General features: G+C 16.3%; 9 protein-coding genes across 9 annotated transcripts, besides 109 other annotated features; 2 read left to right on the top strand and 7 right to left on the bottom strand. All coding sequences in view use genetic code 6, as the record gives it.

The window, feature by feature from the left end:
• Positions 1–837: 837 nt before the first annotated feature.
• Positions 838–891: a microsatellite.
• Positions 892–5,232: 4,341 nt separating this feature from the next.
• Positions 5,233–5,308: a microsatellite.
• Positions 5,245–5,335: a microsatellite.
• Positions 5,336–5,429: 94 nt separating this feature from the next.
• Positions 5,430–5,471: a microsatellite.
• Positions 5,472–5,477: 6 nt separating this feature from the next.
• Positions 5,478–5,518: a microsatellite.
• Positions 5,519–6,998: 1,480 nt separating this feature from the next.
• On the top strand, positions 6,999–8,453 carry IMG5_047050 (hypothetical protein; the record flags this gene model as incomplete). The annotated part of the gene is made up of 3 exons (XM_004037597.1): positions 6,999–7,510; positions 7,553–7,747; positions 7,799–8,453. The coding sequence occupies 3 exons, from the start codon at positions 6,999–7,001 to the stop codon at positions 8,451–8,453; spliced, it is 1,362 nt and encodes a 453-aa protein (XP_004037645.1).
• Positions 7,852–7,888: a microsatellite.
• Positions 7,852–7,889: a microsatellite.
• A 121-nt stretch (positions 8,454–8,574) lies between the features above and the next one.
• Positions 8,575–8,628: a microsatellite.
• Positions 8,583–8,625: a microsatellite.
• A 1,208-nt stretch (positions 8,629–9,836) lies between the features above and the next one.
• Positions 9,837–9,930: a microsatellite.
• Positions 9,931–10,223: 293 nt separating this feature from the next.
• Positions 10,224–10,277: a microsatellite.
• A 584-nt stretch (positions 10,278–10,861) lies between these two features.
• Positions 10,862–10,916: a microsatellite.
• A 267-nt stretch (positions 10,917–11,183) lies between these two features.
• Positions 11,184–11,245: a microsatellite.
• Positions 11,186–11,254: a microsatellite.
• Positions 11,195–11,247: a microsatellite.
• A 167-nt stretch (positions 11,255–11,421) lies between the features above and the next one.
• Positions 11,422–11,474: a microsatellite.
• A 1,773-nt stretch (positions 11,475–13,247) lies between these two features.
• Positions 13,248–13,322: a microsatellite.
• Positions 13,274–13,322: a microsatellite.
• Positions 13,323–13,992: 670 nt separating this feature from the next.
• Positions 13,993–14,035: a microsatellite.
• Positions 14,021–14,077: a microsatellite.
• Positions 14,078–14,137: 60 nt separating this feature from the next.
• Positions 14,138–14,187: a microsatellite.
• Positions 14,188–15,062: 875 nt separating this feature from the next.
• Positions 15,063–16,474, bottom strand: IMG5_047040 (protein kinase domain protein; the record flags this gene model as incomplete). Its single annotated transcript, XM_004037596.1, has 5 exons — positions 15,063–15,201; positions 15,281–15,390; positions 15,437–15,845; positions 15,897–16,065; positions 16,174–16,474. 5 exons carry the CDS (start codon positions 16,472–16,474, stop codon positions 15,063–15,065), a joined length of 1,128 nt encoding a protein of 375 aa, XP_004037644.1.
• An 84-nt stretch (positions 16,475–16,558) lies between these two features.
• Positions 16,559–16,603: a microsatellite.
• A 51-nt stretch (positions 16,604–16,654) lies between these two features.
• Positions 16,655–16,740: a microsatellite.
• Positions 16,713–16,743: a microsatellite.
• Positions 16,744–17,925: 1,182 nt separating this feature from the next.
• Positions 17,926–17,962: a microsatellite.
• An 834-nt stretch (positions 17,963–18,796) lies between these two features.
• Positions 18,797–18,839: a microsatellite.
• Positions 18,840–18,961: 122 nt separating this feature from the next.
• On the bottom strand, positions 18,962–19,626 carry IMG5_047030 (hypothetical protein; the record flags this gene model as incomplete). Its single annotated transcript, XM_004037595.1, has 1 exon — positions 18,962–19,626. A coding segment is annotated over one exon (579 nt), but the record flags the coding sequence as incomplete, so codon positions are not given.
• A 42-nt stretch (positions 19,627–19,668) lies between these two features.
• Positions 19,669–19,762: a microsatellite.
• Positions 19,671–19,742: a microsatellite.
• Positions 19,691–19,742: a microsatellite.
• Positions 19,730–19,770: a microsatellite.
• A 46-nt stretch (positions 19,771–19,816) lies between these two features.
• Positions 19,817–19,883: a microsatellite.
• Positions 19,884–20,401: 518 nt separating this feature from the next.
• Positions 20,402–20,443: a microsatellite.
• A 1,282-nt stretch (positions 20,444–21,725) lies between these two features.
• Positions 21,726–21,764: a microsatellite.
• A 1,603-nt stretch (positions 21,765–23,367) lies between these two features.
• Positions 23,368–23,430: a microsatellite.
• Positions 23,386–23,441: a microsatellite.
• Positions 23,391–23,424: a microsatellite.
• Positions 23,392–23,423: a microsatellite.
• Positions 23,403–23,450: a microsatellite.
• Positions 23,451–28,136: 4,686 nt separating this feature from the next.
• Positions 28,137–28,180: a microsatellite.
• A 2,452-nt stretch (positions 28,181–30,632) lies between these two features.
• Positions 30,633–30,675: a microsatellite.
• Positions 30,676–32,813: 2,138 nt separating this feature from the next.
• Positions 32,814–32,871: a microsatellite.
• Positions 32,872–32,889: 18 nt separating this feature from the next.
• On the bottom strand, positions 32,890–33,081 carry IMG5_047020 (hypothetical protein; the record flags this gene model as incomplete). The annotated part of the gene is made up of 1 exon (XM_004037594.1): positions 32,890–33,081. A coding segment is annotated over one exon (192 nt), but the record flags the coding sequence as incomplete, so codon positions are not given.
• Positions 33,082–34,698: 1,617 nt separating this feature from the next.
• Positions 34,699–34,737: a microsatellite.
• Positions 34,738–37,071: 2,334 nt separating this feature from the next.
• Positions 37,072–37,107: a microsatellite.
• A 1,436-nt stretch (positions 37,108–38,543) lies between these two features.
• Positions 38,544–38,600: a microsatellite.
• Positions 38,557–38,603: a microsatellite.
• A 1,563-nt stretch (positions 38,604–40,166) lies between these two features.
• Positions 40,167–40,227: a microsatellite.
• A 475-nt stretch (positions 40,228–40,702) lies between these two features.
• Positions 40,703–40,736: a microsatellite.
• A 132-nt stretch (positions 40,737–40,868) lies between these two features.
• Positions 40,869–40,940: a microsatellite.
• A 10-nt stretch (positions 40,941–40,950) lies between these two features.
• Positions 40,951–44,492, bottom strand: IMG5_047010 (hypothetical protein; the record flags this gene model as incomplete). The annotated part of the gene is made up of 6 exons (XM_004037593.1): positions 40,951–41,225; positions 41,303–42,129; positions 42,222–42,370; positions 42,414–43,077; positions 43,163–44,063; positions 44,309–44,492. The coding sequence occupies 6 exons, from the start codon at positions 44,490–44,492 to the stop codon at positions 40,951–40,953; spliced, it is 3,000 nt and encodes a 999-aa protein (XP_004037641.1).
• Positions 43,079–43,148: a microsatellite.
• Positions 44,084–44,197: a microsatellite.
• Positions 44,184–44,239: a microsatellite.
• Positions 44,210–44,259: a microsatellite.
• Positions 44,212–44,261: a microsatellite.
• A 462-nt stretch (positions 44,493–44,954) lies between the features above and the next one.
• Positions 44,955–45,007: a microsatellite.
• Positions 44,972–45,014: a microsatellite.
• A 1,368-nt stretch (positions 45,015–46,382) lies between these two features.
• Positions 46,383–46,411: a microsatellite.
• Positions 46,411–46,452: a microsatellite.
• An 803-nt stretch (positions 46,453–47,255) lies between these two features.
• On the top strand, positions 47,256–47,932 carry IMG5_047000 (protein kinase domain protein; the record flags this gene model as incomplete). Its single annotated transcript, XM_004037592.1, has 3 exons — positions 47,256–47,267; positions 47,521–47,599; positions 47,646–47,932. 3 exons carry the CDS (start codon positions 47,256–47,258, stop codon positions 47,930–47,932), a joined length of 378 nt encoding a protein of 125 aa, XP_004037640.1.
• An 84-nt stretch (positions 47,933–48,016) lies between these two features.
• Positions 48,017–48,102: a microsatellite.
• Positions 48,025–48,066: a microsatellite.
• Positions 48,103–48,128: 26 nt separating the features above from the next.
• Positions 48,129–48,181: a microsatellite.
• A 2,077-nt stretch (positions 48,182–50,258) lies between these two features.
• IMG5_046990 (ring zinc finger protein, putative) lies at positions 50,259–51,272 on the bottom strand (the record flags this gene model as incomplete). The annotated part of the gene is made up of 3 exons (XM_004037591.1): positions 51,116–51,272; positions 50,753–51,056; positions 50,259–50,302 (listed from the first exon to the last, which is right to left on the bottom strand). The coding sequence occupies exons 2-3, from the start codon at positions 50,994–50,996 to the stop codon at positions 50,259–50,261; spliced, it is 288 nt and encodes a 95-aa protein (XP_004037639.1). The 5' UTR covers positions 50,997–51,056; positions 51,116–51,272.
• A 692-nt stretch (positions 51,273–51,964) lies between these two features.
• Positions 51,965–52,037: a microsatellite.
• Positions 51,969–52,035: a microsatellite.
• Positions 51,974–52,037: a microsatellite.
• Positions 51,975–52,015: a microsatellite.
• Positions 51,976–52,041: a microsatellite.
• Positions 52,042–52,330: 289 nt separating this feature from the next.
• Positions 52,331–52,385: a microsatellite.
• Positions 52,386–53,319: 934 nt separating this feature from the next.
• Positions 53,320–53,360: a microsatellite.
• A 71-nt stretch (positions 53,361–53,431) lies between these two features.
• Positions 53,432–53,460: a microsatellite.
• Positions 53,461–53,727: 267 nt separating this feature from the next.
• Positions 53,728–53,757: a microsatellite.
• Positions 53,758–54,088: 331 nt separating this feature from the next.
• Positions 54,089–54,148: a microsatellite.
• Positions 54,093–54,147: a microsatellite.
• Positions 54,093–54,148: a microsatellite.
• Positions 54,110–54,148: a microsatellite.
• A 2,079-nt stretch (positions 54,149–56,227) lies between these two features.
• Positions 56,228–56,282: a microsatellite.
• Positions 56,283–57,720: 1,438 nt separating this feature from the next.
• Positions 57,721–57,773: a microsatellite.
• Positions 57,732–57,773: a microsatellite.
• Positions 57,749–57,824: a microsatellite.
• Positions 57,768–57,807: a microsatellite.
• A 284-nt stretch (positions 57,825–58,108) lies between the features above and the next one.
• Positions 58,109–58,156: a microsatellite.
• Positions 58,157–58,875: 719 nt separating this feature from the next.
• Positions 58,876–58,908: a microsatellite.
• Positions 58,909–58,979: 71 nt separating this feature from the next.
• Positions 58,980–59,017: a microsatellite.
• Positions 59,018–59,209: 192 nt separating this feature from the next.
• Positions 59,210–59,239: a microsatellite.
• A 102-nt stretch (positions 59,240–59,341) lies between these two features.
• Positions 59,342–59,385: a microsatellite.
• A 206-nt stretch (positions 59,386–59,591) lies between these two features.
• Positions 59,592–59,638: a microsatellite.
• Positions 59,621–59,689: a microsatellite.
• Positions 59,690–59,764: 75 nt separating this feature from the next.
• Positions 59,765–59,821: a microsatellite.
• Positions 59,765–59,835: a microsatellite.
• Positions 59,821–59,851: a microsatellite.
• Positions 59,852–59,922: 71 nt separating this feature from the next.
• Positions 59,923–59,989: a microsatellite.
• A 149-nt stretch (positions 59,990–60,138) lies between these two features.
• Positions 60,139–60,182: a microsatellite.
• A 1,264-nt stretch (positions 60,183–61,446) lies between these two features.
• Positions 61,447–61,501: a microsatellite.
• Positions 61,502–61,521: 20 nt separating this feature from the next.
• Positions 61,522–61,615: a microsatellite.
• Positions 61,539–61,615: a microsatellite.
• Positions 61,539–61,621: a microsatellite.
• Positions 61,622–63,203: 1,582 nt separating this feature from the next.
• On the bottom strand, positions 63,204–64,265 carry IMG5_046980 (hypothetical protein; the record flags this gene model as incomplete). Its single annotated transcript, XM_004037590.1, has 3 exons — positions 63,204–63,244; positions 63,716–63,792; positions 64,192–64,265. 3 exons carry the CDS (start codon positions 64,263–64,265, stop codon positions 63,204–63,206), a joined length of 192 nt encoding a protein of 63 aa, XP_004037638.1.
• Positions 63,833–63,877: a microsatellite.
• A 2,483-nt stretch (positions 64,266–66,748) lies between the features above and the next one.
• Positions 66,749–66,807: a microsatellite.
• Positions 66,752–66,802: a microsatellite.
• A 270-nt stretch (positions 66,808–67,077) lies between the features above and the next one.
• Positions 67,078–67,158: a microsatellite.
• Positions 67,078–67,160: a microsatellite.
• Positions 67,161–67,641: 481 nt separating this feature from the next.
• Positions 67,642–67,780: a microsatellite.
• Positions 67,653–67,767: a microsatellite.
• Positions 67,667–67,785: a microsatellite.
• Positions 67,672–67,785: a microsatellite.
• Positions 67,710–67,802: a microsatellite.
• Positions 67,803–68,681: 879 nt separating this feature from the next.
• Positions 68,682–68,754: a microsatellite.
• Positions 68,684–68,754: a microsatellite.
• A 307-nt stretch (positions 68,755–69,061) lies between these two features.
• Positions 69,062–69,144: a microsatellite.
• Positions 69,145–69,738: 594 nt separating this feature from the next.
• Positions 69,739–70,643, bottom strand: IMG5_046970 (hypothetical protein; the record flags this gene model as incomplete). The annotated part of the gene is made up of 1 exon (XM_004037589.1): positions 69,739–70,643. A coding segment is annotated over one exon (855 nt), but the record flags the coding sequence as incomplete, so codon positions are not given.
• Positions 70,644–71,116: 473 nt separating this feature from the next.
• Positions 71,117–71,165: a microsatellite.
• A 283-nt stretch (positions 71,166–71,448) lies between these two features.
• Positions 71,449–71,473: a microsatellite.
• Positions 71,474–71,942: the final 469 nt, after the last annotated feature.

Raw genomic sequence — 71,942 nt, 5'->3', positions numbered from 1 at the left:
TGTTGATTTATTTGATTATTCGGAATTATTTGCATAATTTTATTATGTATCTATTTTTATTTATTTTTGTTCTTCTGATTCATTTTCCTCTAACTGTTGAGAATTTTAAATTATATTCTATTCTTTTTATATATTTTTTTTTTCTGTTTTATTCTCTTAAATAATATTTTCTTCAATTTATTATATTTAATATTAAAGTTCTTAATTTTTAGAAACTATTTATTTTATCTCCTATAAAATATCATCTAAAGTTTCTTCATTTTATTAATTTTTGCCATTATTATAAATCATATTTTCTATCAAATTTTCGTATTTTTTTTCTGCAATTTCTTCATCTAATGGTTCTTCGTATATAATTGTATCCAATTATTTGTTTTTGTATTTATCATAGTAAATATTGGATTAATTTTATAATAAATTTATCGTTTTAAACGATTAGATTATGTAATTAAGTTCTCCAACTTCTGAAAATTCCATTTTTTTTGTTTAATCTTTATTACTTTTTTAATATATTTTAGTAAAAATAAAAAAATTTGCTATAGAAAATATAAAAATATATAATTAATTTTGTGAAATAAAATATTTATATATGATTTGCATTTTATTTATTTTTTGCTTTAATGTCAATTTAATTATTATTGATATTGATTATAATAATAAAAATAGACTATTAACCTAAAATAAATATAATAATTAAAAAGTTAAATAAATATATTTTTTTTTATTAATTGAAAAATATAATCATAATAATTAAAACTAATTATTTTTATCTAATATTATGAGTTTTTATTTAGAAGATTTATATTTATATATTCCTGTTAAAATTTAATTTTTAAGTATTTTCATTTTTAAGAACAATAATATTTTCATTTTTAAGAACAATAATATTTTTTTAATAAAACCTTTATTTATAATAATTAAATAAATTTAATTTTCATATTTATATGTTAAATGATAAAAATTATATACATTTTTATAAATTATATATTGACTATATATTAAATTAAATTAAACTATTGTCAACAGATATTTCGAAAAGCAATATATAACACTTAAATAGGAATGAAGACTAAAATTATGTTGAAGCATAAATTTTCTGTTATTAACATTACATATCAGTTAAATTTATAAATTATTCAATATTTTTTTATTTTACTATATATAATTATGATAAAAATATTTCTAAATAAAGCTTTTTGAATAAAGTTATAATGAAATGATTAATTTACCTTTACTAGAAAAAATAGACTTAAATGCATTTTAAATAATAATTAGTTCAAAAATTTATTTGGATTGTGATTTAATATTTTTACTTTATTAAACTTAGTAACCATAAGATAGAATAAATTAAAATAATCTAATTAGTTGCTAAATATTAGAAATAATAGCTTTATGTGAATAATTAAAATAATCTAAAAATTGTTTTATATTTTAAATAAAAATTCAAATAAGCATATACTCTTATATGAAATTAGATTTTTGAAGTTTCGCTTCAGTGATAAAATAAATATTTTTATTAAAAAAAAATATATCAAAAAGATTTATTTAGTATTTAATTTTTTTATAAATTATTTATAGAAAAATAAAATAAGGAAATGTTTTATAATGAAATAATGCTTATGGAAAGTGTAAATCATTAAAACATAATTTAAGTTGCTGAAATATGGGAATCAATAAACGTATAATATATTATCATATCTGTATGATATGGATGTTCTTTATCATATTTAATTAATAAAGAGTTAAAAACAAATAATTTAGATTAAAAGTTATACATGAGTTTATGTAAAGATCATTAAAAATATTGGTTTTTTAAAAAATTAAGAAATTAGCATATTATATATAGTAGATTTTGGGTTGACTAAATATTAGCTGAAATTTTAAATAGTAAAGACATATAATAGAAATATAATTTTTATTGCAAACATTTTTATTTTAAGATTTATTTTTATTATTTGTTTTATATATTTTTTTTTTAAATATATATATAAATTTAATATAAACCTTTAGTAAAGCAAAACTGCCGAATAAGCATGAGAAGATAAATATTTTGAGGATATAAATTAATTTTATGAATTGGATTTAGAAGTCCATGAAGAAAAGTTTGAAGTTATTTCATTTTTAAATAAAAAGTAAAAAAAACTATATATTTATGCGTTTATATAAAATAAAAAAACTAGTTTATGTAAAGAAATTAAATATATAAAAATTTAAAGAGAATGTTAAATTAATTGATATTTATAAATTTCATATTAAAATTAATATTTAATAATTATATATATAATATATTTTTATAATAAAATAATATTGTTTTTCTTTTATTATAACTTAATTTGAAATTGATCTTATTTTATTTAATGAATTTAGTTTTAATATAAATTATTTTATTATTATTTTTTTATGTATAAAAATAACAAATAAATAAAATATATTTCAATCTTTTAAATTAAAAAATCTAGATATTAATAAAAAAAATATTTTTAAAAAATGCTTTAAAGAAACTATATGAAATTAATTTAAAACTTTAAAAGATTTAAAATAAATAAAAATTTATTTTGCACTTTATAAATTAGAAAAGAAAGTTATGAAATTATATTTCCATAAAATTCTTAGGAATTAGATTTTTACAACCATAAAACAAATTTTATTATAAATAAAAAATATGATAAATATTATCTATTAGAAGATTTCCAAAATGTTTTAATTGAATTAATAAAAAAAAATATTGAAAGTAAAACTATGGATATTGTTTTTAGAGAAAAAATTTATTGCTTATATTTAAATGCATCTTAAAAATAAATAACATCTAATTTAACAAATAAAATAATTGATAACTTGATATAAATTTTTGAATTATACGAGCAATTGCCTATATATTTGCACTAAGCATATTAAAATGTATTATAAAATTTGATTCTTTCCATTTTTTACCATGAATGCGAATGGAATATTGAATTAAAAAAAATGAGATAAATAATGTATTTTTGCTGTAAACATAAATTAAATACTAATGTTGTAATGAACAAGATGTATTTTCACAATGAACATAATAAAATAGACTTTAGCAATATTACTGATATTTGCATTTATTTAAATTAAGAATCTAACACAAGATTCACTAAAAACAACAAACTAAGAAATCTTTTGATAAATAAATTACATGTCATTATTTCATAAAAAGTAAATATTAAGATAATACTTTAAATTTATTCCTATTTAAGTTTGAATATTAATATACTTGGACTAGAATAAGAAGTAAATTATAAATAAATTCATTATAAATTCACAGTTTTACTATCTTCAAACTTTAGTAATATACAAAATTTTTAAAATTAAATATAAATAATAATATTGGCGATTATTACAAATTAATTTAATAAATTTAATAATTATGTTCTTTCAATAAAATAAAAATCACATAATAATATATAAAATACAAATTTTAGCCATGTTATTATCGATTTAATTTGCAAGAATTTATCTATAATTTAAAAAAAAAGTAGTGAACTATTTAATATATGCATTGAAATTATTTAAAAATAAGATATTTTAACTTCCAGAAATGTTTATAATATATTCTAATATAATTATTTAATTGATATTCCTTTGAAGATAAGAATGAAAATTTTCTAATTATTTTAAGAAGATAATAAAAATGCATTGAAATTACGTTAAAATCCTAATTATATATAATTACCGCCTCAATATGAATTTTAATATAATTTCTAAGATAAAATAACTGTTTTTACTAAAATACTAACTGCTTCAACATAATTTAATAATGAAAGTTAAAATTTATTGATATAAAATACTATATAACAACTTCTTTTATATAATCAATAGACAATAATAGATTAATTTACGTTTAATGGAATAGCAGGTTTATTTTTTATTTGTTCAAAATTAAACTTTTGTGATTCAGAACTTTATTAATTATTTCAAAAACATATTTCTACATGTTTAAATAATTTTTCATTTTAATAGTTTTAATATTGGCATATGGTTAGCATTATTAAAAGTTATGCTTTCAGTGATTTTGTGATTAGTAAGCAGTTCTTTTTATAAATTAAATCTTTTTTTATTAACCATATTTAATATATAAATGAAGAGTTATATGCAAATATTTTCTATATTTTTTCTGTATTTTTTATGAATATATTTAATGGTGAAATTCCTGGAATTACTTATTAAAATTAAAAGGACGAATTGTTTAAAATAATCTAAACTTTAAAAAAACCTAGTTTAAATAGTGTAGAAAAATAATTAATGAAAAAATCTTTTTATTTAACTTTAAGTATTTTAGATGATTAATTTGAAAATGAAATAAATTTAGAAAATACTGAAGTTCAAAAAAATGTACATGATTTAAATACTTCTAACTTTTTTATAGAAATTATAAATATTTTGAAAAAATTAAATGTTTAATTTGAAGTTGAAAAATAGTTTCTTATTTACAACTGCGATATTTATATTCCTTCACATTAATTAATTATTGAAATAAACGGACCTTATCATTTTATTGGTAATTAAAATAGATTTAATAAAAAATATTTACTTAAAAAATTTCATATTTAAAATAAATTTTAAAATGTTGAGATTTTCGACATTAATTATTAAGAATGTTACGATTTAGATGAAAGTAAAAAAATTAAAAAATTATAATTTGCTAAATAATTATTAAAGCAAAAATTAAATATAAAATGATATTAAAATTAAATTTTTAATAATAAATATTATTTAATAGAGAAAAAATTAAAAATAAAATTTATATTATTTTTCAAAATAAAAAGAATAAATTTAAAATGTATAAATAATTTCTATTTTTTTTAATTTTATTTAAAGTTGTTTTATAAAATAATAAATAAATGAAAACATTAATTTCTGGATTAATAACTTTATTTTTTTACTTTTTTAAAAAAATAAAATTTATTAATGTTATATATTATGTAAATTTTTAAAAATATTCTTTTTAAAAAGTTTTGTACTTATTTTATGAGGTAGAATTCAAAATTTATTATAGGGATGAACTTTTTAAATTATTCATAATTCAAAATCCTAAAAAAAATAAGTATAATTTATATAAACTTAAGCAATATAAATAAGTATAAGTATTAAAAACTTAATTCTTATGGTAAAATTAAAAATATATTTTAATATGTTTATTATAAAATTTATTACTTTTAAAATAATATGCTAAAAAAAATTATAGGAAATAATTCTTTAAGTATAAGCATATATTTAGAGATATATATATATATTTATATATATATATATATATATATATATATATATTTATATATATTTATATTAATATATTCAATATAATAATATATATTTTAAATAATTTTAAAATAAAATAAAATAAACTAAAATTATATATATATTTTTTTTTTATATATTTATAATAAAAATTTATATATAAAATATATAATTTATTATATTTAAATTTATTTTATTTCAATTTTATTTTAATCATTTTCATCAGAGTATTAATTTTCTTCATCAGATATTTAATTTTAGGCTTCTACTGGATTTTAAATTATGTTTTCGATAAAATCTTTAATCTTTTTTTTTCTGCAACATCTCTATGTGTTTATTCATCTTTATCTTTTATTAATAAATTAGCTCCATTTTAAACTAAAACCTATATAATATTTTAATGTCCTTAAGCAGCTGCATAGTGAAGAGCTGTGTCTCCATCATTACATACTGCATTTATTTCATGTTTTTATTCAAGTAATTCTAAAAGCATTTGTTCTTCACCATAATACGCTGCTTAATGCAAAGGAGTCCATCCATTTATATTCCTTTTAGTAACACATTAAGGGTTTTGTGCCATAATTTAATCGAAAAGATCATCATCACCATCTTCAATAGCATCAAATATTGTTTTTTATTATTTTTCTTTTTATTATTTCCTTACATTTAAAATATTTCTAAATAAAAAATTTATTTTGTATTTATTATTAAAAAACACTAGATTTTATAAATATAATAATTTTTTAATATATATAATAATATTAATATTGATTATAGAAAAGTATTTTTTGCATATGCTAAATTTTTTATGCATATTTTTTTATTAAATATTTATAAAAAAATAATTTAAATTTTAATTTATATTTTTTTTCATATTCTTTTTATTTTATTCACAAAAATCATCTATTTTTAGATTAATTTTTAATTATTTTTTTATTTTATAGAAAACAAATCAATATATATTTTATCTTTCTATAAAAAAATATTCAAATTAAATAAAAAATACATTTCAATTTTTATTCATAAAAATATAAATGCATATACTTATTATAAAATAGAAAATATATAATTAATTTATATAAGAAATTTATAAAATATCATAAATTAACAAAACGCAAATATTAATTTTTAATATTATTATTTTTTTTGTATTTTTTTAATAAACTACAATTGCCAAAAAATAAAATAGAAATAATGTGTTATGTCCTTTATTTTTTTATTGAATTTTTTAAAAATTTAGAGAAAAATAAAATAACAATTTTAATAAGTAATATGTATTTTTAAAAAAACAATTATATTATTTAATTTTTTATTTTAATCATTGGAAATTGTTGATTATATTTTAATTAATTTATTAATTCAACCACTAATAAATTATATAAAAAAATATAAACTATTTTTTAAAAAATCAATAGATATCAAGATAAATTAATAAAAAATATATATATATATATATATAATTAAAGCAAAGCCAAAAAACAAAATATTTCCAAAAAAAACAATCTAAAAAAAGAAAGAAAAAAACATTATTATTTAAAAAAGAAAATTAAATGAATTAAAAAGATTAAATTTTAGAAATAAATAGTGAACCAATATCTTATCAAAATGAAAATAACCAATCCTCCACAACAGATTGTTCTATCCCCTAAGATTTTGATATCAGTTTCAAAAAATAAAAATTTTAGTAAATCTACAACGCCAACCTTTAAACATAAAAGCCAAGCAACAAATCAAACATAATGGACCGTTTTATTCCGAATAGAAAAACTTCTAAATTAGACACATATCAAGCACATGAATATAATGAAAACTCATACTAATTTGACCCAAGCAACATTGATGCAGATGGTGTCCAAATAAAGAATTCAGTTGATAAAGTAGAATTAAATCAAATTACAATTTCTCAACTATATAAAAACTATGTATTAGGAATAAAAGACCATAAGTTAGCAGATCCTTAGCATATATATTGTCCTTTTAAAAATCAAAATATATTAAAATTCAAAAATGAGCCAAGTCTATATAATTTTTAAAAATAAATACTTAGGCCCTTAAATTAAAATGAGTTTTTTCATAATCCAATTCACGATTCATGTTGTTCAAAAATTAGAAACATTCGTAAAATCTCAAAAGCTCCATATAAAGTTCTAGATGCGCCTGCCTTATAAGATGATTTTTATTTAAATCTTATAGATTGGTCAAGTTAGAATGTACTTGCAGTAGGTTTGACTTCATGTGTTTATTTATGGAGGTAATTTTTTATTTTTTTTATATTAATTTAAAAAATAAATAGTGCCAGCTCTTCTAAAGTAACTAAATTGTGTGATTTTGGAAGAGTAAATGAAGTTACATCTGTGAATTGGTGTAGTTAAAATCCTTTAATTGCCATAGGAACAAATACAGGAGATGTAGAAATATGGGATAATGTTAAAATGGAATAATTAAGAGTTTTATCAGGACATAGTTAAAGAGTAGGAACATTAGCATGGTATTATATTATTTATAATAAATAAATTTATTCATTTAAAACAAAAAATAGGAATTAAAATATATTGACATCAGGTTCTCGCGATAAGAATATATTAATAAGAGATATTCGAAGCAAAAATATATTCGAATAAAAATATATAGGCCATAAATAAGAAGTATGTGGTTTAAAATGGTCTTTTGACGAACAATATTTGGCATCAGGAGGAAACGATAATAGGCTTCATGTATGGAATAAGCATTCGAATAAGCCAATGTAATAATTCACTAACCATAACGCAGCTGTAAAGGCATTAGCTTGGTCCCCACATTAGCATGGATTATTAGTTTCTGGAGGAGGAACTTAAGATAGAATGATTAGATTCTGGAATATTTTAACGGGAAAATAGTTGGAATGCATAGAAACAGGAAGTTAGGTTTGTAATTTGGTTTTTAGTAAAAATTTAAATGAATTAGTTAGCACACACGGGTATTCAGAGAATTAAATTATTATATGGAGTGTGCCTGAAATGGATAAAATTACCACATTAACAGGACATTCGTGCAGGGTTTTATATTTGGCGATGAGTCCGGATGGATAGACAATTGTTACTGGGGCCGGCGATGAAACTTTGAGATTCTGGAATGTCTTTCCTGGAAGTAAGGGTGACGTATAAAAAACTGTACACACTTCTTTACTTATAGCTAAAAATAATTTCCTTAGATGATTTTTTTTAATTACTTTTCTTAATTTATTTATATATATATATTTAGTTTTTTGTATATAAATTATAAAAAACTATTAATTTAATATTTTTTTTATTAATTTATATAACAAATTTTTATGATAATATTATATATAAATATATAAATAAATAAATATATATATATATTTAAATATATTGTTTTTGCAAAAAATTTATTCATATGCTTCAAAATATATAATTAAAAAAGTCATTTTAAATCAAGAATTATTAAATATAAAATTAATAACAATACTAAGCTAATATATAAGATCAAATGAATGAATAATAATAATCCTGCTAATATTGTTAAAAAATAGTCCTTTAAGATTTAAATTTGCATTAATTATAATGCAAATATAAATTAAATCCTTGTTAATTATGTTAAGTGTCTTTTCCTTAATACATATTAGGTTCACATATTTAGATTTGCAAAAATATACAAAAATCAAATAATAATTATTAATTATAAGAATTCGAAATAAAATAAACAACTTAAATTTTACTTGCGAATAGAGATTAAATTAGGGACTATTTTAATTAAGAAAATTAATAAATAATTAAATAAACGAATTAAAATCTTTTATAAAAAAACAGCTAAATACAAAAAAAAATATATTAAATAAAAAACTAAAAGAAAACTAATATATATATTTTTTTGGAAGAAAAAAATATTTAAAAAGATGAAGAATGTCCCATATGTTATACTTAGTTCTTATTAGATTAAAATTAGAATATTGTTTTAATTAAATGTTTTCATAAATTTCATCAAAACTGTATAGATGATTGGATGAAAATTAAGAGATAATGTCCAATTTGTAAAACTAAATTATGAAAAAAATAAAAAATATTATTTATAAAAATAATTAATTAAAATATTAAATAAAAAAATTCATATATAATTAAAATAATTTTTAGTAAATTTTATTTGAGTTATTTTTGTTAATTTATTTATAAAAGAAATAAAATATGAATTAATTAAAATAGGTATTATGTTAATAAAAAAATATTTTTATATATTATTAAAATAAAAAATGTACAAAAATAAAAAAAAATATCAAACAAAACATATTTAATTTATTTTATGATTTTAATTTAAAACTTTTTTTTTTATTTTTTCTGATTTAATTTAATTTTCATTAAAATCTTCTAAGTAGTCAGTTTCATATTATTTTTATTTTATGCTATTAATAAAAACATTTTATTACATATATATATCATTTTTTTATATTTTTTAATTTGTATTATATAAATTATTCTCAATTAAATTATAATAATAATGACGGCTAACTTTATTACTACTTTTTGAAATATTTGATAAGCTTTTAGAACATTCTCCTTCATAATTTAAATTATCTAAAGTATCATTATTCATATTCATATTCATATTCATATTCATATTCATATTCATATTCATATTCATATTCATATTCATATTCATATTCATATTCATATTCATATTATTATTAATTATTTTTTATGTATCTTTTAAAGCTTCAAGATTATTATAATCCTCTATATAAGGAATATTTCTTAAATTTAATTTAGTTTTACTTATATCTGATAAATTTCTTTACTTTCTTTTTTATTCTAAATAACATATATGTTAACCCATTTTAATTTTTTTTGAAAAATATAATGTTTATTTCTTTTATAAAAAAAATTAATCATAATAAAATAGTATTTTTTAATAATAAAATTATTTATCATATTTTTTAATACACATAAACATATTTTATGAAGGAAGTTAAGAACCAATAAATAATACAATAAAATTACAAAAAATATAAATAAATAAATAAATAAATATTTTTATTATATAAAAGAAATTAATTTATTGTTTAAATAATTATTTGATATTTATGATATTTAATATTATTTTATTTTTAAGTAATTTATTTATTTTATAAATAAATGATAAATTATTATTTTTTTATTATATTGAATAATATTTCAATAATAAAAAAAAGTATAAACTTAAATTTGAATGTTTTATTAATATTATTCAAAAAAAAATTTATAATTATCTCATTCAAAAGTAGGAAAATCTTCTTAATTCATTTCATAAGCTATCTTTAAATTTCTCCTATTTTATTAAAATTATTAATAATTTTTATTTCCTTATTTAAAGTTTTTATTTTGCCTATAATTTTCTTGTTATTACCTATTTTAAAATTAATTTTATTAAAACCGTTATTAATTAAATAAATTATTTTAGAATTATTGAGGTTGTCTTTCTTTAAATTATTAATCATTCATAAAATACATATTTTGCATATATTATTATTACTATTATTAATACAAATACTATTAAATTTAAAAAAATTAAAAATATTATTATTAAATTTAACTAAAGTCAACTTAATTATTGTTAATAAAATTTTTTAAATATGTTATTATTATTATTATTATTATTATTATTATTATATTTATATATTTTATTTATTAAAGTTTTATACATAATGTTATGGAATATATTTTTCTTCTTCTATATAACAATTTACATCAATATTCTATTTTTTAAATATTTATATTATAAATAATATTTTATTTAACATTTATCTTCTATCCGAAAAACTAATTAAAAATTTCTCTTGCATGCTATTCTCCTAAATATTAGTTTGTCATTACAACTTTTATATAACCGTTTTATATATAGACTTACTTAAATATTTTTCAAATATAAAATTTTATATATAAATTAAAAAAAAAAAAATTTTATATTTTATATATTTTATATATTTATATATTTATATATATTATATATTTATATATATATTTTTATACAGCTTCTAATTTTAATTCCTCAATTTTTTATTTTATCGCTTTTTTGAATAGTTCAATATTTTTATTATCTATTTATACAAAAAATATATTATTTCTTAATTTTTTCCATGTTGGGGCCACAGTATTTTCTTATTCGTTATAATTTATATGTTCTTTTAATTCAGGATATTATAAAATCTTTTTTTAAATAAAGTATTTTAATATAATTTTTTAAATAAATATAATCATTTAATATATAGATTTTTTTTTACAGCTTTCAATGTTTCGACTGTCATATCATGTCCAAAAGACCTTTCATTTTTTAATAAATCAATTGGGATTGTCATTTTTTATATATTATTAATTCTATTAATCAGGAAATTATTTTTTGTAAAATTTTCCTTTTTAAACAACTCTTTCATCTATAAAATATAAAAGCAACATTATTTTTTATTTAATTTTTATTTTTACTGTATTTATAAGAGTTGTTCTTTACAATTCAGAAATATTCATAAATTTATAAATAATAATTTATATATTTATTTTATTTTTTTCAAAAAAAAACTAAAAAATATTTCGAAAAAAAAAAATTATTATATATATTTAATTTGAATTTATGATAGTATAATTTAATTTTTCTTATAAAATATATTTTTCATATTAAAAAAATATATATTATAACTTAATTTTTTTTTTTTTTTAACTTTCTCATAAATTTATTTTTTTATAATAATTTTATTATTTTGTTTATTTGTTTTTCTTCAACTTTTATTTCTATTAAATAAAATGACCTCTAATTAATAATATGATTATAATAATTCCTTTTTAAAAAATACATTGTAAAAGTAAAACATTTATATATTATAAAATTAAATTATAAATTCTTTTCATTAAAAAAGTGAATTCTTAAATTGTGAATTACCATAAATAAATATATAAAATATGTATTCATAAGAGTATTTTTATAATATAATTATTTAAATATAAAAAATAAAAAGTGAAATATAGAAAAGCTTATATTTTACTCTTCCTTTTTTAGAAAATACAATATATTAAAAGTCCAATGATTAAAATTATGAATATTTATAATACGAAACAATTTAAAACAATGATAACATAAATGAAATATAAAAAAAATAAGATTAAAACTATACATTAATATCTAAATAGTAAAATAATATTATAAAAACTTAAGTTGATTAATATATAGATAAAATTTAAAATTAAATAAATGATGAGTGTTGTATTAAAAATAAAGAAAATTTCAATTAAAAAAGAAATTATTAAAATAATAATAATAATAATGAATATAACTTCTCTACAAATATAAATAATATTTGCTAAAATATTTAATAATAAAATAATATAATAAATGATAGATACATAGAGATTTATCCTTAATAAAATCATAATTAAAAGTCTTATTAAGATTTTATAGATAATGAAAATATTAAAAAAAAAAGTATTTAGGATATTTTATACTATGAAAATAATTAATAATAAAATATTGATAAAAATTTAGCAAGTGATATAAATAAAGATGCATATCTATAATAAGGCCTTAGTTAATTATATATCATATAGGATTAAAGTATTAATAAGTAAAGCAATTGCTAAGTAAGCGACACATTAAATGACATTTATCTGCAAAAAACAATTAATTAAAATCATTCTATAGATATTATTTAAAATGAAAATGTAAACAATTTAATAAGTGATTTGTAATAAAAAATTTATTAAAATCCTTCTATAGATATTTTTCAGAACGAAAATAATATAGATCAATATAAAAATGAGTTTTAAAATTTTAATATTTCTAATGAAAATAAGAATTAATCAATATAAAGTAATATTAATAATATTAACTTAAAAAATTATGATAAAATAGAAACTTTTGACAATTAAAATGTTACTTCATAATCTAAGTATAATTAAATTATTTTCCAAAACTTTAAAACAGAAGAAACAAATAATTAAGTAAATTTAGAATAAGAAAACATACAAAATTTAGAATAAGAAAATAAAAGGTAATAAAATATATAAAATTAAGAATAAAAAGAGTAATAAAATCTAAAATAAAATTAAGAAAATGCAAACGAAATAATAATAAAAAATTTTGATGATAAAATTGATATTAATTAAATAATAGACCCTATATTTTAAAAAATAATAAAGGAAAAACTTACAAATGAATAGAAACTTTAATTAATTTCGTAAATTGCAGAAACTATTCAAGTAGAAGTTTCTTAACAAAAAAGAAAGAAAAAAACTTAAACAAATAAGAAAAGTAAATAACTGCTTAAAGACATTCATCAAGAAGTCTAAAATGCATTAAAAAAATATGAAAATTGTAAAAAAAAAACTATTTAAGATTTTTTAAAAACAAGCCTTGATTTAATTCCTAAATTACAAACAAATCCTGCATAAAATGAAAATAAAATATCATTAGTTTGTATATCTCCTATACAAAAATAAACTTCATAAAAGTTAAAATAAGAAATAATTTATTTAAATCAAAAAAAATATGAAAATAACAAGAAAGCTTAACCAAAATCAAAAATAGATATTAAATAATAAAGAGTTTATAAAAGTTCATCTTAGTCTCCGAAAAATTTAAATTCTATTGAAGAAATTCAGGAAAAAAATGGAGATTAAATTATTGAAAAATAACTACTTTAAATAATATAAGAAAAAAAATAAAATATATTAAACGATATTTAAAATTTAGAATAATAAATATAACAAGAAAATAAATAGCAAGAAATTTAAAATTCTGAAAAAGAAATAAAAAATTCAGAAAATTAAAATAAGAAAAATACAGAAAATTAAAACAGAAAAAATTCTTAAAAAGAAATTAAAAATTCCAATAGAGAAATTAAAAGATATTTTGAAATTAAAAATCTAAATAAAAATTCTGAAACAGAAATAAAAAATTCTTAAAAGGAAATAAAAAGTCCAGAAATTCAAAATTCAAATAAAAATTATGAAAAAGAAATTTAAAATAAATACTAAAAACAAATAAATAAAAAGTTTATATCACTAAGTCCTTTGAGAGATTTTCCGTCTTTAGATTTTCACTAAAGGAATTAAAGATGGATAGAAACCAAAAAACTTAAAATTTAGAAAAAAGAATAAAACTTTTGTATTTAAAATATGAAAGAATGTACTTTTAAACCCTAAACAAATAAAAAAAGCTTAAATAGTCCTTAATAAATTTAAATTATTAAAAAAAGTTTAAAAAGGAATAAAGAAAATAATCTTAATTAAATTTTTAAGCCGATAAAAACCTATGAAGATAATCAAAATAAAAAAGAATAACTTTAATAGTAAATTGCTTAATTTACAACAATTTAAAGAAATTCAGAGTTAGAATTCTGGTCTTAATCAGATGCTAGTGTAGCTAAAGCTATAAATGATATGGAAATAAAAGACAAAGAAGGAAGGTTATTTTTTTAAAATTAAACATTTATAATTATTATTTTAGTAGTTTTACAAAATCAGACTTGAATTTAGAAATAAATGATGTTATAAATATTATAAATAATTTTTCTACCAATGAATTTTAAAAAAAACATAAATAGATTAAAAAATGAATAAACTTTATTTCTAAATATAATATATTTAAAGTCTTATTATTATTTTAAAATAAAATATTTATATTCATATTATATTAACAAAAAAGAAATATTTAAAAAAAATTAATTTTTTTTTTATTAAAAATATAAATTAATAAGTTTTTATAATAATATATATATATTTTTTTTGATTCTCTTTTAATGTATTCATAATAATTTATAAAAGTTAATTTTCGATAGATTTTTAAGCATTTCACATTATTAATTCTTCTTCATTTAAATAATACCAATTAGCAATAAAATTATTTTATTTTAAAGTATTTTAATTAAGGTCTATTTCAATTTTATTTTCAAACATTTACTTACATTAAGGTTTTGGAAGTTCAAAGAATCTATAAAATTTAAAAAATAAAAATATTTTACAAATAACTTTTATTATAATATAAAAAATTATTGAAATCATTTATTTACTTTTATTATACATCAAACCAATTGACATTTTTAAAAAAAATATGATTTTTTATTTCTTAAGCATCATTTTTACCTGCTCCTAACCTTTCATCTGGATTTTTATTTAAAAGCTATTTTTTATATTTAAAAAACAAGTTAAAAAATAAAATAAATAACTTATTAAATTAATAATTTAGCATTTTCAGACAAAAAGTCGGGAAACTCTACTTTACTATTTTAAATATTATAGTATAATTGTTTTCTTTCCATTTAGTTAAAAGGAGGATGTCCTACCATCAATTCATAAGCCAAAATTCCAAATTAATACCAATCCACCGATTTATTATGTCCTTTTTTACTAATTACTTCAGGTGCTAAATAAACTGCAGACCCACAAAAAGTAGAAGCTACTCCTATTCCATTACATTCTTTAGATAACCCAAAATCAATTAATTTTATATGTCCATCTGTTGACAAAACTATATTCTCAGGTTTCATATCTCTATATATTATATTGTTACAATGAAGTTCTTCTACAGCTATTAATACTTCACATAAATATTTGAGTGATAGTTATTCATCAAATCTTAATAAAAATATAGTATTATTAAAATTATATATTTAAATATAAATAAACCTTTTTTATTCCATTAAATACTAATACAAATCACCTCCTGGACAATAATCAATAATTATTATTAAATATTTATCGGTTTAAAATGCATGATAAATTTTTACAACAAAAGGAGAATTACATTTACGCATTACATTCTTTTCAGTTATTGCATATTTGACCATATTTTTATCTAAAAAAGTAAAAAATAATATTATAAATTTACATTTATTTTTTAAAAAAGTTATTTAAAAATTATTTTAATTATAAAATGTATAATTATATATAAAAAATAATTAACTTATTAATTGCTCTTTATTTAGGACTTTCATAGCGTAGTATTTTTTATTATTTTTATGTTAAACAAGATAAATATTTCCATAACTACCTTATCCTATATTCGAAATAATATTATATAATTCTATTCCAATTTATTTTTAATTAATATTAAGTTAATTATTATTTGAATTTGTATTATTATTTTAATTTTAATTAAAATAATTAGTAAATTAATTAGAGAGTTTTTTATTATTTTATAGTTTTTATTATTATAATATGTTTTAAATTTAAATATTATTTAAATTATTACTTTCGAATAACATATTTTATTTTATATTTTCATTCATGTATTGGTATTATGTTTAATAATTGATATTAATTTGTTAAGATTAATTTTACATTGAAAAATTATTATTATAATTATTATTAATATTATTAAGATTATTATTATTTTAAATATTTTATTAATTAAATATATTTTAATTTATATTATTTATTGTCTAATTTTTATCTTGTTTATCATTTTTATTATTTCTATCATTTTTATAATTTTTATCGTTTTTATCATTTATATTATTATCATTTTTATTATAGAATATCTTTTTTGTTATATTTTCTTCTTTTTTAATAAAATAATCGTTAATATTTTATGCCCTTTCATTTCTTGTTTAAATTTATATAGGATTATTTATAAAATTTTGTATTTTTTTTCAATATTTTCTATGCTTTTTTGTTTTTGTTCTAACTCCTTTCCTTAATATAATTTTAAATTTAAAGAATTGTTTTAAATAATTGTAAATTAATTTATATTTTTTATATTATTTTTATTAAGATAATTTAAGTCATTTTCAATATATTGTTTGCTATTTTTTTGGCTCATATATCCTTTTTATTATTTATTTTCAATTTACATTATATTAATTATATTTTTTTTCTTTTTATTATTTTTATCTTCATAAACAGTTTTACATATAATATTTGGCTAACACGTTATAGATATTGAATTCGAAAAATTTTGCAAATGTTTCTATTATTTCTAACTTTAATTATTTTTTTTCATGTTACTCCCTATTTAAATTTAATTATTACTCTTACACGCAACTTCGTTTTTATATTTATTATTTATTAAATTTAAATTGTTTTAAGAGCTTGATAAATATAAACAGTTTGCCTCGAAACTATTTTACATTTTTTCTTGCTATTAATCAATTTTACATAAATCTATATTTATTAATTTAGCTTTTAAATTGTCATATGGAACCTTCTTCTTCTAATATTCAACCAAATTTAAATTTTTAATAGGTATTTCATTATATTTAGTTTCAGGAACATATTCTCCCGATACTAATATATAAAATAATGCATTTTTAAATATTCATTTTATTTTGTCTTATTTTTACTTTTATGATTTTTTCTTAAGGAATGAATTATTATACAGTTTAAAATCTTTAAGTAAATAGACTATTTGATTTCATAATTAAAAAATATATTTTATTTTTATTTTAAATAAATTAAATTAAATAAATATATATATATATATAATATTACATGATTATTTGTAAATTTTATTAAAATATTTTAAATGAAGTTTATTTTTTTGTTTTTTAGCATTTTATATATTTCATAATTATTTTTTAAAAAAAATTTAGAAATTAAATAGAAATGAATTCGTAATTTTTAATATTGTATTTTAAAATATTTATTAATATGTTTTCCATTTATATATACTGAAAATTAAAAGTTACAAAATCAAAATAATAACTTTTAAAAATAAAATTATTATTTTAATTTTTAATTATTAATTATTAATTTTTTTAAAAGAAATTATTATTTTTATTAATTATTAATTTCTAAAATTATATGTTTTTTGTATTTTTTTATAAATACATTTAAAAAATATATATTTACAAAAAATTTAAATAATATTAATATAAATATTGAAAACACAAAAAAATATAAATAAATAAATATTAAAAAAGTATTTTACAGATAGTTTATTATAGTTTTTTATATAAAATATGAATATATATTATTATAAAATATTTTCAATTTTCAGCATTTATTTTTGTTCTTAATAAGGAAATATATTAGAAAGCATTTAAACCTTTTTAAATTTTAAGAATATTTACAATTATTATTTAGGTAAACAATTATAAATCCAAGTATTATTAATAAAATATATTTACTAGTATTTTATTTAAATTTATTTTTTAATCCAAATTAAGTATTTTTTAATTAAAAATCCTTTAATAAAGGTTTAGCCTTTTCATTTTAATTTAAAATCCAATCCAAAATTCTTTAATGTATAGCTTCATAATTTGTATCTAAATGGGGCTAATGTAATCCTCCTTCAATTTCAATTTTTGTTTTTATATTAGATTAAACCAAGTTATATAATATTTATGTGTTCTTATATTTACTTATTACATCATCCTTTCCATGCATTAAACATATTGGAGTTTTTATATATTAGGCATTTCTACTCACATATTAGGAAGTATCTACTAATGATAAAGCCATTCTTAAAGTTAAATGTGGCATAATATTATAATCTTTAATTATTTTTTTTATATGGTAACTATTTTTACATAATGCAGATAAGTTTATTTTACTATTTATAATTATATCCTTTATTTATTAAAATTAAAAATAATTAATAAATAAAAAAATATATTTAAATAATATAAATTTTTATAATTTTATAATAATAATAGAAAAATATATTATAAATAAATTTCATATTATATTATATTTATATAAATTCTTAAAAATTACTTCATAAAATATTAATGCTGTTTTGGATATAAGTTTCCTAAAAAAATTCATTTTAAATTATTTTGGAACATCTAAAAACGAATTCAAACCAATAATTCCATTGACTTAAATTTAGGGATTCATAATAAGATAACTTAATAAATTAATAACACCACTACTATGGCTATATACGTATAAAGGAAGTTCTTTATCTATATTTTATAATATAATAGTGAGATCTTATTAAAATTCTTCAGTGGACATATTTCTTGAAATTCCTGAAGAATATCCATATCCCCTTTAGTCATATATATGGACTTAAAAACCTTATTTTGCAAAATAATCAGCGAACTTTAATTAAAATAAAATAAATAAAAGATTAATAATTTAAAAACATTTATATATAGGCCAGAATGTTCATATAAACCATGAATTATTAAAATTTATGCTTCTGAGTTTTTTTCTGCAATTGGACGAAAATTAGTGTAGTATAATTTAATTCCTGTTGTATTTGTTTTTATAAATTTTCTTTCTACTGTATATTAAGGGTATTATAATTTGCAAATAAATTTGCTAGAATCTTGTTAATATTATTAATTCAAATCTTGATTGAAAAATTTTATGGAAGGATTTATTAATGAATTTGACCTATTTAATTTTGTAAAATAAGGCTTTTGGTTTTGTAGATTTTAGGCTGAATCGAATGGAGTATTTGTGGAATTTGTTTTAAGATTAGTTGCACTATTTTTTAATGAATCATACATATTTTTTTTCATTTTATTTTATTCTTTTCTTTTATTTTTTTTAATTTTCTTTTCTTTTCTTTTTTTTACTTTTATTTAATATTTTTTTATTTTTTAATATTAATATATTAAAAAATAAATATAGTTTTTGGTTTTTGTTGACTTATATTAGAAAAATTAAATTTTTTTTTTAGAAAATTACATATATTTTTTCTAATAAAATATATATATTTTTACAATTTTTAATTTTAAATTTACATTACGTATTAATTATGATGATTATATTGACGCAATATATTAGATTATAAGATATTCATATGTTATATATACGTAGAATTTGTATAAAAAAGGTACATATTTTATATAATAAATATATAAAAAACAAAATTGAAAAAGAAAAAAGTAAAAAAAAATATATATTTAAATAATTAAGTTTTATTATAAATTATTTTTTTCTTAAATATATTTATCATTGAAATTGTAAAAATATATAATACTACATTTTAATTTTTATTTATAAAAGAATATAATACAAATAAATAAACGAAATACAATAATTTAAGATGCCAATTATATTATAGTTAAAAATAAAGCAAAATAATAAATTATTTTATAATTAAAGTATTTGTAATAATTTTTATAAGAAAATTGATAAATAAATATTTTATTCGTCTTAACTTTCATTATATAAACTTAAATATTTTTATTTTAATTATTTGAATAAATAAATAAAAAAAAAATATTTAATAATAAAATAAAATTTATTTATTCATAAACATTTATTTAATTAATAAATAAAATGTTAATAATTTTTTTATATTATTAATTAAAAAAAAAAAATTAAAATATTTAATAAATATTTTTTAAAAAGTAAAAACAATTTTATATAATAATAATTACGAAAAAAAAAAATAATTTAAATAAAAATAAAATTTGAAAAATATTGGTTAAATTAAAAAGCTAAATTTTTTTTAAAAAAATAAACTCTTTTATAATAATAATAAACATTCATTTAGTTTTTTATTTATAATTATTTTATTAAAAAAATATTATTAATTATTTCTTTTTTTCAAAACAAAAAAAAATAAAAAATTTAAAATTACTTTTTTATTTTTACAAAAATTTTAAAAATAAATAAATATTATTATATATGGAAAATTATTTTCTTTAAAATTTAATATAAGACCCTACAAAAGATTTATTTTCTTTTAATAATTTAACCATAAAAACACTTTAAGTAAAAGATTAAATAAATAAGAAATATACTTAGATAACTATACAAATTCGTGATTAGAATGATGAATAATTTATAAAGAATATAAAAACTATGAAACAAAATTAAAAATTTTTTAATAATTTATTAATTCTATATCAAATATTAGAAAGCAAAAATCAGTTTTAAATAATAACTTAAAATTACTCTAGCTAAATAGATTATTAAAATGTTAATTCATTTAATATAATAAAATGGGTTTGCTAAATGATAAATGATTTAAAATAATTTCAAGAATTGAATATTACTTTCTAATCTAAATAAAATCTATTATTTGTTTAAAAGGGAACTGAAATATTATGGAATCCTTTAATTTTTTAAGCATAATAAAATTTAGAAAATTACTAATATAGTAATTGTATTCAAAAGATTATATTATGTGCATTAAGCTAAATATAAAAAAAAGATTTAACTAGCAAAAAATAAGATATATTCTTATTTGCAATAAAACAAATTGAAAAATTAAATGAAAATAAATAGTAAGAACTTAACCTCCTTGTAAAAGACAAAAAAACAGTTTTATTTAAAAAAACTGGAAAACATAAAAAAATATAAAAAATTGGGTAAAAAATAATATTATAAAAATACATATGTATATTTTTTATAATATATATTCATATTATATAGATTATAATTTAGTTCTAAAAGAAAAAATAATTAGATAAATTAAAATGAGCATAAGTAAGATATAAAATAATCTAAAAGTAATAAAAAACAATAAAAATACATCGAAAAACAAAAATAGCAATTTAAAAATATACAAAAATAATATTTAAACGATTAGCAAGAAAACCCATCACAAAAATAAGATTTATTATAAGAATTATTACAAGAATTAATTATTAATAATAATGATTTATAAAAATGTCATTAAATATGTTAAGAATACATTAAAAAATATAAATAATATTTAAAATTTTAAAGCATAAATTTAGATGGAGAAATAAATGTTTTATAATTAAAAGAAATACTAAACGAGAAAAAAAATTAAGTAAAACATATTAACATTAAATTCAATTAATATTGTGATAAAAAAATAATCAATTAATTTGATAAATCTATGAAAAACTTTTATTAAAATATTCTTTTTTTAAATTTAAGTTTTGTAAATATAAAAATAACTCCAAAATAGTTTCAAAATATAATTATTTCTTTTTTTTCACTCAAAAATTTAATTAAATTAAATTTAAATTTAAAATCGTGTTTTTAGCAAACTCGTATATTTCAGGAAAATAAAATATAAATACCTTAAATAAATAATACTTTGAAAAAAATTTTCCTAAATCTAGATTGTAACTTAATTTATGATTTAGATTTGAATATTTTGTTTGAATTTTTAGATGATTATTTTCCTAATATATATTCTCTAGGGCTTTCTTTTTAATCATGTAATATCGAAAAGTAATAATTTGAACTTATGTGTTAGCATTTTTTAAGATTTAAAGATAAAGTTAATAAATTTTAATTATAAATATGGAAAAATGATAATATTGAAGATTAATAAATTCTTTTATTATGCAATACGTTATCATAATTTTATAATCTATAAAGTAAATTATAAAAAATATTATATACATATATATATATAAATATACAAAAGGTTTATCATTAGGATTATTAGATTGCTATTTAAGTGATTAAAGTGGAATTTACATTCGAAATTTACTTAATAGTATTGGTTTTTTAGAAACTTTTCAATTAATTTTAGATGAAAATAATTAATATAATATGACTTAATATATAGGAGAAGGATTAAAACACCAAAATGAGTTAAAATCTTTATGTTTAAGTTTTTAGGATATGTAATTAAATATGAAAAGTTTTTTTTTATTTTGTGAAGGTTTAAATTATAAATATAATCTGAAAAATTTACAATTGTATTTGAATAATATAAGAATAGAAAATGCTGGTTTAAACCATTTATTTAAAAATTTGATGCATTCTTAAAAATTATAAGTAATAGATTTAGGCTTACTGAATAATTATATAGAAAATTTGGAACAATTAAGGCTTTTTTTAAGTTAATAAAATAAATTGAAAGAAATAGAATTAAATTTTGAAGACAAATAAATAAATGTAAACAATTGCATTTAAAATATTCCCAAATTTAATTTTAATAATATATGCCTTACTTTTTTTAGATGTAAATTGAATTTCCTTGTTTTATAGAATTTCTTAGAAAATTCTGTTTTAGATCATTTAAATGTTTAAAATTTAAAACTTAATTTAAGTAAAAACGATATGAGATTAGATTTTTATTAATAAAGAGATTTTTCATAAGTTTTTTTAAAATTTTCTAATCTTAAAGTTTTTGAAATTAATCTTTCAGGGTGTCATCTTTTAGATTCTTTTTATGAGAATTTTACTACTGCAGTTTCTTAAATGAAAAATTTGAATAAGTTTGTCTATATATATAATAGAGCTGCTATTAAATAGAATTAAATTTAAAAATTAGTAAATAATAAAAAAAAAAAAAAAATTAAAAAAAAATTTAAAAAAAAAAAAAATTTAAAAAGAAATAATAAATTTGATTTTTAATATTAAAAGTATATATAAATAAAATTAAATATTTAAAAACACAAAATTAAATATCCATTTTTTTTTTTATGAAAAAAAAAAAGCTTACAAATCTTTAAAACTTAGTTTTATTAGAACATTTGTAATTAGAATTTGATTAAACTGATTTAATAGAATTTAATTATTAAAGTTTCTTTGATTATTATTAACAATAAAATATATATTTGCCATAATTGAAATATTTGGAGCTTAATTTTCTTTCTTCTGGATTTAAATTTTAATTAGTTTGTTTATTTTTATTATTATTTACAGGAAATTAATAATAATATTTGAAAAATATGACCAGTTTATACATATTTATATGTAACTAATCAATACACGATGATTATTTTAAATAATTCTCAAATATAATATCTTAATATTATTTCAATATAAATGAATTTACGTTAACGATGGATGAATGCAGAATAGATGCAAATTAAATAAATATTCTTTTTAATTATTTATAATTAAAATAATTAAGAAATATAGACTTTAATTTTGACGAAAACACATCCATTTCTTTTGAAAGATTATCTAAATTTATAAGAGTAAATAAATATCTATAATCATTAGGAATATCAATATCAAAAACAAAAGAACTAGTATATAATGTAGATGAATTAGGGATTGCCTTATATAATTTAAATCTTTAAAGTTTACATTTAAAATTTAACGACTGTCATTTGGAGAATATTCAATAAATAGAAACTTTATATAAAGGAATGCAAGGATTTTAAAATTTGATACATTTATCTTTATTTTTAACGTTTTTAAAAAAATGAATTTTAATTTATAAATATTTTTTTTTTTTTAACAAAAATAATAATAATAAAAATAGTCAATATAATAACTAGATAAGCATATATTTGAATTGTCTTAAGGCATAAGTATAATGAACTAACTTTAAATATTAAATTTATACATAGCAAATTGTGGAATACGAACTGAAGGAATGTAAGAGTTATGCTTTTCCCTTTTAAAAAAGCAATACTTAATAAGTTTAGACATAAGTTTTGACCAAAACGAAATAAACGACTATGGAGGCATATACTTAGGATAGGCAATTTCATTTATGAAAAATTTAAAAATATTAGATATTAGTCTATAAAAATGTGAAATGATACCTTGTATAGCGGAAAAACTTTGCCTAGCAATCCAAGAATTAATAAAATTAAAAAAACTTCATGTATATTTAGGTGATAATCATATAGGATCTTTTGCTCCTGTAACCTTAAGCTTTAGTTTTTACAATTTATAAAGACTTATAGACTTAAAACTTAATTTTAGTGGGTCTAATATAAGAGAATAAGGCTTAGAATCCCTTTCTAAAGGACTTTTACACTTAAAATAATTATAAAAGTGTGAATTACATTTAAATAATAATGATATTTAGTAAAACTCATTAATTAAATTGGGCGATTTTTTTATGAAAAATGGGAATTGTTTGAATTATATATATATAAATTTACATAATAATCAAAATATTACATAGGAAGGGCTAGAAGCTTTAATGAAAGGAGTTGGATTTGCTAAAAACGTAAAATAATTAGAAATTTCTTTATAAGAATGTTAATTAAACACATAAACAATGTTATAAATACCTTATTGTATAGAAAATAAAGAAAGCATGAAAATTTTAAAATGTTATATAGGATAAAACCAAAGCGGGATTTAGACTGCGAGTTTATTGGCAGAAAAACTAAAAAGTTGTAAAAATTTAAAAGCTTTTGTTTTAGGAGGATTCGAAAATTAATTTGGAAATTTAGGCTGCATAAGGTTAAGCGAAAGTATTTTTGGATTGCCTTAGATTAAAAATGTGGTTTTGGGAATTTAAATGAATGATATTGATGATAAATAGACTATTATTAATATTGCTTAATGTATTAGAAACTCGAAAAATCTTAAAAGGATTTAAATATCTATAGGGGAAAATGATAATGGATTTGATAGGTAAATTTCTTTAGGATTATATGCATTGGCGGAAGTCAATATTGAACTATGTTAGTAGTTGCAAACTTTTTAAATTATTAATTAATAATGGAAAGATAGATATTCACCTTTTATTAATCCAATTTCTAAAACTTTTGTTACTATTTTGTAGATTATAGCAGCTTAGTATCATATTGTGCCTTAATTGCATTATAATTTTTTATATACTCTATGGGATTTATATATTTGAAGGATTTGTTTTGCTTTTTTAATATTATATATATAAAATATTATTATTTAAATATAGAATATATTATCTTCTTTTAACTTTTGAATAAAATTTGTTTGAATTATTTTTAATGTAAAAAATAAAATGTACTTTTTTTTATTAAATTATAATATTTTTTATATTTAATTTTAAAAAACTAAATAAAAAAAGCATTGAATAAGATATTATAATATTATTAAAAAAGAAGCTAATAATTTTTTTATTATTATTTCTTTTAAAAAATATTTTTATATAGAAATAATTACATTTTTATAATGCTATTTTTTTTTTGAAAAAGGTTTTATATTATACATATTTATAATTATAATTTCATTTTTTTTAAATTAATATTTTTTAAAAAATGCTTATTTTTTATAAAGATAAATATTTTAAATATATATTATCATCTTAATTTTAATATACGTATTATAATATTTTATTATTTTTAATCTTTATCATTATTATGTTTTTCTCTCTTTCTCCTTTTGTTATTAATTATATTATTCTAAAACATATTCAAACATTTCTTTTTTAAATTATTCCCACGAATTAATAATATTAACTTTATTTTTATTTTAGGATTAATGGCTTTAATGTGAAATCTAAGATTATGAGCCAAAACCACCCTTTGAACTTTAATCGAGTTTAGCCTAGGATTTGTTTTTGGATTTATTATCATCATAATCCCCACCACCAGTGTTTTTCTTTTGGTTTTTTTAATTTTTCTGGTTTTTTTTATTCTATTTATTTTAAACTTAAAGGTCAATCTTATTTATTTAATTAAAATATTTTATATATTCTAAACTTTATTTAATATCAATATAAATAATCTGTTTTTTTCGACTTTCATTAATCAAAGCATCATCATCTAAAATTTCTTCCTCATCTTATTCATTATCATAACCTTCCTTTGCAATTTCGATTTTTAACTAATAAAGCTATCTTGTATCTTTTCTAAATTAAAGATATTCCTGCATAGTATAAGTTTTAAAAGCACTAGGACAAGCAGTCCAGGCATGACTCATTCCATTATACAAGTTCAAACATGTAGTTAAAATAACCTTTAATATTTATAAAAAAATAAACTAATTTTTTTAAAAAAAATACTCTTAAATTTTCCCATTAAATTAGGCTTCCAGGATTTCCTCTTGAAAATCTATAAGCAATCAAAAGACTTAATTAAGGAATATCTTCAAGAAAAACTTTTTAGAATTTTGAAATAATCATTTAAGGGACTTTTATATGTTCAATACTTTAAGGAACCCACCATCCAGATAATTCATTAGTAGAAGAAGTGGAAAATCTATCTAATATTTACCCTAATCCACTAAATTCTTAAATCATACAAATTTTAGTGTATTCATTTATGAAAGCAGTATTATGAATATCAAATCCGTCTTGGCTCTTAATCCTTAATTTTCTTATATCCCAAAGATTCCAAATTTAACTAAAAATTTATAAAAATAAATTAATGCTTAAAATTGCAAGACTAATAGTACCTATTAAAAGAAATATAAATTTTTAATAAATTAATATTAATTCGACATACCTATGATTCTAGCATTTAATTCATTACATGTAAATGTATTTAAAGCAAAAATAAAATCAGTATACATATCATAACGAGACATAAAAGAGGTATATATATGGAATAAGTAACTTATACTTTAAACATTAAAAATTTATTTTGAAGAAATAATATCTTGTATATTTAATAAAACTAAAAATTCCAAAAAAGTCATAAATACTGAATATACGTAAAATGGAATATCATAATAAGGACTTATTTATGAACAATTATCAATATATTATAAGAAATATATGGGATAAACAACACATAATCCTATTTAGAAAAAAATCATATTAAAGATAAATATATGATCAATATATTTTAAAATATTAAATTATTTTTATTCTTATTTTATGTCAATATTTTATTCTAAATCAATAAATTTGATTTTTTCAGGATTATTTAAATAATTTGATATTAATGTTGCATTTTATTTTTATTAACTCTATAAAAAATATATATTTAATTTTATTTTAAATTTTTACATTCTTTTTTCTTAAATTTTTCCTGTTTTTAAAATATAATCAATTTATTCTACATCCTCATCAAAGTAAAAGTCTTCTGACTCAACTTAACTAGGCACATTTTTATAAACTTCACAAAATTGTTTTGCGTTTTTTGCTCTTTTGAAAGGATTTTTAAAATTAAAAGCAAAGTCTTTACTTATAATCACATTAGTTAGTTCTATTTAAAAGTATTTAATTGCATGGAAAATAGAAAAAGGTAAGAGCAAAATAAATAAAATAGTAATCGATATATATCTTCTGCTCCAGTTTTCCTTAACAGTAGTATTTATGGCTTAATATAAACCTGAGTTAACTATATTTTACATAATAATTCTTACATCCATTTCATTAGCGTTCATATTTTATGAATTTTCTTCTAAAGCTTTTTTATAAAACTTTTAATATTTTTATAGACTTTCAATTTTTTCCTTTAGATCTGGTATTTTGGAAAATTTTTGGACCTTCTTTTTACTTAAAATAAACGGCTTACCACCTATTTTATTAAAAATAAAATGCAAGCATCCATCATCTATTTTATTTATTATTTATTAATGTTCTAAACTTTCTGCTTATGTTTTATGAGAAATACTGATTAAGTTAGTCTTTTTTTTATTATTGAAAAAAAAAAAATATTTAAAATCTATATATTTACTTTTTCTTCTAAATCTTTTTTATTTAATTTTTAGGTTTATTTTTTTTTCATTTTATTATAAACTTTGACCACACTATCTATTTTTGATATTTTCGACGTTGCATTATCTTAAGCAATTGCAGTATTATTTTTAATGCTTTATTAATAATTCTATTTTTCACCCATCTAGCATTCTTTTAACGCTATAATATTTTTCTTATAAAATTTTATTATCCTCTAAATAATATTATATTCAATTAATTTTATTTTATATTTAATTTCGTCAATATCTGCTGAATTTGAGCTTACCACGATTTCAAATCCGTCTGAAATCCTATTTACAATACTAGAATATAAATATTTTAACCCAAAGGACGATATTCTTCTATTAAAAGATAAATTTACCACTTTTAAATATTTTAACTTAGTTTCATTTGAAAGTAATAAACTAAAAGATTCTGCAAAGGTATCACTTACATTAAGCCCTTATAAATCGATTTTTCTTAAATTCTCCATTTTCTTTTCGGCCAAAACAAAAAGTAAATAAATAATTTTATCATCTAAAGTATGCCTTGCTTTAATAACATTATTATTTTAGTTTTAAACATTTAATCTAGCCTATAAAGTGTCATAAACCTTACTTTTATCAGCCTTAGGCTTTTTTTCAATATCCAAAATATCTTAATTTATTTAAAACCAAGGTGCAAGTTTATTAGAAACATAATTATTTAATCCCTAATAATTTAATCTCATATTATTTTTTAAGTCAAGTACTTCGTATTATTAAAATAATTACTATATATCTTCATATTCCGAAGATTCTGCCTATAATTGTAAAAAGTAATACTCTTTGATTAGCACAGTTAATTTTTTATTAATAAATTCATTTTCCTTTTCGAGTTCAGTAATTCTATTTTACATTTCTAATTTGTTCAATTTTTTTTTGTAAATTTCAATTTTTGAATTTATCAAATTTTTAGTGTCGGACAAATTTTAATCTTTTTATTCTGTTTTTTATATTCTTTATGTAATATTTTCGCCAATTTTATTGCCTATTTAATTCAAAGCCGTAGTTATTTTTTCTTTTTATTTACAACACTAGCTTATTACTTAAAAAATATAATTTTATTACTACTTGCTTGACATAAAAATAATTTGCTTATCCAATAAAACTTGATCATTTAGTGTATATTATATAATATTTTTTATTGAAGAAGCACTCAAATATTCTTAATACTGCTTTTTTTATAGATAGATAATCCTTATGATATTCGGAATTGATATTTATTATATAATAAAGTTCATACCGTATTATGCTTTTATATATATTTCTGGTTATATATAAGAAATACAATCATATAATCCACAAAGTCTCTATATTTATTTATAATTGATGTGTTCTTTTAAGGAATAGGTGATTTATTACAAGAATAAATTAATTTGGAATGATTAAAGTTTTTTTTAAGTAAATTTATCAAAAATTTTAATTTTTTAATCTGTATTATTAAATGAGTCAAACATGAAATTAAAATTGTAAATTATTTTTAGTAATGTATTATTCTTCAACATTAAGTCAATAAATTCCAGACATAAATTAATTTTATCAGGGTTTATATATATATTATTAAAATAGTTTTAATAATCAAAGCAATTAAAATATTCTAATTATTGTTCATTCTCAATATCTTCATCAAATAAAATCAAGTAATTTTTGCTGTTTTCAAAATAGCAATATTTTAAATTCACAAATTGAAGACTCATATAAAAAGGCAATTTTTTAATTTATTCTAAATATCTATAATCTATTTTTGTATAAGAAAAGTCAATAAATTTAACTTTCTGAAAATTCTTGAATATTTAAAAGAAATAATTTTCATCAATATATTCGTCTATATTTAAAGTTTTAATTTCTTATTAATTTTATTATTCTTATATTGTCTATTATTTTTCCTAATTCCCTTAAAGCTTATCCTCATTTTACAATTGCTCCTATATTTTTTCGTTTTCATAATGTATTTATTCCTAGCTTTTTACATATTTATTCCTATTAAAGCTGATCTAATACAAATTATGTCTATAAAAAAGATCATTTTATAATTCATCAAATTTATTAGTTTTAATTTATTGTTTATTTTATGACTAAAAAACTTAATTCAATATTTATTAAGCAAAATCAATATTTTAGATGTCTCTAATACAACTATAATCAATTTCATTAAAAATCTTATGATTTATTATCTTTTCAACAGTTTGCTTTTCATTTGTTTATTTTTCATTTTTTAGCTTTTCATATATTACAAAATCGGTTACTTATTAATTAGGAGTAAGCCTTTGAATGAGTGCTTTAAGTTCGTCATTTTTAATGTTAGTAAGTGTAATTTTTTTCAAGTTCATTTAAATTTTTTCTGGGTGTAAGCTATCGAGAGCATTTTTTAAAGTTTCTTTGTTTTTTTCATTACCTTCATAAATTAACTCTGTTAAATATAACTAAATATTATAAGGTATTTTTATTTTGTCAGTTTTATATTAATTTGGTTATCCTTTTGTACCAGCTATTTCTCGAACCTTTTCAACTTCATTGTAACGCAGTATTTTTATTAACAAATCAGGAGTAAAATGGAAATATTTATAAATTAAATCAATAAATCTACTCCAATCAAATGAACTTTGTAAATTTAATTTAAAAAAATCCTATTAAGTCAAATTACTAAAATGTTCCTCTTTGAGGGATTCTTAAAATTATAAAGAAATATTTGTATTAAATTTAAATTTATCACATTAGAAAAAATCAATTAAAATATTGTCATACTAAGGGTTTCCAAAAATAATCTCTTTTAAATTACACATTTTTTATAGATTTAATAATGGAAATAATTATTTTTCCTTTGATCCATAGTTAAAAAGGACATAAAGTTTTTGGACATTTTTTAAATAGTAATTATCAAAAATATTTTCCAAATACATCACAAACACAGGGATATTTTTCAAAGCTTTTAAAAGACTAAACCTGTCGAAATTCGAACTAAAAATATTTGAGTTTAGTAAAATTTTTATGGTTTCTTGATATGTATTAATTAATTCTTAAGGGCTATTTTTGCTAATTTCACAAATTTAAAATTTTTCTATATTATAAAAATATTTAGAATTTAAAATTTTTTTCAGAAGCTAATCTTATAAATTATTTATATGCGACTCTTCTTTTTCCTCTTTATTATCACTTTGATTTTATTTTTTAGCCTTTATAATTATAGAATTAGCACTATATTAATATTATTAGTCAAATATAAACTCGATTTCACTGAATTATTAAATTTCCGATAAATCAATTTCTATTTCTTTAATTTTTGTAATTATGAAAGGCGCTTTTTAAATAATTTAGTAAAATTCGTTTTTAATTTTGAATTTTTAGTAAATTTCATTAATTTAAAATACTTCCAAATTATAATTAGAGAAATTCTTCTCTTGAGCTAGTTAAATGAATTTTTAATTAGTAACCAATTAATATAAATTCTATTCGAAATCAGCACTATGTATAACAATTTCCTTTAAATTAATAAAAGAGGAGAAAATAGAAATCAAAGAATTAAACAATTATCCAAATTTCAAAACTTTAATGGATTTTATACTACTTTTATATTTTATCAAATTTAATTCTATTTCTTATTCATTTAAATCAAACAAGACTTAAATATATGTCAAATCTAATTCTGTATGTATTTTATTATACCATTCATTTAAAAAATTCGAAATGAAAATATTTTTTAATTTTTTTCTAAAATTTTTGTAGTGTTCTTAGTCAAAATCCTTATAATTAAAATTATAAAGCATATCAACATTTGCTTTTGTTAAGTTTTTAAAAATTTATTCGAAATCAAATTTACTAGAAAACTATTTTCTTGCGTTTATTATTTGTTCGATTTGTTCAATTGTTATTCCATCATTTTAACTTATTATTAAATTTTCTAAACTCGCAAAATTATTCTCAGGGAATATCTTTTAGCATTTTCTTTATAATATACTATTTTATTCAAATAATTCATAAATAGTCTATTCATCTCTTTATTAATCATTTAACTTAGTATTATTTCTTAATAATTAATTAGGATTTATTAGAGAATATTTCCCAAAATTAATAGTCTTTAAGTTAACCACATATTCACTCTGAGAAAATTTAGAAAATTGATTAAAATCATAATGATTTAATTCACTAAAATCTATCTTTGTACTATTTAAAAGTAAAGGATTGTTAGATAATTATATTATTATATCATCATTTATAAGGCTTTTATTATATTTTATTAATGAAGATAAATCAAAAAATGGTTTAAATTATTAATCTATTAATATTTCTAAATGCTATATATATATTTTTAGTAAAAAAAAATATTAAAAAATTAGTTTTAAAAAAAATAAAACATTATAAATAATAAAAAATTAGTTTAAACCAAAAAAAAAAATTAAAAATTAGTTTAAACCAAAAAAAAAAAAAAGAAAAAAAAATTTACCTATTAAAAACCTAAAGATTTAACAGTTAGATTTTTTAATGATGGAAAATTTTTCGAAACTGATACTTATTACCATAACATTCTATATTCTTAAGTATCTTTAATTTCTATTTCTATATCTTTAACATTATAAGTATAATTTGAATTTCTAAACAAATCGGATAATTAATGAAAATAATCTTAAGCTTCCATAAATTTTAAAGAAATAATACTAGTCATATAAGGACATAAATTAAAAGAAGTAACATATTCTCTTTTCAAATGAGCTGGATGTGTATCTATAAATTTCTAAATACTAAACTAAAGGCTAAATTTAGTACTTCTATTAATATAATTATAAAGTCTATAAGACGTATTTTTAAAATCTTGCGAAAACTATAAATCTAATTTTTTCAAATTACTCAAATAATTGCAAAAAGTTAAATTAATAAATGCATAATCATTTAAATTATTACAATTTATATGTAAATATTCTAAATTAATACATTTTTTATGTAAAAACAAATGAACAAACTAATTTAAAAAATATATTATAAATATAAATTATATTAATAATTTTTTACAGATTCTGAACAATATCCATCTTTGGAAATGTCCAAATTTATAAAATTTAAAAAATAATCCGAATAACCTAAAGCATAAATAACTCTATCTTCTATGAAATTATTCATTTGAGTATATTAATTAAATAAATCCTCTATTTAAAATGCTTTACTAAAAGGTGATTATTATAAAATATGACATAAACTTTTATATGTGACATTAGTATTTTTTATATTTAATTTAACTATTTATGTCTTTATTTCACAAAGTTTCTATTTTTTCATATAAAAAAAAATTAAAAATATATAAATTATTACTAGTATTTATTAATCCCCTATAGATTTTAAATTTTCAAGTTAAATATAATAAATATGTTAGCAATTATTTATTTTTTCACATAAATAATCGAACGTATTTCCTGTAATATTCGACGAACTTAAATTCAAAATTTTTAAATTAAAATATACAAAAATATCATTAATTTTATTCAACAAATCAATTTATTTTAATCCTTCTTCATTATTAGATTCATAATTATATTTTAAGTGCCTCAAAATGTTAACATCAGGTAAAATATTAATATAATATGAATAATCATTACTTTTCTTTTTGAAATCACTAAATTAGTCAATAAAATTCAATTTAACATATTCTTAATCGATTTAATTAATTGTTATAAAAATTTTCTTGCTAGGCATTTAAAATATTTATTCCAACGTTTATTAAATATTACTTAACTAAGGCTTATTAAAACTTAAAGAAATAAAAATTTATTTATCTCCCTGTTTATATAAATTCTATAGTTATTCTATAAGTTTAGCTTGTGTTTCTCCTGGAATCCATGGGAAGGCATCTATCTGAAAGTAACTTTTTTCAAAAAAAAAATCAGGTTTTTAATCGAACATTAATCTTATCAATTTATCCAAACTTTACATAACTCCATTTCTTTTAGAATACATCATTTCCATTATTTCGAAGTCTTTAAAATTGATCATATCTTTGAAAAATTAAGAATCTTTAAATTGATTATCTAATAAATTATTTGTTTATTCCATCCACAAAAATTTCAACTTTTTTGGTTCTTTGAAGAAAAAATCAAGAAAATTGCAATCTATATTTGTATTATTTAAATTTACAAAATAAGATTCTTCGAAAATCTTCGAAAATTAATCATTTTATATATTTAATTCAAATTATATATTAGAATTTTCTAAATTTATTAACCTGTTTAACTAATATTTTTATATAAATTTTAATAGGAGGTATATTTATTTATATAATATAATTTTTTTATTATATATAATTCTATTACTTTTTTTTCCTTCTTTTAATTAAGTAATTATAAAACAGGTACATTAATATACTATCTATAATAGTTAAGCATTGCCTTATAATCGAATTTAATGAAATCTTAAATCAATAAATATTAAAGACACACACTAATCTCTAAATTTGGACATTCATCAAAATAAATCAGCTACAAGTTATCTAAAAAATGAGTACAAATACAAATTGCTAATATAACTTACTCGGAAAGTAAAGTCTCAGAAATATTAATATGTTTAACACTCTTAAGCATCTAACAACTCAAAAAAAACCTACAAACAGAATAATCACTAATATTCATATTTCCCGAAAAGTCTAAATAGAGCAATTAATTATTATATGAAGGAAAAATTTTATAAAACTAAACGTATGCACTTTCAGTTGATTTTTCTCCTACTTTTGGGTTTTCAACAGGTTTGTTTGGATCTAAAGTTTTATTTGTATCTGGTATTTCCTTGTTTAGTGCTTTCTTTGATTATTCCACAACTTTTATATCACTTACTTTTTTTACATCTTTTTTTGAATTTAAAAAATTATCTAAGCTATCTTTGTCTTCATCTAAGTATTTTTTCAGTAATTCTTATATAGTTGCGCCCTCTACTGAAAACAAAATCCAAATTTAATCTATTAGAGATAAAGAATCTAAGAAGTTGTTTTCTATGTCCTTTCTGTATTAATATATGAAGTAATCATATTTGAAATTGGGAAGTTTTTTTATAGTTAAAAATAAATTCTGAAAATGGTTTTTTGTGTTCTAAAAATATTCCTTTACTGCTTATTATTTTACTCCGAAAAATGATAGTGTATGTTAATATAGGTTTTTTAAGATTTTTCCTTATTCAACAAAGTCTTCTATTGTTACTTTTGTTTAGAATTATTTTGGATATTTTTTTAATTTTTGAATTTCTGTGGCTTTATTAATTACTTTATATTAGTATTAAGATTCAGGATAATCTATTAATTTTTTAAAAAATAGATTTTGTTATTTGTTTATTTTTTTAATAAAATATTTTTATTTTTTAAATATATTTAAAAAAATTAAAAATGGTATTTACTTGCAATAATCGAATTAACAATAGTATCATAATTATCTTGAATTTTCATTTAAGTTTATCTCTAATATTTATTTTATAATTTAATAAATATTAATAATAAAATAAAATACTCTTTCATCTAATAAAATAGCTTTAAAACCTAACTTTTATTATTTTGCTTCTTCCCATTTAACTAATTCAAAAATATAAGAAAGACCTTATTTACTAATAAGTGCTGCCTACCTCAAATCTAACAAATGTAATTTCATATTTTCAGATAAAACTTCCTAAACAATATTCAATATATCTTTATCTTCTGTATAAGAATCTGAAAGTATAAGTTCCTTATAAAATAAATAAAAATAATATATAAATATAATTATAAATACATTTAAATTAGAAATTCTATTAGAATATTTTAAAGTATCAAGTACTCTATTATTAATGAGGTTATAATTTTCAACAAAAATCGGAAAAAGATCCAATTATTCCAAAATATTAGAATCTACAAGATAACCTAATCCTTTTTAAGTAATATTAGCACATCCTTTTAAATAAATTCTTTAAAGATTTTACATTTACTCAGAAACAGAAACTATTTATAAATCTTAATCTGAAAATGAAGTTTATTCCACACTTAAAATTTTCAATTTTAAATTTACTTATTAATCCTTAAAACATATAGCCTATATACCTCTTCTAATACTACTACACGCATTTTCAGATAAATCCAAATAAACTATATTTTAAACGTATTTTGATTATCCTATAGCTTAAATAATCTCTATACTTAATAATTTTTTTATTTCACAAATGCATCCAATATCGAAATGCTCACTAAAGTTTTAAGATTAACAAATCTACAAAAGACCTTTTTTAGTTACATTAACACATCCTAACATTAATATTTGTTATAATTGAGGATATTTTTGATTTTTTTGTACCATAGTCTATATTTCAGTATCCCCAAACTGTGATTTTCTAACATTAAATTTTTAAACGTATTTAAACAGGTTAGACTTTAATAAAGATTAGAAACCTACTTTTCCTATAAACAAGTTATTTTCAAAGCTCAAAGTATGTATATTATATGATAAATTATTTATCTAAGATTCTGTTATTGCTTTGAATTAATTAAAAAACTTAAGGTCATTATTTCTAATGTTTTTTTATACTTATTTTATCATTAATTCTATTTTAAATCTTTTGAACTTATTCTTGAAAATTTCCTCTATTTATTTGTCATCCTTTATTTTAAAATTAAATAATATTAGAAATTTTTATTAAAATAAATTTATATAAAATAATTATATAATAATCAATAAAATTAAAATAAAAATCTTACAAAAACTTCAAGGAAAGTAGAGTCAATAAAAATATTTTAGTCACATTTGATAGTTAATAAATCTTTAATAACTTATTTCTATTTAATAATAGTATCAAAAAAATTAATTAAAAAAGCAGAAGAAATCCTATTATTATTAATATTCAAAACTTCCAAATTATCCTTTGCAATATCAACAAAAAATTTAGTACATTGCTAAGTCAATTAACTTAAATTAGATAAATCAATCAAATGCAACTTTTAGATAATAATTTGATAATAAGTAAAAATATGGAGTATCAAAGTATCATTAACAGAATTGGAACAGCAATTCAAAATATTTATAATATCTAAAGTCTGATTAGTTTTGCTTATATTTATTTTTTTTTCTTAAGGAATAATAATTTATAATTCTTAGTTTTTTTATAATGCGTTAATATTATTTTATTTTTTTTCTTAACTTTATTATTCTATCATTTAGTCCACATATTATTCATATTGAATAATATCACTCGCTTTATTAAAATTTTCATATTTTTATAAAAGTTCGATTTGTTGTTCTTTTTCTGGTACATATTCAATCCCAAAAATCTAATAAAGTCCTTCCAAACCAAATTAAAAACAATTTTATAAATTCAACTTTTATAAATTAACCATTTCATACACTTTCATATTTATTTATTTGGCATCATTATTGCTAAAATTTGTATAACTTAAATCGAATTTTACAAGCCCACTTATTTTATTTCCATTGAAATTAAAATTTATTTTTTTACAATTTTTAAATGAGATTTTCAATAATTTCGGAAACTTATTATTCAAATTATTCAATAAATTATTTATAGTGTCTTTTATTTAAGTAGAACCCAAATTCAAATAATGCAAATTAGGAATTTAAGGAAATATATTAATATTACCAGAAAACAATTATTCAAAAGCCTGATCAGTTATTAAAGAACATTCCCTTAAAGCTAAATATTGAAGGGTCTAACAAATGTAATTGTTTTTATATTTTTAATAACTTTCTTGAGATATAACTTTTAATAACTTTTATTACTATTAACATATTTCACCTATCAACTAAATTATGTTACTGTTTACATTTGTAGAGCTTAAATTTAAATATGAAATATTATTTAATATTTAATTTCTTATTAATTCTTTTATAAAACCACTATCTACACCTTTAAATCCTTTCAAATCTAAATGTGAAATAAAATGTTGCTTTTAATTATCTTTAAGTAAGTCTTCGACGGGTAATTTCATAAGTCGATCTTTTTCATAGTTTGCAGGAGCTTTCCTTTTAAAAAATTCGACGATATAAGGGGTTAAAGAAATATCTATTTCACTACAATTATAGAAATTTATTTGTTTTAAAGTATCAATAAAAAAAATAAATTTTATTCCATTTAAAGTAATCTATTTAAAAAAAATTAAATATATAAATATTTATTTTTAAAAAATTATTATATAAATATTTATTTATATTTGTTTTTACTTATTTATTATTTGATATATCTAATCCTTCTAATTTAAAATAAATTTAATCTTAATCTCCTAATATGAAACAAATATTGTCATTAATACCTGTATTTGATAAGTTAAGATATTTTAATTTAGTAAGGTTTGATTATTATAAAAAGCAAGATAAATAAGTCGTATTTTAGATAACACAGTCTCTTATATTAAATATTTCCAAATTAGATAAACAGTCCATATATTGGAGATTTTTAAAAAATTGACAAGCTAAGTAAAATCCGTTCAATTTTAGATTTCTTAAGTTAGATAGAGAATAAAAGACCATATTTTTAAATGTAATTTTATTTTCTTTAGTAGAATCCCTATTTTTATAAGAAATAGTATTAATATTCGAAAAATAAAAATAATTTAAAGGAAGTTAATCAAAAGACTCACAAACAGTTGTATCAAAACTTAATTTTTATAAAGTGCTAATTTATGTTTTATCTTTTTTTTAATTTTTAATTTTTCTAAAAAAAAGCATTTCTTTTAAAATTTCTTAGGTTTATGAAATTTCTCCTATAGCATTTTTTATTTTAAATTTTTTTAAAGATCTTTAATTATTTTTTTAATTTTTTGTGAATTAAAAATATATTAATTAATTTTTTATTATTACTAAAAAAAATCTGATGTTGCAAAAACTAATAAATACTTTTTATCTTAAAAAAAGTTTTGTTTATTAATTTCTAAAGAGTTTCCATGTTCAAAGCTTACAATTTATTTTCTTAATAAATCTAAAAAGCTTTCAGTTATATATTCACAATTTTTTAAATATAACAATTTATTTTTTATTGGTGAATTATCTGAAAATTAACTTTCAGCGTCAATAATATCTGTTTTCTATTTTTTATTTTTTTTTTATTTTTAATAAAAATTAATAATAAATACTTCTTTATTAAGCCAATCTTCTATTACTTTTTTGAGGCCATCATCAATAATTGCACAATTGATAATTTTGATACAATTTAAATATTTTTTTTTATTCATCCTATTTAAAACTTATTCTAAGCATCTTTTGACTGACTATCCTGAACAACCATCAAAACAAATTTAATTTGAATAATAATAAATATAATCTATAGTATTTTCTAAATTCTCAAAGTAAGCATATTCTTTCAAATAAATTATAATTTTTATAGGATTAAAATATTCAAATTAATCTACAGTTTCTATATTTAGATTAAATTATTTCTCAAGAAAACTATTTATATCTGTTTCTTTTTATACACATTAGAAATATTTTATAAAAAAAGATGTAAATTTTTTTATCCTAAATTCCTTTTTGTATTTTTTGTACAATTATTTATTTATTTTATTTTTAGTGTTTTACTCTTTAATTTGTTTAGTATTTATGATTAAAATCAAGTGAATGTACGTCATATAAAATCTTTTTTTTTTAAATGATAATATTTAGTTTTTTTAAAAAAAAACATTTTATTCGAAATTTTAAGGTAACTCTCCAGCTTAAACATTTTTTGCTAAATCAGTTGCCTATCCTAAATATTTACCTGGCTATTATTTAGTTATTTCAATTTTAATTATTTTGTTTTAAATAATTGTGGTTTTTATATATATTTTTTAAATATTTTTTTTCCATTTTTCTTTTTGATTTAAAAATATTTTATTTAAAAACAGTACATAATTTAAAAAAAAGGGCAATACTTAATTTATAAATTAAAGAATAAAAATATTTTTTAACAATAAAAAGGTATAATATATGACATATAAATTAAATATATTTAATGTTTTTATTTAAATCTAAAATAAAAAGCTGTAAAATTAATAACTTTAAATAAAAAAATAAAAGATGTAAAATTATAATGTTGATAAGACAAATAAAAAAGAAGGAAAAAAAATTAAATGAAATTAATAAAAAAAAAAACGATATAATATAAAATATTACAAAATAAAAAAAATAAATATTAATTTAATTTTGTTAAAATTTTATTTATTATTTGAAAATAGTAAAAAATTATTTAAGATGTCATTTAAAATTAATTATTTTTTAAAAGTATAATGTTTTATTTAAATATTTACAATTTAAAATAAAGCTAATATAAAATAAAAAATTATTAATTAGTAAATTATTAATAATTATAAATAAATCAAAAAAAAAAAATTTAAAATGAAACATTTACATAATAAAATTTTATAATAAAACATATTTATTTAAATATTAAATATTTAATATTTTTATTATAATAAATTTTATGCTTTATAAATTATTTTACAAAAGAAAATAATATTGTATATTTATTTCAAAGTAGAAAATAATATCATATATTATTTATTTCAAAATGAAAATAGTTAATTTATTCATATATTTAAATGTATTCCACTTTTATTGATTCCATTAATTTCAGTTTATATTTTGCCAATGTAATAAGTCCTTATTTTTTTTTTCTAAAATCCTTTTATAATTTTATCAATAGAAATTTAATGTCTTTTATTAATAATCAAAGCTTTTTCTGGTACATCAGGGATCAAAAATCTAAGTAAATACTTAATAAATAAAAATCCAAATAAAAGAGAAATAAAAACAATAATTTAATATGATTTTTCAACAAGTTTTGAAGTATAAACAATTAAGCCTATTTTATATTATTTTAAAATAAATATATACATTTATTTATAAAGAAATAAAATATAATTTTTAATAATATAGTACCAGCATTTGCAAATATTGAGATAAAACTAATAATATCAATAATCAATAGCCAAGTTCCAATATTAGATGCCCCTGTAGGAATAGGTCTTTTGACAAAATTAAAGATTTTTTATCTATCAACTTGTATTTCTAAAATATTAACAACAAAGGCAATAAAAAAGCATAGAGGAAAACTCAACCCAAAAATAGTTAAAAAACTAAACTAAATAACAAGTTCTAAATAATCTGCAACTGTTCCATCTAAATCATTATTAGTCATATATGGTTCTTATAGAGATTATAATTCGACATAATTATCAATTTTATGAAAAGGGTGTATCACTTATTTTTCTTTTTTTTATCCAAAAAAACTTTTAGAAAATGCTTTTAAATAAGGGACTAGAATTTCTGGTATATTCTTTGCTATCATACTTAAAAAAATCACAACGATATTTTAACTTAACGTTTTGAAGCAATCTGGGGGTAACTTAGGGTTATATCTACATAAATTCAAATTCGGAAAAACATCACTTAAAAAAGCCACAAAAAGAGGAGAATTAAATGTATTGAAAAATTAAAAAAGAAATAATTTAGATATATAGGAATTCTCATATGACGATAATATTTTATGGTTTTCTACTTTGTTTAAATAGTCTCCTATTCCTGAATATATAAATGTGAATATATTTATATTTACAGCTAATAATATTGAACTAAATATATTTGGATCTATAAAACCTTAAAGGAATACAGGAGGACTCTATACCCATATATTCTTTTATTAAAATATATTTATCACAACATAAAATACTATAAATATAATTAAACAACTTATAATAAGAGCAAACCTATATATTTATATATATATATATTATTTTTATTTTTAAAAAAATATAATTATAAGCATATTCATATTTTAATTATAATAATTTTTTTTTACAATATAATTGCTTTTCTTTTAACAGGGGAAAAATATTCTTCATTTAATTTATCTAAAATAATAGATCGCTAATATGTACCTTCAAATTCAGGTCTTTCCGCTTCATCTTCTTCGAAATCCTATTAACCGAATTCTATTGAAAATAATACCTATATAATGTATAAATATTTTGTAACTATAATTTTTAAATACTTATTCTCTTTTCCACATTTCTACAAATAGAGTAGACCAAATAATAATAATAGCTGAAAAACTTATATTAAGAGCATTATTTAATTTATCTGAGTCTACATATGTTTTCAAAAGCTATACCAAAATAGAAATAAATCCTAAATAGCTTAAATGGAATGTATAAAATTCTAAAAACTTGAAATAAAGAGCAATTTTTTCTCCGAAATAGTCTCTAATAGAATCCACCTATATATGCCAAGGCCTTAAATAATTAAAAGCAGTTTCCTCAGAAACACTATCAGCATCAAAATCGGCTCCTTCAGCTTCATCCTCTAATAATTAAAACATCTACCTGAGCTCTTTTTCAGTATCAGTTGCTATATCTTTATCCACAATTCCACATTTTATTAAATCGTTAAAATAATCTTTTTTAGCAATACCATGTAATTAATAAGGATCATGTAAAGCAAAATATTCCTTCATTAAAAAAAATGGACTTCGAACTAAACCATTAATATTAACTTGTTTTACTATCATAGAATATGTTAGTTTTATTTTTTCCATATTCAAAAACATTGAACGATACTTTTTTTCATTAGTTTCATATTTTCGCCATAAAAAACTATCTGTTTAATCATTATTATCAAAATAATCAACATAAGCAGAAATTGGACGAGTATTTAATCTATATAAATATATATATAAATATATATATAAATATATATATATTATTTATATATATATAAATATATATATTTATTTTTATATACCTATCCCAAATATTTTATAGTATCTTTTAAGTTGAAAAAAACCCATTTATTTAATGATAAACTTCATTTGTGTCTCTAACTGCTTTTCTAAAGAATAGTTTATATAAAAACGCTTCATTTTAATCTACTATATTTTTTTATCTAATTTTTTTTTCTCGTTTATCTTATTTAGCTATTTTTTGTAATTTATTTATTAGTTTTTTAAAATATATTAGATAATCTAAATATACATAATAAGCTTCCCATTCTTCTCTAGTTGTAGATTCTGAGTCTTTTAAAATTTCTGCGTTTTCGTTTTCTTTATTAATACCTAGTTTTTCTGCTATTTCATTCATAAAATAATCAACTTGTAATTATTTATAAGCCAAATTAGCCCAAAAAACATCGTTATTCCATTTTTTAACAACTTCAAATAACATCTAAGTCCTATTTTCAATTCTTCTGAAATTCCTCTTTGTAACATTATTATTTTATTCAAATTAATTCTTTAAATCGTAATTTTTTTATAATTTCTTCTATAATTGCTTAACGCAATCCCTCACTTGTTTCTTCAATCTCATCGGCCTATAAAGTTTATCACAAGGCTCTAAACTAAACAAATCTGAATATCCTAGTTCTAATTATTTTGTTAATCCAGAAGATTTAGCCTCTTTTTTAAAAATCTATTCATTACCCTTTATTAAAATAAAAATCTCTTTTCCATCGTTGGATAAAAAACTACGAGTATGAAAATGTGCTTTTTTTGTCAATTTTTATTATATAGTAAATCTTACTAATGTCATAAAATCTTTAGGAATATTATTTTTACATATCCAATCATTTTAAAAATATGTATCTTTTTTACCTTTACCGGCCTCATGTTCTTCTAGAAAACCGCCTTTTGTGAGTTTTTTCTTTATATCTAATAAGAATTAAGTGAAAATATAAATATATATATAGAAATATATATTTATAAATATAAAAATATATATATATATATATATATATATATATATATATATATAGATAAATATATACTACATATATTTTATATATTTTTATACATAATATTTTTTTTTATATTATTATTTATTTTTTGTTTTTAATATTAATTATTTATATAAATTTAATAATTATTTATATTATTTCTTATATTAATTAAATAACCTTTAAATTAATCAGTTTCTTTAATAGAAATTTGCATTAATAGTTCATATAATTTTTTTTCTTCTTCTAAATCAAAACTTTAGAATTAATTTGAAGAATTCATTTTATTAGCTTTTAATCTATCATATTCTTTTTTATATATTTCCCATTAAGTTTTTTCTTTTTATTTTACTTATTAATGCATAATATTTTCATTTCGATTAGCATTATTTTTTTTCTTTTTCTTTTTTTAAGACTTCGCTTTTTTTCGTTTTCATCTTCATATGAATCCAACTATAAAAAAGAATATAAAAAAGCTTTCCTTTCAGCCTATAACTATTACTTAATATACCCATCATCTGTTAAAACATTCAATAATTTATCAAAAACTTATTCAGCATCCTAGAACCTCACATAAGGTTTTTTAGAAAACATGCTCTAGTCTTTCTAATCGGGATTATGAAAGATTAAAACCAAATCAGCCATGCCAAAATCATTATAGTTTCTTGAAACTTCCTCATACTCATATTTATTTAGGAAATTATCAATTAGTACTTTTTCTTCTTTTTATCTAAAATAAGACTAAGTTTTGCAATCAGCTATATTATTTTGCATATATCTCATTATATTTTAAATTAATTCCTGTTCTTTTTTATCTTATTCAATATTTTTTTTATTTTCTTCTTTTTTTTTTTATTCAGTTGTTTTTTTTTTTTTTTCAATTGTTCCTTAATCATTTTCATTATTTTCAGTTTTTTTAGGGTTTTGCTTATTTTTTTATACTAAATTTTTGTCAAAATCAGGATTATAACGAATTAGTGTATAATCATATGATGGTAACATTTTTTTTACTACTTTTTTATTTTGTTTTATTTTTTAAGTAGCAAAATATATGTATAATTTATAGATTTTTAAATTTTTTAAATTTTATAATTTTTATTTTAAAAAAAATATAAAATAAAAAAAATAAATATATATTAATATTTTAAAAAAATATAAAATATTTCAGTTTATTGATATATACATATATTTTTTAATTTTATTTATATATAATCTTGTTAGAACTTAAATTTAGATTTTTTAGATATTTTATTTTATTATAAATATTATAGTTATAAATAAATAGATATATATATTATATAAATTAATTTTATTTTTTTAATAAATCTTGAACAATATTTTCTTTAAGAATTTTATTAACTTTATATTATTTAATTTATAAATACTTTATTTTGTTATGTACATTTATATTCGAAATAATTTTTTAATAAACAATTACTTTATTCAATCTTGTTTTTTCGTTAAAAAAACTTCCTAAATAATATACCAGTTTTATTATTGATTAAAGTTTTGCAGATAAATATTTAAGCTGTTTATAAATTTATCATAATTCATTTTTAAATTCTTATTTTTCCTCATAAAATAATTTTAGTCAAAAAAAATTATTGAAAAAATATAAAAATTGTATGTTCGACAAAAATCAAATGAATAGATACAAAAATTGGTTCAAAATATCAATTTTAACATTATTATTTTGTATAATTATACTAAAATGACATAAACAACCAAAATAATTAATTAAGATATCTATTAAAAATAAATATGAGAAAGAAGAAAAAATCAGAATAAAACGTTACCAAATAAGATACAATAAACATTAATAAATCATAATAATAATATATGCTAGTAATGATAAAATTAAATTTAAATTAGAATATAAAGAGATAAGCAATGAAAAAAAAAAAACATAAAATAGAAGGACTAATATATGAATAAAACAATAAAAATAATATGGATTAAACATTCATTAAAGTTACTTATTTCATTTTATTAACTAAAAAATTAAATTTAAAATTATAACAAAAACAAAACTATAATAAACAAGGAAACTGGAGATAAATGGTAATGTATTTATAAAACAATTAAGGAACTAAAAGCATAATTATGAAAAAAATTAATTAAAATTTAATCCAAAATTAAAAATTTTATAAAACAAAAAATAGATATTAAAACAAACATTTAGTATTTAAAACATATAAATATATAATATATATAAATAAAAATTACATTAAAAAAAGAAAAAAATCTACGAAATAAAAAATAAAATAAAAAAAATTAAAATAATATAAATATATCAATATATATATATATATACATATATATATTCTTTTATAAAATATAAAAAATTATAATTAAATTTACATTTTTTTTATTTTTTTTATAACTAAATAAGCAAATATATTAAATTAATATTATATATGAAAATTTATTTAAAAAAATATAAAAGCATGTTTTGATTTAATTATAACCCGCTTTAATTTTAAATTAAAAATTTAAATTTATAATATAAAAAATTAAAAAAAAAAAAAATATATAAATTATAAAATGGATTTGGCGAAGTATTTTTACAACAAAAGTCAGTAAAAACAATAAAATAATGTAAATTATAAAATAGAAAGTTATAATGGAGGTTATGAATATGATGAAAACATATTAAAGTAGTTTTAATAAAATATTCTTTAAGAAAATAAAAACTATAATAATTAACAACCTTAAAGCAAAGAAATATAAGAAAAGACCTCTTATTTTAATTTCTTTAACTTTTTTAATTCAAAAGAGAACAATAAAAATAACCAAAAATCTAATTTAGGAGAATAAACACCATATTTAAATATATATAAGGAAAAAAAAAACAATATTTTTGATCCTTTTAACTGGTCTTTAGATGATTTTGAAATAGGAAGGCCTTTAGGAACAGGCAAATATGGCCATGTATATTTAGCAAGAACAAAAAAAACTAAATTTATAGTCGCTTTGAAAGTTTTGAGTAAAAAGTAATTAATTAATTGCAATTCAGAAAGTTAGTTTAGACTAGAAATAGAAATTCAATCACATCTTAAACATTAAAACATATTATAACTCTTTGGTTTTTTTTGGGATTAAAAAAAAATATATTTGATACTTGAATATGCTTCTGGAGGTGAATTATATAAAACTTTAAGATCTTAAGTAAAAATAAAAAATACAAAAACATAAAAATATATTATAAATATAAAGAAAAATAAAAGATTTGATGAAAAAACGGCAGCTAGTTATATAAAATAAATAGCAAATGCACTTTAATATCTGCATTCTAAACATGTAATACATAGAGATATTAAACCTGAAAATTTATTAAATTGTGATGTATATAAAAAAGAATATTTCTTTTATTAAAAATATATAAAAAAAAGGGAATTATTAAAATTTCAGATTTTGGATGGTCTACACATGCTCCTAGTAATAAAAGAACTACTGTATGTGGAACATTAGGTATATAAATTTATATTATTATTAAAAATGTATCAATATATTTAAGATTATTTACCTCCTGAAATGGTTGAACATTCTATACATGGATATCATGCCGATATATGGTGTTTGGGAATTTTAACTTATGAATTTTGTGTAGGATATCCACCTTTCGAAGATAAAAATTAAAAGGTTACTTATGAAAAAATAAAGACTGTTAATATTAATTATCCAAGTTATCTATCTAATGAAGCTATAAATTTTATGTAGAATTTAATAATAAAAAATATAGATTAAAGAATGAGCCTAGATTAAGCTATGAAACATCCTTGGATTGTAAATAATACTCAGTGAATATAAATTTAACAAAAATAAAAAGAATCTGTATATTATAAATGAAAATTATAAAAATTAAATCAAAAATAAAATTAAATATTAATATACAAATATATATATATATATATATATATATATATATATATATATATTTTATTATATTAATTTATAAAAATATATATAAATATTTTATTTTCAATTTTAATTAATAATGTTTTCTATTTCTTCAAATTCCTTTTCAATTTCTTCTAATTCTTTATCAATTTCAATATTTTTATTTTTTTACTTACTAATATTATAATCTTTTATATTATTATTTTCTTAATAAGGCATTTTTATTAAAATATTTTCAATTTAATTTTCCCATTCATCAATTTCTTTAAAAATTTATTAATTTTCTTTGATATAATCATTATTATTTTCCATTTATTACGAAATTTTCCCTAAATTTACTTCCATTTCTGCTTTTTTTATATAGTTTTCATAATTTTCTATATTACTCATTTTTTTTTTGAAATTTCTAAAAGATAATTCAATTCTTAATCTTAAAAGTTATCAACAGAGTCATATTTATAAACTGAGTTTTTCTATTAAATATACTTATCATATATTTCATAATCATTCTTATATTATTTTTAAATTAATTTTATTTTTTCTAAATATTTTTCAAATTCATTTTATTCTTTTATTTTATTTTATAATTCTTCATTTTCTTCTAAAGACTAAACTGCCTTTTCTTTATTTTATTTAAGTTATTCTTCTAGTTATTTTTTTTGTTCATCTCTCCATTAACGAGTTTCTTCTATAAAAACATTCAATTCGTTTAATAATTCTTTATGTTCTCCTACCCAATTTATTGGGTTTTCAGAACTTTTTTATAAAAGCTCTTTTACCTTACTAAAGCATTCCGAATTATTCATAAAAAATGCCTATGATTTACTTAATTCACTCCCTGAATATTATTATTGATTATTTGTTTATTCTAATAAGTTAGATTAAGATAAAAAGGTTTATTAGAATTATTAATCAGGCTTTTATAATTATTTATCTAATTTTAAACTTCTTAATGTTTTGATATTATTAGGTTAAAACATTTATATTTAAAATAAAGAAAAAAAAAATATAATAAAAATTAAATATTTTTATAAAAATATATTAATATTTATATTTTGTTTAAATAAATTATATATATATAATACTAAATATTAATATGTCATTTAAAATAAATCATATTATATTAAATACAACTCAATGTAATAAATATATATAGTTATTACGTTTATTAATAGGAATTATAACAAACAAGCATGAATATATAATGCCAAAAATAAACTAAAATTATATTAAATAGATTAGATAATATTTAAATTTTAATGAAAAAGCTGAATTATAAAACATCACTTAATTTTTTTTAATAATTAGAATGTATATTTATTCCACTAATATACTTTAAATTTTTTATAATAATCAGTTTTCTACATAAATAGAAATATTAAAGTTAAAAATAATATTATGATTATATAATTTTACATTATTTTTATAATATTTATATTTATTACAAATAAAGATGTATTTAAATTTGTGTCTAAAAACTATAATATATTATTTATTTATAACAATTTTTTTTCATATAATCTTTTAAATTAAAAAACTATTAGATTAATACAATATTTTTTTAATTAGTTTTACTGTATTTATGTTATTTATTTCTGGAGTAACTAATCTTATACTACAACTTACATACATATAATAATAGATAAAAATAATAATTTATTGAAAGTTAATATTTATGTTTTTCTTCGAATTGGCTTTATAGTATTTTTGTTTATATTTAATAAGATGTGGAAAGACTATTTTGATTTCCTTTTTTTTATTTTTCTATATTTTTGATAAAATGTATTTATTATTAATTGTAAATAAATGTAAATCTTTTAGTTTAAACAAAAAAAGAAGACATAAATGGTATTTAAAATATATTAAATAAAGTATTTTCATTATTTTAATGTTTAAAAATTAACTAATTTTATTCTCGATTTTAAAACAAACTCCTCCTTTTTTTTATATATAAATTTAGGATCAGAAAATAAAACTATAAATCTATATTAAGATAATACTCTTCTATATACCAGTTAATAATTTAAAGTTTGGAATATTCAAATTCTAATTATTTGTTTTAAGTAAATTTCTTTATACTTTAATTTACTTTAATTAGTTTTAAATTCAGAAAATTTTAAATCATTTAATTTGATAAATAAAAATAAAGCAAATAATGTATTTTATTCATATTTTATGAAAAAAGTCTTTTTGTTCATTTTAAGCTTATTAATTCCATATTTAATTCTTATCAACCTTTATATGGTTTATTTGTTTGTATTTATAGGATTTAAGCTTTATTCATAATATTATTTGTTTAGATTATAAATGTATTTATTTAATAACATAAAAGGATAAATTAATAAGGCTTAAATGATAAAATATTTTCGAATGAATTATATTTTTTTAAGACTAATAAGCTTTGATAACTTTTTTTGTTTAAAAAAAATAAATACTAAGTTAATATTGTATTTAATTTTTTTAGTAAAATATTAAAATTAAGCATGAATATTTTTTAATTTATTTTGAAATGTTTTTAAACATAAAAAAAAAAAAAAAAACATTAAAATTTTTGCTTTTATTTATAATATTTTTTTTTGTTTTTTTCAGAATTACATTTATTTTTATTCTTCAAAAAAATTGTTTTATAAAATATTTTATTCTTTTCTAACTTTTTATATTTTCCAGAAATTCATCATTTCTTTTATAATATATAAATCTTATATAAAAAATAAAATGTATTACTTCCTCTACAAATAGGGCATTTATTTGTTTTTGCTTTAAGATCTTTACAACAATCGTAGCAAAGACACATATGTCTACATGGAAGAATCACTGTATTTATATTAGAAGATAAACAAATGGAACATTATTCTTTTTCGATTTCTACTTAATCTCCTATACCAAATATTTCATTCATAATATATGCTTTATTATTTATTTCTATTTTTTATCTAATAACTTCTATATGTAATTTATTTGATTTCATTTATATTATATTGCAATATGTATATAAAATTTTATCTTCTAAAGATTTATCTACTTTTTCCTAATTTTTTATTTTTTTTTAATTAAAATTTATATATAATAAGTTTTTGAATTTATTACACATTTTATTATTAAAGGAAAACGATGTTTCCCATCGAATTTCGTAAGTGTATTTATTGATATTTTCGAAATATTAAGAGGATATAATGTTCCGTCAAAAAAGTTAACTTTTTTATCTGTTGACGGTAATGTAAATGTATTATTTCCAAATTTTTAACCAACATTATCATTATTTATACTATTTTAGTTTTATTTTTGTTAAACAAATTAATTTTTAAATTTGTATAAAATAAAATAATATTGAATAAAATTATAAATTCCATTTTAAATAATATAATAAAGGATTATTTTGAAAATAAAATAAAAAATGATTTCTTTACCTTAAGGTGATATTTTTTAAGTTTTCCAATTCCTCTATACAAGCAAAGTATATTTATAAAATGGATTCAACTTCAAAAACATATGTAAATTAAAGGAAATAAATGTTTTCTGATTAATTTACCTTTTTAATAAAAAAATATAAGATAGTATCATATTTTTATAATTTTACTAATTTTATTGAGTTTTATTAATTATCATATCGTTTTTAATTGGCATCGTTTTTTTTACTTTTATTTAGTTTCTTCCTTACATATGATGACCATGACCAGGATAATTATATCCGTATTAAGCATAATGATTTTATACATCAATATTTAAATTTTAATTATATATTTAAGATAGTAAGTATTAATTTCTTATGTTTGTGGATAAATGACTTAATTAGGTATTATTTTAATTCTTATATATTTTTTATAATAAAATATTGATTTTTTAAAGTAAATTTAAATATACGGATTATGAACTTCCCATAAATGATTTTTAAAGAATTGATAATATATATTATTTTGAAAAATAAATTATAAAACAATAAATAATAATATAAATATATATATATAAATATATATAATTATATATATAATTTTTATAAATTATATATAAAATTTAATATCTTAATATGTTTACCAAATAAATATACTTTTTCAGATAATTATATTCTAATCAATGTTTTTAGTTTATTTAATTATAAAAAAACTAATATTTAATATTATTACATTCTTTAATATATTTAATTTATTAAATTAAATCGCATAAAATTTACAATTGAAAATAATCTAAAATATATTTTGTATAAATAAAATATATATATTACAAATAAACTTTTATTGATTTAATTTTTTATGACGATTTTATTAAATTAGTTTGTATAAATTAATTCCATACATAGATAACAAATAAATATGAAAAATGTTTTAATATTTGATATAAAAAAGATTTACATATTAAATATTTAATATTATTTTAAGTTAATGCTATTAAAATGAATTTATATTTTAAAAATATCATTTATTTTTTAAATATTTATATTTATTATTAAAATACATTTACATGTTTTATTTTATACAAACAACCTTATTTAAAATCTGCATAAAAAATAAAATTATATATGTTATTACCTAAATAAAATTACTTTGTATAATAAGATTTATATTGAAAATAGTATTAAAAATAACAGGTATCAAAAAACTTATTAAATAAATTTTATTAGAATATTGAAAAATATAAAAAAAAGTATTTTATAATATAAAATATATGTAATAATTCTAAAAAAAAATAACATTTTATATGGTTTTATTATAATGGATACGGGATAAATCAGACTATTTAACCATGAATTAATTAAGAACCCTTTTTTTAGATAATAATGTGCTATTCAAAAAAGTTATATAAAATTATTAAGATAGATATTAATTTTTAATATTCTTAAATATATTAAATACTTAAGGTTTAGGTTATCTTGTACTTTAATATAAACTATTTTTCTAATTCAAATAATTAATTGTAATGGCGAAAGTCATTTTATTAACTAATATTTGTGATAAATAGAAAAAGACTGATTATGTTATTACCCATCTTATTATCTAGATGATAGGAAGAAACTAGAGTTTAATTTAAATATTTTGATAATATTAGTTAATAGTATAAAATACGATAATTTAGAAACTATAATAATAACATAACATATTAAAAAAGGAAATATTATAATTAAAAATTATTTATTTATATATTAAATATTTTTAATTAAAAGGATATTAAATATTATATAATATATTTAAAGACGATTTAGAAGATGATAATTTACAAAAAATAATTATATGAAAATTAATGAAAAGAAATTAAGAATAAATTTAAAGTGAAATATGAAAAATTAATAAATAAATGCTTAAAATATATTTTTATAAATAAAATAAATATTATATAAATATTTTATTAATATTTTTTCTTGTTTTAATTATATTAATTATTTATCTAAATAAAAATAATATTTTATATAAATTTATATTTTATTTTTATATTTTATTTTTGTTATTATTTATTTTATAATACTTATCAATAAGTTACATTTATTTATATTTTCTTTGATAATTGTGCGGTATTTTTTTTTGGAATAAAATCATATAATAAAATTTTTAAACAATATTAATCATTATAATTTAAATAATTATAATTATAATTTGCCTTTATTAATTTTACTTTAAATTATTTTTAGATCTCTATTTTATGATGACATTTGTACAAAAATTAAATAAAAATATTAAGAGTCAGAATATTATTATTGAATTAAAATACGTTAATTATATAATTTATATAATTATATAATTTTATTTATTTTCTTTCAATTAATGAAATATATAATAGCTAGCATATTACATAATATTTCTTTATATTTAAATAAATCTATGTAATATGATTTTAAAAAATATAAAAATACAAATTATAAAAAATAAGAATATATACTTTTAATTAAATAAAAAACTCTTATAATATTATTTCTTTTATAATTAATAATTTTTTAGTATTAAAAAAAGCAAATAATAATATCTAAATCTAACAAATTTAAATAAAATAATATTTATATTTTTGTATATTCTTTTATTAATTTAAAATAATAAATTATAATTAATTATAAAAAAATAATAATAGATTTGGTAAATATTTATATATATAATATAATATATATATAATTATATTATATTTATATTATATTATATAATTTAAAATAATTATTATATGATGATAATTTTATAAAAATTTAATTTTTATATATTTTTAGGATTTAATTTATTAAAATTATTAAATACTAATAAAATATGTAAATAAACTAAGAGTTTTTGTGTTTTTCTAAATTCTTAAGTTCATTTTAATAAAATTAGTTATTTTACAACTTTTATTTTATTTCAATGACTGAATTTTTAGATGTTAACAATAATATCTTATGCTATTTATTTAAATTTTAATTATGAATAGATTTATTTAATTTTTTAGAATTAAACATTTTCTAAATTAATTATTTTTATTAATCAAAATGAAATTTATTTGAATTAATTTTTTAATCTTATTTTTAATTATTTTTTTTCCTTTTTTTATTATTTAAAATAAATCAATTTGTTTATAAAACTTTGATTAGTAGAAAAATCATAATTAAAATTTAAGATTATTACTTATTAATCCCAACAAAAAATGCCAAGAAATATTAAATAAACAATATAAAAAACAAATATAAAATTTTATTTATAAAAATATTATTTCAAAAAAGATTTATCCTTTATAATTATTAAAAAGCTATTTTAAAAACTAAATACAAACCATTAAATATTAAACAAATAATATAAGGGACAATGGTGACAGCTAAACATACACTAATAGTACTAAACCAAATAAAAATGCATATATAATAAAAATTAAAGAATAAATAAAATAATTATAAAGCACTTATAATTAATTTAAAGAATATAAACAAAAACTATTATTTATTCTATTTATTGAATTTAATAATTAAAAATTTATTAAATTTAAAAGTAAATAAACATATAGCAAATTCCATAAAACAAATTATTAAAATTTACATTTTTCCAATTATAAAAAGAATTCCAGTATAAATAGGAGTATTATCTTAATATAGACCTATAGTTTTATTTCCTGATCCTAAATTAACATCTAAAGAAAGAGTTCCTTTCAAAATTTAGAATAAATTTAATGAATTCTTAAACATTAATGCTATAAATAAAAATTAACATATCATTAAATAATTACTAAAACTTTTTTTTTATTAGTTTCGCCGTCTTAAATTATAGGTTGTTCATCTTCTTTTTATAATTTATAATAGATTGACTTTATTAAATAAATAGAAGGATAAACAAAAATAAAGCAAAATATTCTTTCCATATCTTATTAAATATAAAATACAAATATCATAAAATCTAGTAAAAGAAGAATATAAATATTATTTTTTTTGGCATCACATTCTTATCTATTCCTAAAGTGTTATATAAGTCCTAAAATATTATTAAATATAGAAGAAGCAAATAACATAAAGGTTGTTTATCTAATTAAAAGTATAGTTTCTTCTCTTTTATACATTCTATTTCTTTAATCAATAACATCATATTAAAGCATTGATAAAAAAACAAAGAAATAATAAATTAAATGTATAATCATTATTCTTTATTTGATTAATCTTGGTAAAATAAAGAATAAAATAAATATTATGTAATTAATGTAAGTTAATTCTACATAATAATATTCTGATTCTTAATGTATTTATTTTAATACCATATAAGTATCATTGTAGTATAAAACTCTACAAATAATTTAAAGACAAATTAATAATACAGTTTTAAATTCTATAGTATTAAAAATATTAGGAATAAATTAATTTTTTTAGTTTAAGTTTTCTAATATATATATAAAATTTGATCATAAAAAATATTATAGTTTGAAATGATTTTCTAAAATATATTTTGATCATTATTTAACTGATCTAATTATTTTTTATTTTTTTAACTACTATCTTCTTAATATAATTCGATATCAATTTATTTTTAATATTAATCAGAAAATTATTTATTTTTAATTTTATTTTTATAATATTTAATAATAAAAAGCATTAAAATAACTGTAATTAAAATATCTGAGATTACTCCAAAATCATAAAATTTATCTTCTAAAAAAGAAATAAATAATATTAATAAATTATCAAAATAAAAAAGAAGAAAAATCAAAGAAAAAATAGAAATTTCAAATTTAGAAAAAGAAAATATCTTATTTATAAAATAATGTCTATTTAAAAAGATTATTAAAAATAAATTAATAGGAATTATTATTAAAAAAATATTAATATAGATTTTATTTTTTTTATCAAGCTAAATTTAAAGCATTTATATATTCATTTCTTAACATTTTTATTAATAATTTTTTAAAATATTAGATTATTCACTTTAGCTTAATTTTTTTTCTAAAATATCTTCATATAAAATTTCAAAATCTTCATCTTGATCTTTAAATTCATTAAATAACTCTAAATTTTTTTTTAATTAAACATATTTACTATGTAAAGCCATAATTTCAAATTCGAAATTATCTTTAATAATAGGCTAAGGCTATCCTTAATTAAATAAAGGGAAATTAACTCCTTTTAAAAATTATGAAACTGTACATCCTAAATCTAAATAGTCTAACGTATCTGTCCTTCCTTTCCCTTATAATTCTGGTGTACTTATTATAAGCATTCCTTAATTTGTATCACTTAAGCACCCATGATTACAGAATTTATCTTCACCATTAAAATATTAACCTCCATGATCACTACTTATTATAAGGACAGTATCTTTTAAATACTATGATGTATATTTATTAACTAACTCTATAACTTTATTTATATAAAAAGTTAATACAACAGTTGATATATGTCTTTTTGAATCAAGGTGATTTTAAAAATCTACTAAAGTAGTATAATAAATAGCAGATTATTATGGTTCCAAATTATCATTTATTATATTACTCCCTTATAAGCACTTTTATAAATTATCGAAGTTGTAATTTTTATTTAATTTAAAGTTTTTATTTAAATAATCATCAACATATGTTCTATTAAAATCTACACCAAATTTTTCCCATTCGTGTAAATAAAAGGTTGGTTAATCATATAACCATTCTTTATTTGTATCACATAAATTAGTTAAAAACATATTTTCACCATTATATAAAGTAGAATTGGCAAAGTATTTTTCTACTAAAGCAGGAATAGGATAGTCTGAGCCTAAAAACTTAATTTATTTAACAGCTTTAGAAAGATATATTTGCTTAATAAGATTATCAAATTTTAATCTATTTGCAAAAAAATTTCTTGAAGGTTTTCCTGTAAAATAACTCTCATGAATTGCACCTGATTACCTAAAGAAAGGACCATTAACCTTAAAAATAAGTGAATTATTCTACATACGTTACTTTAAATACTCTATTTAATCCCATGCTAGTCCATCTATTTGTAGCCATATGAAATGTGGCTTTTTCCAATCATGATTACATATCAAATTACTCAATTTTTTACTTTTGTACTAATCTTCTTTTTAATGCTATTGGCAAAAATCAATAGTAAAATTATCTTAATCAGGTAAAAAGTAAGTATCATAGTATAAATATAAAAGAATTGAGGCTAATAAGCATATTAATATAAAGAAAAAGTGTGCTAATATAGAAAATTACATTATTTAATTTTTATTAATTTTAATCCTATAAATTAATAAATCTTTTATGTTTTAATATAATTAAATTAAAAAAAATATATTTAAATAAAATAATTTTATACTAAATATTAATTTATAATAAATATATAATTATATTTATTAATAAATATATATTTTATTATAATAAAAATTAATTATATTTAATATGATAAAACCAATTTATTTTTTGTAAATCTTGACATTAAATAAATAATTTAATTTATTATTTTTTCCTTTTTATTATAATTCAGGTGAGCCTACTATTAAAATTACTTAACTATTGTCACTTGTAGAGATGATTATAAAAATTATCTTATCCAATAAAGGATTATTCCCAATAATTACCAAATAAAATCACTGTAATATATTTTAAATGGTTTTAGGTTTAGTTTGAAAGTAATTCTATTTAAACATTTACATGGAAAGCATAGACATTTAAGAAATCATCTTATAAAATATTACTTGATTATAAATATTTCTATAATTTAAAATATTTAATTAATAAGTAGTATTTTATTAAATAATAATCAATAAATATCTAATTACTTACTCAATTATTTTTTACTGGCATGCAAAAAATTATCATTTTATAACATAATTAGTTAAATAAACATGCTCTTCATTATAAAAACACTATTTATTTTCTTATAAAAAGAATATGATACACAAAACATTGATATTAATCTATATAAGATTATAATTATATATTCATTTTAAAATATTAAAATATTTAATAGGAGTAGTAAGAAAATTACTTTCAAGACTTTCCTATTAACTCCTATTAACTAACTTTTATAAATTGCTTCTAATTATTTTTAAAAGAACTTTAATAATTAAAGAAATATTTTTTTAAAAATAGTCTATTAAGTCCCATGTAAAACTATTTAAATGCTATAGAGAAAAATGAAAAATATAAAAAGGATTTATATATTATATTACTCGATTTATAATAATTTCTGATTTAATTTGTTTTTAAAACAAATTCATTAATAAAGTTATTTTGAACGATCAGGTAAAAAATAAGAATAATAAATAAATATATAATTATCCATAAATTTAAAGATGAAAATAAAATATATTTGATTAAATTTTTTGATTATATAATTAAATGTTAAAAAATGTTATTTTATAACAGTTATAATAATTAAAATTATTTCAATCTTTGTATTTTTATTTAAATATAATCTAAAAAAAATGGGAATAAATTTAAAAAATAATAATAATAAAAATAAAAATAAAAATAAAAATTATTTTAAATATATATTTGATAATATTATAAAAATATTTATATTATTTTTTTTTCTTTTATTTAAAAAAAATTATTATATATATTTTATTTATAATACATATTATTATTAAAAAAAAAAATTGTAAATATTTATTAAATTTGTATTTTATAATAGAAAAATAGAATTATTAGTAAAAAAAAAAATTAATTTTTTTTTTAATTAAATGTTAATTTAATTATAAATTAATAGTTAGTTATATAAATTAATATCTTTTGAAATCTTATAATTATTAAATGTAATTAATATATATTTATATATAAAAAAATAAAAAATAAAAATAAAAATAAAAACAATATTATATAAAAAATTAGAAATATTATAATAAATAAAATATAGATTTAAATAATATAAAAAATTAATTATATATTAAAAATTATTTAAATTAATAAAAAATATATATGTATAGATAAATATATAAATATATATATATATATATTTATTTTTTCAAATTTAAATTTTTTATAAACTCTTTTTATTATTGAATATAAATAATAAGTTTTATATTTAAATTAAAAAATTAAAATTAAAGACAAATTTCCTATTTAATTAAAATTGCTTAAACATAAACATATATTTTTAAAATAATTATTTAATTTAATTATTAAAATAAAAAATATTATAGTATTAATATATAAATTAAAAAAAATATTATTATATATAAAATCATTAATTTATATCAAATATATATTTATTTTTATAAAAAATTATATAAATATATTTATTCTTTTTGTTATAAAAAAAATAAAAAAATTAAAAATATGAAAATTATATAAAATAAAATTTTAAAATAAATATATAATTAAATAAGAGTTTAAATATATATTATATATAAAATATATATATATATATAATATATTATTTATATATATATAAATTAATTTTATTTCAAATTATTTTTATTTATTTGAATACTTGTATTTTATTTATAAATATATTACTTTAAAGAATTTATATTTTTATCTTTTTTTTTTAATTTATTATATATTTTTAAATAATTTAATTTTTTATTACAATTTTAATAATATATATAATTTTTTATTTTTATAATAATTAATATTTTAATACAATAATTTTTTATATATAATCAAATTAATTAAAAATATTTTTATTTATAATTTATTAAATGTATTTTTATTTTCAATATACAATATTAATATCACATACTTATAAGAACAAATTTCATGCTCTATTTTTATTATAACTATTATTATTTTTTATTATCATATAATTATTATAAGAGTCTATTAATTAATTTTCTAAATACTTATGCATTTCTTAATTTTATTAAAAGCTTTTCGCAAAATTAAAAGCCACCTTTACCGGATCATCCCTTTCATTAAGCGAAACCTTTCCTTATTTTCCATTATGAAGTGTAATATTTGCATAATAAAATGGTATTTATTTAGGCATTTACCTTTCTAACATAGAAGGCGGTTAAAATAATTTTTTTTTTTCAAAAAGAATTCCATTAGGAATTTCTTCTTTTTTCTTCTTCTCTATTTATTATTATTCAAAGGCTTTTTTAAGCCTAAAAACTGTCTATTCAAATCCTTTAATTTATGCTTTTTCTTTATTTTTTAATATATTTTTATTAGTTTTCGGTTAAAAAGTGCATTCTTCAATAGATTTATTTTATTGTCTTACTCTAATTTAAAGTATTTCGATATCTTTTTTTTTCAAATTTTCTATATCATAAAGTCTTGAAATTACATCTTTTTTTTCTTATTTATTTTAACTTTTTTTTTCTAATAAGAAATATTTGGTTTAAATGTACATTAGTTGAAAATGTTATCTCTATTTAAAAATTATTATACATAACTGTTGTTTACGAATAGTTTTTTAATCAAAAAACTCTTTAAATCATGTTTTTATAACTTCATATTTAATAATTATTGAAGTTTATAATGCTTATTTTTTTCTGATTTTTTTATATATTCTTACTCAGGGTTATTCTCTATTAAATTTATACAAGATTTATTATTAATATTATTGCTTTTTTTATTATTTATTGTCTTTTATTCAAAATAAAATGATTTGTTTTGAAAATCTTCAAAATCCTTAATATTTGTTGTATTTCCCATAGAATTATTATTATTCTGGAAATTATTTATAGAAGGTGAATTTTAATAAAAACAAAATTTATTATCATTTTATCTTTATAATTATCTCATTATTATTTCTTATCTTTTTATTATATTATTTAAAAAGTAAGGAGAAGTTTAATATTCGAATTGTTTTTGTTTGTTTGGCTATATTTTTAATTAATCTATTGATTAAAATTAATTATTCGAAAATGATTGTAAAAAATTAATATTATTATGAATTTTGTTTCTATTGGGACTTAAAAGTTATGTATGATATTTACTTTAAAATTTATTAAATTGATGATTTTACTGATTATTAGAATATTAAGTTACATATTGTTATAAAGTTTAATATAGAATCATTAATTTCAAATTAATTCTCATTGCAATTCCTAATTTAATTTATTAAGAATTAAAAATTATTAATTTTTTTTAATAAAAAATATTATTTTTATATAAAAAAAATATGAAATTAAATAAATTATGATTTATAAATATAAATAATTATATATATATATATTTATATATATTTATATATTTATATATATTTATATATACATACATATTTATATATATATATATGATTTACTCAAAAAAAAATTTTAAATTAATCATAATTAATTCTTTAGAATTAATTTATGGATCAATTAATATTTAAAAAATTTTGAATATTAAATTTCTATTAACGTAAGTTTAATTGCTAATTGTTAAAATATTCCATAATAATTTGTTAATTTAACTTTATATATTTTCAAAAAATATTTAAATAAATTATTTTATTATTTAAACAAATTACGATTCTTAAATATAATTATTTTAATAAAGTTATATCTAATTTATTATTTCAGTCAATTGTGGAAAAGTTATTTACTAATCATTACAATTATATCTATTATTTAATTTATTTTATCATTTAATTATTAATGTTTTGTTTTTAATTATACTATTAATAAAAAATATAAATCTAGATAAGTTTATTTATTTTTTTATTCATACAAATATTGTAATCCATATGTTATTTTAAAATATTATTTATTAAAAAAAATATATTAATTTATTTTATTAATAAAATTAATATTTAATAAATATTATATAAATAATTTATATTTTTAATTATTATTTTTTTCACTGTAAAATATTTCTTAATTTCTCGCCCTTAAAAAAAAATATACTAAAATAAAATAAAAATTATTTACTTATTTTTCCAAATTTATATAAATTTTTTCCATATTTTTATCTAAATTATCATATATATTTCCTTTATTACTAGAATTAAATTATTATTATTTTTAAGCATTAACCTATTATTACTTCTATTATTATTATTTAAATAATAAATTATTTTATTAGTTAAAATTTTAAATTCTTTTCAAAGTTTCATTCTAAAGTATATTTTTATAATTATTTATTTATTATTTTTACTATTAATCATTTTAAGTTTCATTTTATAAATTATTATTAATATTATTTTAATTATTTTCTTTAAAATCTTATTAAATATCATTATTTTTATTATTTTTTATTTAATCATCATTATTGATTTATTAATTATTAGTTTTATTTTGCCCTAGAAAATGAGGATTATGTTTATATGATATCAAGCTTTGAATAAATTCTTTTGGTTATTTAATTCCATATTTTTAATTTATTTCTTAAATGTTATATATATTATTATTTTTTGAATTTTATTATAAAAACTATATTTAAATATTATTTTTCTCCCCATATATTGCTTAATTTAAATTATATCCTTCTAAATCTTCCGTTGCTTTTAAATTTCCAAGTTTTTCATTTTTAAAATTATATATTGGAGGTTAAGACTTTTAGATCCATGCAATATTTGGAATGTATTTTTGGTTTTGCTTTTAAATTTATTTTTTGTATTTATATTTAATGAAAAGTATTTAAGTTTTTTAACCTTTATTGGTTATTCTAATGAAGTAGGTTTATAAATGCATTTAAAATTTTCCATTTATATTTAAATTATTTTTTATTTTAATATATAGAAAGGTGAAAAAGTTTTTAGTTATTTTTAATTTAAAAAAAAAAAAAAATATAATAAAAAATAAATTATTTTAACTAAATGATTAAAAATGATATTCAAATTTAATAAATATTATATGTATTTAATATTAGATATATTCAAAAAATATTGCATATTTTCTTTTATTCATTTTAACTTTTCATATTTTTTTCTATAATTTTATTTGCCTATTTATATTTAAAAGATAATTTATGTTTTTATTTAAAAGTAAAAAAAAAAATTACTTTATATGTATCTATTAAAATTGATAAATGTTCCAAATCATTATTAATAAGAATTTTCTAAATTTATAAAACATAATATTTTTCATTTTAATTTTCCAGATCAGAAATAAAGAAAATTAAATGTTAATCTTTTTAATATTATTTAATTATATGTTCACATAATTAATTTATTTTCTCATTTGCATTATTTTTATTAATATTAAACTTTATTGTAAAAGGAAATTTATAATTAACATGACCACTAAATCTACAATCAATTATTCGAAAATTTAACTTTTTATTTTTATATATTTCCTCAGTATATATCGGAATCATATTTCCTAAAAGTTGAATATCTTTTATATTTTTAATATCTTCTACACTCAAGACTATATTTTTACTAATAAAAATTTTTTATTATTATTTATTAATTACTTGCACAACTATAAAACCCAATTTAATTAATATACTTTTCAAACGAATAAGGAGTTTTATTTTATATATTATCAGCCCTAAATAATTTTTTTATTAGTAAAAAATATTAAAATAATAATATATATATATATATATATATATATATATATATATATATATATAATTTAAGTTTATTTATATATAAAATGAAAATTATATTAAATTACATTTAGAATATTAATTAAACATCTTCCGATTTTTATAAATTTTTTAGCTTTTTATTGAAAAAATAATTAGTTAATCCTCATCCTCTTACATTATTTGCTAAATTTCTTTATCTCTGATTAAAATTAAACTTATTGCTAAATAAAAAATATAATTTTTATTCTCTCTTTTTAAATACTCATCAAAAATTAAATACACGATATTTAATGGAGATCCTCTTCATATATTTTTATTTTTTTAACAAAAAAATTACATTTATATTAATTTATTACTATGTAAACATTGTCAAAAGCCATTAAGTAACAGTAATAGATATATCAATATCTAATTTATCTAAATAAGTCATTAATTTCTAATTATGATATCTTAATAAAAGTTTGCATAAGTAAATCGCACAATTGGCATGCGGAAGTCCTTTTTCATTATCACATGTCTTAAAATTAAAAAATATATATATGTATAATATAATAAATACTCTTGCTTTTAGAATCTGAGGGTAATATTTATTCATAAATGTATTAAAATATGCATAACATTTAGATAATTTAAATTCTGAGGACCTTAAAAGTAAGAAAGGCGCAATTATCTAAATATTAATTTAAAACAATTATAAAAAATATTAAAATAATTTTTAAATATTAATACTTTTTTATTACATCTAATAATCCTTATTAATAGTTTACTTAATTTTGAATACAATAAAATGTAGCAATTAATTATAAATGTTTTTATGTTTTTTCCTTTTTAAAAAATTTTTCTTGATTTCTTGTCCGGTTTAAATCTCTTTATAGTACACTTTTTTATTTTTTGGAATAAAAAAAATAGTTTTATTTATGATTAAATTTATAATACAAATAAAAAACTCGCTTAAAGGAAAAGTCAAATTTTGATCCCAATTTTAAAATTTGATAATTTCTATTTATGTATTTTCATCATAAAGATATTTCTAATTAATGAAAATTTATTTAATTTTTTTTATTTATATACTCTCCAATTTAATAATTATTTTTAGCTTTCATTGTTACTTTTTTTATTAATTTCTTTATTAGTATCCATATTTTTTTAATATTATAACTTTAATATATATTAATATAAATATGTATATAAAAAGAAAATTTGTACTATTAATACAATTATTACAATATATAGAAATAATATTTATATAAATTCATTAAAATAAGTAATATATTTATCAATGCATAACTAACAAAAAACCCAAATATAAAATAAATAGAAAAAAATGTTTATTTTTTTTTTAATAAAAAAATTATTAATTTAAATTTAATATTTTTGATTAAATAAAATTTTCTTTTATAATTTTCATTTTTTATTATATAAAAGGTATACATTATATAATAATTAATAACAAAGAAATAAAATTTTTATCTATATACAATTATTATTAATTATTAACATAACGATGAAATTCAAATATTTTTTATTATTTTATTTTGTAATAAAAGCTATTTGAATCTATTTATTTGAAAATTAAAGTTAATTAAAATAGCGAAAATAGACATTATTTCACAAATTTATAAAATAATTTTATTTTTATCATCTTTTAATAAATAAAAGATAAAAAATCATAATATTAATAATTTGTAATTTTATTATTGTATTCCTAATTATAAACTGTGCAATAATTCCACTTGTTAAATTCAAAATAACTCACCTAATTCAAATAAAAGAAAAATCACATTTTTCAGTTTAATTTATATTCTAAAATAAATAATTAATAATCCTTAAAAATTATGCTGATTTTATTTATAATTGCTGATTTTCAAAAATACATTAACTAAAGTAAAAAACTAAAAAAATTGTAATTAAGCAACTTAAATAAATAGTCATTATAATTATTAAGCCTGATTAAATTTTAATAAAATAATAAAGAAAATACAATTATAATTAATTATATATAATAAGAACTAATTTAATTAAATAATAATTATTTTAGATTAATATTACTTTTTAAATTAAAAACATAAGCAATAGTAAAATAAAGGTAAACAGTATATAATTTAAAATAATTAGAACATACCTAAAATATATAAAATGACTAGATTATTAAAAATATTTTATATTACTTTTTTCCTAATTTTCATAAATAAAAACTTAAACACCAATATAAAATTTTCTAATTAATTTATTATTTTATTTTATTACAAAAAATAAACATAGCTTCATTCAATTTTATTAAAGATAATAAATTAAATAAATAAATATATAAAACTAATATATACAATAAAATAAGTAGCATAAAATTTATCATCAATCAAAATTTTATAAGAAAATATTGATCACAAGGAATAAATTATTTCATTATAATTTATTATAAAATAAATAAATAAATTTCATTTATATAAATATTATATATATAAATACAAATAATTAACTTTTTTATTTAATTATTTATTTTCTTTTATAAATAAATCTATTTTAATTAATATTTTTTTTTTAGTTTATAAAATAAATAATATTTTTAAATATTTTTAAACATTCCTTCTTCCTTCTTTGTTTTAATTATTAAAAGTCTTTATAAGAAAAAACAAACAAAAAATTAAATGTGAATGGCATTCCAATTAAAATAGGGGAATATAATATTACATATTTCTATGTTATATTAAAAATTACATATATTTTTTACTTTTATACAAAAAATGTCTAAAATATTAAATTTGATATATATTTTTCTAATTGATTAAAAAAATGTTTTATTTATAAAGTATTATAAAAAGAAAATATAATTAATTGTTAGATTTTAAGGTAAAAATGATGTTTTAAATTTAATGATTGGTTATTTTAATTTAAATAATATATTTATTAATAACTTTAATTATAATAATAAAATATATATTTATTAAATATAATAATAAATATTTTTATTTATTTTTTATATAAAATATTTTACATGTAAATGAATTTATAAATTTAATAAAATTCCTCTTAAACACCTTCTTTTAATAATGAAAATTTGAATATTAAAGAAAACGGTATATATAGCATATTTTATATACTAAATATATATAATTCTTTATATTTAATAATTTTTTAATAAATATAGAAACCATTATATTTTAATGCATTTTATTCAAATTTTAAAATTAAATAAGAAAAGAAATTCAATTTACATTAACTAATTAAGCAATATATAATAATTCATAAAAAAGTATTATTATTTTGAAAAATATATTAATATATATAAAAAATAATATTGTTTTAAGAAAATAAATTAATATATAAATTTTTTATAAATAATTAAGAAAAATAAAATAAAAATGTCAGAATTTCGTTCGAGTAAATATATGCTATAGCCTAAAGTGCTTCAGGACTAGAGTTCTTAATAATTTAAAAATAAAAAAATAGTAATATTAGATATTATTGTGGATAGTACAAAATAAAAAAAATTAATTAAAATTTAAATATTTTATTTTTTTATTTATTTTATTAAAATAATAATAATAGAAAGAACATTTTACTTAGTAATATTATTAAATAATATAATATATCTCTTAAAATAAAAATAAAATTAATTTTAATTGTAAAATTAAAAATATGTAAATATTTGTTAAAAAAAATATAAAAATTAGAAAGACCATATACTTTAAAAGTATATAAAAAATCCTTTTACAAAAAATATTCAAATAAATGTATAATTTAAAATATATAAAAAAATTATATATATTCTAAAATAATTAAAAAGGAAATAGATTATGAAGAATATGATAATTTATATAATAATAGTTAAAAAATAAAATAAAAAATATATATATAAAAATAATAATTATAAAAATAATAATAATAATTATAATAATAATAATAACAATAATAATAATTATAATAAAAATAATAATATTAATAATATTAATTATCTTAAAAATATTAAATTAATGACTTTAATTTTATAAAATTATTAGGATAAGGAGCTTTTGGATGTGTTTTTCTATCCATTCATAAAACAACATGTAAATTTTTATATTATATATATAAATTGTTAATATAATTATCTATTTTTAATAGAAATGGAAGTCGCCATAAAAATGATTAATAAAGTCGATATGATTGCAAAATAATAATATTAACATATTGAAAACGAAAAAAAGGTTCTTTAAAGTATAAAGCATTCTTTTTTATCTGAAGTTTTTGGAATTTTTGAAGATTAAAAAGCAATTTATATAATAATGAAAGTATATAAAGGTGGAGATTTATTTTAGCATTTAAAAATAAATTATATTTTTATTGAAGAAAAAGTCAAGTTTTATGCTGCCTAAATTTTATTAGCTTTAGAATATTTGCATAATAAAAATATAGTCTATAGAGATATGAAATTAGAAAATATTTTATTAGATGAGTAAGGAAATATATGTTTAACAGATTTTGGACTAGCAAAAATTTTAAATAATGAAGAAACAGCAATGACGTTTTGTGGAACTCCTGAATATATTTCACCTGAATTGTTATAGGGAAAAGGCAGTTAAAAAGTAACAAAAAGTTAAATAAAATAAATATACTAGTATAATTTTTTTATATATATAGATTTCTGATTGGTGGTCTTTTGGAATTATAATGTAAAAAAATTATATATATATATAAAATAAATTTTAAAAAATTTTAGATATGAAATGTTATATGGAATTCCTGCTTTTTATGATAAATAACATAAAGTTATGTTTGAAAATATTTTAAATAAACCTTTAATGTTTCCATTTCACCAAAACTAAGTATCGTTAGAGGCAAAAAATCTTATGTCTTAAGTATTAAAAAAAAATATATATAAAATAAATATATAAATATATATAAATATATAAAAATATATATATATATATATATAAATATATTTTTAGTTACTGTAAAAAGATTATAAATAAAGAATTGGTTATAAAAATCAAGCTGAAGAAATTAAAAAACATATTTGGTTTTAAAATATTGATTGGTTTTAATTATACAATAAAAATGTATTTTTTATTTTATATTTATTTTTTATAAAAATATTATTACAAATTAATAAATAATTTTTAATTTTTTTATATTTATATATAATAATTTAAAAAATTATAAGATTTCTCCGCCTTTTAAACCTGATATAAATTAAAGATAATGGTTAACTTATTTTGATTATTAATTTACTAATAAACGTAAATCAGAATATATATTTATTATATATATATATATATATATATATATATATATATATATATATATATATATATATATATATATATATATATTTATTTTTATTAATCATATTTAAAGCAATAAATTTATTCTTTGATTAATGCTTTAATTAAGAATAATTAGACTCTTATAAAAGCATTAATACTTATACTAATTTAAATATTAATATTAATTCTATTAATGCATGATATATTGATATTTAAGAATACTTATCTTATTTTTCTTTTTATTTAATATATAAAAATTCTTTATTACATAATTCTTTGATATAAAATTGGACTATTATATTTTTTTAATTTTACGATTTTATAATCAATAATTTAAATTACATACTTATATATATATTATTTAAAAATTTCTTATAAATTAATATATATTTAAATATTATTAATATTATCTTTTTTTTTTGTAGACTTTTATATAAAAAATCTAATATTTAATATAATTTTAATTTTTATATAAAATAAAAAAAAACTAATAAATAAATAATTATACTTTTATTTAATAAAAATAAATAAATATATTTTATTATTAATTTTTTTTATTTGTTAACTATACATACTTTTTTAAACAAAACAAAAGATTAAAATTAAATATATATAAAAATAATAATGATTTTTTAAACAAAAAAAAATTACAAAAACTAAGAAAATTCCTTTCTTAATATACACTCTCAAATAAAAAAGATAAAAAATTCATTTAAATATAATATCCTTAATTTCCTAAAGATTCTATTCTTCTTAATTAAATTCTTCCTAAAAATTAAAAAACTAGCCTCCACTAACGAAATTTAACAACATTTAATGCAAAATAAAATTCCCTTCCCCAACAATTAAAGCATCCCATTCATTTTTTAGAACCGAAATTTCATTTTAATCCAAATTTTCTCTCACAAACATCACACAAACTGCGTTTTCACACTCTGTGTCTTTTTTCATAAAAATATCATGTTGATAATCCCCAAAAAGGAATACATTTTTCCTCAAATTGAATTATTTTTTCGAAACTAAAAGCTATTTGCTATTTGTATTTACTACCATATTGATTTTATGTAGTTTTTCTTCTTCGTTAAAATAACCTTCATTACAAAAAATAAATAGATTTGGGTATTCTTAGGGGTTTCCGACTAGTTCTTCCATACAAGATGCAATTATGGGAGATAAACCTCCAGAAATTATATAAAAAGGAAGATTAATTTCCTTACATTAGCCTATAAGTTCTTTAAAAAAATACCTAATTCGTAAATTACTGACATTAAGACTATCATTGATCTATGATTTACTTATCTTTTCTTCATTAAAGATTTTTTAAACTAAACAATTCCATTCTTCGATCATTTATAATTTCAAATTTTAATCAATGGTCATATTATGCTCATAAGGTTGATATTTTTCGAATAATCTGGTTAATTCTACATTAAAATTAGGAGAAACATGTTTGCTTTTCCTTATGATGCCAAAAGAAGCAGGCTAAGGAGCTTCTTTAGTCCCGAAACCAGTTATTGTTTAGTCAAAGTCACTTAAAATTATTAAATTTTCTATTCCCATTTGTTTTATTTTCATAAGCTTTTCTTTTAGACTTTATATGTTCGAAAATATAATTTTATATGGTGTTTATTTTTAATTAATTTAATAAGAAGTCCATTTTCCGCATGTTTAATAATTTTTTTTTAATTATTGATTTTCGGGAGGAAAATATAAGTTTTTTTACATATTTAGTTTTATTTTTTTATAATAAATTTAATTTTATATATAATATTTCTATGTTTTAAAAATATATAAATAAAAGTATTTTATTGTTAAAAACTAAATTTAAAAGTTAAGCAAAAAAAATATGTTTTTAAAGTTTTTATTTTAAAATTAAAAAATAAACACAGAAGTTTAAATAAAAATAATTATTTTATTAAATGATTTTTTTTATTTATTAATTAGAATTTATAAATAAATTCTATTTTATTTTATTTTTTTAAAAAAGAGATATTAATAAAAAACAGAGAAATTATTAGAATAAAAAGTATAAATACAAAATAAAATATATAATTTTATAATAATAATAATATATATTTCTATATAATCATACTTCTTTATTAACAGGTGAATTAAACTAATCATTATCAATTTAGATTTTATTAAATTTAGTTTATAATTAATCAACATTTGAAACACATCTTCTTTTTTTGTAAAAGCCAATAGAGTTAGCTCTTTTAATGAAATTTTCAGGATCTTCAATTGTATCTTCTTTTTAATTACTATTAGATTCCTATTCATTAATACTTTAATAATATCTAACTTATTTAAAGTTATCTGCATGAATTTTATTTAAAATTTATTACTTAAATGATTACATATCAAACAACTTATTTTTTTTTCTATTTTTTTTTCTTAAATTATTTCTTCTTATTCTTCTTATTATTATAATTATTATGTATATTCTTATTAATAAATATTAATTTCATCAATATGATAAACTCTATTAATTTCATTTAAATAATTTCCATTTTCTTCAATTCTAATAGTTTAACCAGAATTAGACTTTTAACTTTCATCTAAAAACTTCATTTCTATATTTCCAGATTTTGTAGAATCCGACATTTCTGTATTTAATCTATCTTTATAAATTTTATATTTTCCTTATTTTAAAATACATTCTTAACCTTATTTATCCACATATTCTATGTCTTTATTTTCTAAAAAAGACTATAGATTTTAAGAAACATCCCTCATGTCTTTAAAATCTGACATTATTTTTAAAAAAGGGACTAGTTTTTTCAATTCGTCGTCTTTTTATATATTATTTAGATCAAATTCTTTTATTTATATTCCGTTTTCCATATTTTTTTAAAAACAACTCA

Source organism: Ichthyophthirius multifiliis (assembly GCF_000220395.1).
Source record: "Ichthyophthirius multifiliis unplaced genomic scaffold scaff_1120509250080, whole genome shotgun sequence".
Lineage (NCBI taxonomy): Eukaryota > Ciliophora > Oligohymenophorea > Hymenostomatida > Ichthyophthirius > Ichthyophthirius multifiliis.
This window is presented reverse-complemented; position numbering and strand designations above follow the sequence as displayed.